The following is a 72,089-nucleotide window of genomic DNA, read 5'->3' as shown; positions in this document are numbered from 1 at the left end:
TTTTATTGTAGAAGATAAAAACTACAGTTATTGTTTCTATTTTAACAACATATATTATTGTAGAAGATAATTACTGTAGTAAATATTTCTATTTTAACAACAGATTTTATTGTAGAAGATAATTACTGTAGTAAATGTTTCTATTTTAACAACAGATTTTATTGTTGAAGATAATTACTATAGTAAATGTTTCTATTTTAACAACAGATTTTATTGTAGAAGATAATAACTACAGTTATTGTTTCTATTCTAACAACAGTTTTTATTGTAGAAGATAATTACTGTATTAAATGTTTCTATTTTAACAACAGATTTTATAGTAAAAGATAATTACTGTAGTAAATGTCTCTATCTTAACAACAGATTTTATTGTAAAAGATGATTACTGTAGTAAATGTTTCTATTTTAACAAGAGATTTTATAGTAAAAGATAATTACTGTAGTAAATGTCTCTATTTTAACAACAGATTTTATTGTAAAAGATAATTACTGTAGTAAATGTTTCTATTTTAACAACAGATTTTATTGTGGAAGTTTGTTTGTTTGTTTGTTTTGGAATTCAGCACAAAGCTACTCGAGGGCTATCTGTGCTAGCCGTCCCTAATTTAGCAGTATAAGACTAGAGGGAAGACAGCTAGTCATCACCACCCACCGCAAACTCTTGGGTTACTCTTTTACCAACGAAAAGTGAGATTGACCGTCACATTATAACGCCCCCACGGCTTGGAGGGCGAGCATGTTTGGCGCGACTCGAGCGCGAACCCGCGACCCTCAGATGACGAAGCACACGCCTTAACGCGCTAGGCCATGCCAGGCCCCATTTAATTTTTTTGGGGGGAGGGGGTATTGTGGAAGATAATTACTCTAGTAAACGTTTCTATTTTAACAATAAATTTTATTGTCCATGCTTGTCATGGCCAAATGGTTAAGTCACTCGATTCGTAATCTGAGAGTTAGGTTTCGAATCCCGACCACACCAAACATTCTCCTCCTTTCAGTCGTAGAGACTTTATAAAGTGACGGTCAATTCCACTATTCTTAGGTAAAAAAGTAATACAATGGTTGACGGTGGTTAGTGATGACTACCTGTCTTCCCTCTACTCTTACAGTGCTAAATTTAAAACGTCTAGGGAAGATAGCCTTCGTGTAGCTGTGTGCATAATTGAAACCAACTTTATTTTCCAGAATTATCACGTGTGATAATATTGCGCGGAAGAAAATATTCCCCAGAACTTATCAAAAGTTAATAAACACAATAAGACGAATAGAGATTCAGGGGCTGACTCGTTTGTCACATTAGGAACAGTAACAAGAATGGAGGAAGAAGAATCTTCACATAATGTTTCCGTGATAAATAAGACCCCAAAGGATGAAGTGGACAATAATTTAAACTCGACAATCAAGAATTCCGCAACTAAGATGTTTTCAGGAGCCGAACTGACAGAGTCTACGTCAGTAGCCATCGAAAATGGTGTTTGGGATGTATGTAAATACCTATTCGGGCAGTCTTCACTCTCAGGGGTTTCTCAAATTGCCAAGTCACCGACTGTTTGTCGTCGTTGCATCTGGGTCTTCGTTTTCTGCTTGTGTATTGGATTTTGCATCTATCATAGCGTCAGCTTCGTGACGTCATATTTGGAGTATCCCGTCATTGTCAATTTGGACGTGGAAAACAATTTGGAGTTGGAGTTTCCTGCTGTCACTGTGTGCAACCTGAACGGGTAAGTTGAAAAGAAACGATTTATAAGGCTTTGAGATATCTTTAAATGAGCAAATACATATTGTAAAGGTTAAAGGCTTAACATTAATGTGTATAGAGAGAGTAGAACTTCTTTTCGTGTGTAACCTTACGCGAATGTCTGCAATTCTCCCTCCGCTGTTCAACCTGAATATGAAGATAATTATATAAAAAAAAAACTACAATAGTGTACGAAAAACATTAAAACATATATGACATTTTAATCATTCAGTTTCATTCCTATTTTTTTAACTTTCCCTTCGAGAAGGTGTATAAAAGTAGTTCTTCAGAAAAGACTGAGATAATAATGAACGTATTTGAGTTATATATAACACTGTTTGGCAATATAATTCTTAAAAACAGGGTTTGTGTCTTTTAAAAAAGTCACTTTGGGTCATCTGCGCTAATCGAACGTAGAGCTCACTAAATTATCTAATTGGTTATCTGTGCTGTGCCTGCTGCGAGTATCGGAACCCGGTTTTCAGTCCTCAGACAAACATCTAACCTAATGAAGAGTTCAGATACGAACGACCGTAAATTTACCACTAACAGACTAGGTCAGAAAAATAAAAACAACTCATCGACTAAGGTTTTATTAACTTTTTGTATACAAATATACCCCCAAAAATATAATGGAAAAATATCAGACTAACAAAACTTGTACATAGAAAGCATCTGTCAGGTTATTAAAACATGTAACTAATGTATATCAGTCAAACAATTAGAACATGCACTTAATGAGCGCCGGTCAAACTATTGGAACATGCTTTTATTTTCACAAGTGAAAACATTAGAAGCGATTTTCTTTTCAAGTTGTCACTCAACTGGAATGTACTTAGTGAGAGATGAGTTCGTATTTTGTTTTTTAATTGTATTCTGATTACCTGATGGGAATCAATTCGTATCTTATTTGTGTAATGGGGAATTAACTGTATTCTATTTCTTCTGATAAAGGTCAACAAGTGATCATAAGTTTAATTCAACAGTTAACAGATATCTTCGCCACCAGTTAAACTTAAGTTTATGTTTGATCCCAGACTCCGTAAGTCAGCTCTGATGCTACAGCAACACGTCGACCCAAATGAAGACATTTTCAATCTCCTGTTGGTAGCTGGAATTCTTTCAATGGATTATTCGAAGTCGATTATTTTTTTTCCAGTAAGTCTGTTAAGATAAATATACATGTATTTGAAGGGATATCTAGGCAGAAGGAAAGGTTTACCAAGGTGTGTATTCATGAAATACGTATGAATTGTTAACTTACTGGTCTCGGTAGTAAGTTGTAATACCATTGTTAACTTATTAGTCATTGTGGTAAGTAGTAACACTTTTGAAAACATTAAAATATAAATCACCTGCAATTTCACCAACAAAGTTTATTTATTTTAACTTCTGTATTTATGAAAATATAAAACTTAGGTTTAATCAATAAAAATATTTAATACATTATTATTAGAGATGCTGTTAATTCTGTTTATTGTATTAGACTGTCGTAATACCGGATTAATAAAGCACCCATTACATATGGAGAGGGTGAGTACGTTATATTATAACTAATTTTGGTGTCGATATCACAACATCCGGTCATGTTCTATCTGTTGGCCATGCATTTGGGCAACATTCCTGCAGCATGACTCTGTTTTAAAGCTGTCATGTCCAAAGCACAATATTGGTACTTCATACGTTTTGTGTCCCATTGAGAGTACGGTGACAGTAGTTTTGCAGTGCGTTTTATAATAGTATATTATATATTTGTATAGAATAGCATGAGTACTAGATTCATTCTACAGTCTCTTGAGGGCATTATTTACAAGCAATTTGTGTTACTTAGGCTATTGTTACTTTTGCTACTCGTCTTCATGTCTGTGAATTTTCACTTGTTACAAGACTGTACGCTTTGCTTACCATTGTTGGAATATTTCAGGTTTCTTTCTGGATGGTTCTGGTATCCCACGGTGATCCATATATTATTGTTCTCCAATAGTATCAGGTAGAAGTGATATTCATATCTTGGAAATTATATATCCCTGATCTTAACACGTCCTTATGATGTGAGAGTATGACTAATTTGAAACAGAAAGAGCTGTTACATATTATTCCCAAAGGCGATCAGTTTACAGTGACGTCACAGTACCACAAAACTACAAACCATGTTAGAACCTCGTTCTGATACATCCAGTGTCACTGCTTCTTCATAAGGCGTTGGATGCCATGGAATTAACAGATGTAGATATTCAAAATTGTTATAAAATAACATATTCAGTTACCAATATAAATCTAGTACGAGTGAATAGAATTTTACTGAAATGTTAAGAATGTGACTTTTTACCTCCTTTGTAGCTTTACCTTTATCTCTTCTCTTTTTCAGTCTCGTTCAGCTGTTTCTTCCTGTAAAAGAAACGACCAAGATAAAAGTCAGTCATACAGTGACATTCGAAGATTCTTCAACATCTTGCACAAATTAAATACAACTTTACGTCAGAAACTTGGACATCAGGCACAGGATTTCATTAAAAAATGCACTTGGATGGATGAGGATTGTAGCTACAGGTATACTTCCTTAGTGTTACGTGTAATAACGAATAACAAAAGTTAGGCTTAGGGAAAATGAAATCAAGCAAACAAACAAGAAGACTTGTAATACGCTCTTTAACAATCTAATTAAAAATACAAAGTTGGGTGAAAGTCGCAGATCATTTTCCAAACAAGTTTTCTGTTTAAAAAGAACCAACAAATAGACTCACTAGTCATCGTTTGATTGGGCGTTTAACAAACGTTAGATCTTTAAACTGGATTGTTAGGTCTTTGATTTGGACGTTTGTAATTCTTGACCACTTTCACAGCTCGTCCTGTTTTTATTTCATGTTAGTCCGGTTTGTTCATTTTTACCATCTACTTGAAGAGTAAATATTTCTTTGTGGAAATGGTGGCTTCATTGTCTCCGAGAGGCGGGTTTGATAAAATTCACTCAATATGTTTTACCAGTACCGTTTCAACCATAACTTGTTTTCCTTCTTCACAGATTTTGTCTGATTGGGCCACACCAATTTTAACATTAATACATCAAATGTTAGTTTGAAATTTTTCCCGAAACGGATATGTGATACTTCCTGCTGGTTGAAGTAAGTCAGAGTACCATTACATACTATTTTAGCTCTTAATGATATAATTCCCTGCAAAGAGATGACCAATATGGTTTCATACTGTTGAATTATTACCTAGTAACAGATTACCATCATGGTTTTGTAGTGGTAATAAATATCCAACATACTTTTGTAGTGTTGAATCATACCCTGGTAACAGATATCCAACATACTATTGTAGTGTTGGATCGTCACCTGGTAGTAGATGTCCAATATGGTTTTATACTGTTGAATTATTACCTAGTTATAGATTACCATCATGGTTTTGTAGTGTTGGATCGTCACCTGGTAGTAGATGACCAATATGGTTTTATACTGTTGAATTATTACCTAGTAACAGATTACCATCATGGTTTTGTAGGGTTTGTAGTGTTGGATCATACCCTTGTAACAGATGGCCAACATGGCTTTGTAGTGTTGGATCATACCCTGGTAACAGATATCCAATATGGTTTAGTAGTGATAGATCGTCACCTGGTAGTAGATATCCAATATGGTTTTGTAGGGTTTGTAGTGTTGGATTATACCCTTGTAACAGATGGCCAACATGGCTTTGTAGTGTTGGATTATACCCTTGTAACAGATGGCCAACATGGTTTTGTAGTGTTGGATCTTTTATGGTAACAGATATCCAACATACTTTTGTAGTGTTGGATAGTCACCTAGTAGTAGATGTCCAATATGGTTTAGTAGTGTTGGATCGTTACCAAAGTCCAATGTCCGTAACTGGTTTTGGGTCATCCTTGCTCCTGGCTTGGCTTCTTCAGACCCTAACATTCTAATACTAGTTCTTCCAAGAACTTGATGATAACAGGGAATGTAGTTACTTTATACGTGACAGAAATGACTGTTGTTTACTTCAACCATTACTTAGTCGGCTCCTGTTCTCAAGACCTCTTGTAGATTGCGTACCAACTGTAAGAAAATGGCCAATTAGGTTGCAGAAATTAGCATTTCTATATTTAATCTAATCCTTCAGGCACTCCTAGCAGTTAAATTTTAACGATAGTGTTTCTTAATTGGAGGAAAAACGACTTTCAACAAATTTTCAAAGAGTTATTCTTGTTTGTTTTCGTTTTTGTTATTTACCAATTCTTCTTTGTTTAATTGTTGGATAGAAAAAACACAGAATCAGGTAAATCAGTTTGTAATGACTCCAGTGACACAGAAGTACAGATTAAAATATGCAGGATCAGATAGATCAGTTTCTAGTGGCCCCAGTAACACAAAAGTACAGGTAAGAAAAATACGGAATCACGTAGATCAGTTTGCAGTGACTCCAGTAACACAGAAGTACAGGAGAAAAAATACAGAATCAGTTAAATCAGTTTGTTGTGACTCCAGTGACACAGAAGTATAGGATAGAAATACAGAACCAGGCTGATCAGTTTGTAATGAGTTTAGTCCAGACTTGCAAGATTAAAATTATTATTTACGTACACTAGTGAAATATGTGAAAGTATTTGAAAATCTAGAATCTGTTTTGTTTAAGTTAAACAGAGAGATTATCGTTACTGTTTCATGAAACATTCCTTATCCTGTGAACGTATTTTGTTGTGTGAAAGCTTTAGTTAGTCTTTCTTCTATAGGAATTTCACAATCTTTACATCGTATCTGTATGGAAACTGCTTTACATTTAACGCAAACTGGTCAAATACGTCAGTGACAAAAAAAGTGAAATCTGTCGGAGCCTTGAGTGGTAATATGTGATTATTATTTTTATTATTTATTTATATTTTTATAAATTATATTCTTATAGAAAAAATACAAATTTCAAGTATTCCAATTGCTTTCCCTTGCAGGAGAAAAATATATCTCCTGTGGAATAAGTTCCTTCAGAGATTTTTAAGATAGCCAATACGTAAAACAATATATTTTTTATTTAAAAGTTTTGATATTCAAAGTGATAAGTCTGTGATTTTCAAAATCAGCAGAACGAAGTACGACTACTAAGTGAATATTGTATTAAATATCATTTTTCAATACCAGTATCTTCGGTTTGTGACCAATATGGTACTGTGGTAAAAAATGTTTTTGTGTTTTTTATGTCGTGAATACTAGAAATGATTAAGGTTTTGTAGATAACTTAAAAAATCAAGAGGGATTACTGAACATTTTACACTTCGTATAATTTGTTAAAGAAATGTGTGCATGTTTTACCCACGTTCCAAATTGATTTCGCTAGAAACAGTGTAAATTACGAAAGATATTTGCGTAGCCTTCGTTTAATACGATTACTATACAATGTTCCTTTATCTGAGTTTTTGCTAGGTTTAACGTTGGAGTTGAACTTAGAACGAGATGAATATCTTGATGAAATAACATCTACAGTTGGTGCTCGTGTTGTCGTCCATGATTCTCGTATTGTTCCACAGCCTGAGAACGAGGGTATCGACATTAGTCCTGGATTGCAAACGTCAGTAATGGTGTCCAAGGTAAGTTTTAAAGTCCTCTATGAATCAAAAATCCTTAACTTAAGAATCACATTTTTCTGCAATTTATCAAACTATTTTTTTCATATTTTTAGATCGTAGATTAAAAGTAGAAAATTCTGCGATGTATGTTCTTATTATTTAGTTTTAAAACTAAAATTATTTTCACCTAAACCTTGCCCGTGTGCTTATATTAATGAAGTGCAGAATAATTATTCATACATTTTAAATGTTCAGAAATAATCTCTTCAAATGAAAGATTCTTAAACACTAAAACAATAAAAACAACAGCTATAAAATCAGGAATATTAAATATTAACTCTTTTAAAAACTTTAATTGGCTGACTTTATAAATGTTATTTTAGTGCCTAGAGGACTAATATGTCTGTTTCAGCTTGCTTGACACTACACCGTTGTTAGGCCTAATTATTTCATAGATTCGCTATTTTTTAGCTACTAAGAAATTATTGTGACATTACAGGATTTGTGCTGCATATAAAGTAGAATTGTAAATTGAGTTTTGTCTGCTGATATTTTTATTCCAACTGATGAATTATGGTGATGTAGGAAAAGTCTCTTGGGCATCGACATGTTGCAGAAAAAAAGAAGATAGATTTAAAATATGTGTTTTTCTTTTGTCGCAACTACATGCTGATTTAAAATTCGTTAAGGGAACGAATTAAGGGGAATATAAAACAACAACGAATCCCTTACCTCTAATGTGATTTTTCTATCATTATTATTAGGCCTATTCCATTCATGGGTGGAAAGTGCATATTCATAATAGAATATGGAACCGGCCTTAGTAAGATGAAAGCCTATCAGGAGGGTAATCAGAACACACAAGTTTCAAAGTAGAGTGGATATATAGCTCCTCCGAAAGTTCTACAGTTAAGAATTATATTTGGCAGCTAACTGTTATGTTAAATAATTACGTAAACGAAATAAGAAAATCTTATTTTAGGGGATAGCGACACACCAAAGCAGCCGCTCGTTTTATATGACTTCTGCCCACGGATGACTGCGCAGAGGAGACATTTGACTTTGATATCGCACTATTTGACCTTTAATTATAAAACAACAAAGTGAAAGAGTATAAACCAATTCTGTATATTTACTATTCCAGGTAACTTTCGAACGTCTGCCTCCTCCTTATAAAGACGGGTGTCGTAACTACCATAAAGATGAGTCGCACGGACCGGCCACTCGACATTTGGTATTGAAAAATTTGATGCTTTTGTGTTGGAACAAAGAGCTTTTGCACATCGTGTTGATAGTATATAACAATCTAAACCAGGGGCTCGATCTCTCACGGTGAACACAGTTGATAGTATATAACAATCTAAACCAAGGGCTCGATCCCTCACGGTGGACACAAAATATTCCGTAATGTAGATTTCCTCTAAGAAACAAAGAAACTCAGAAACTAACAAATAATAATATATTATGATTATCAGAACCTGTTTATCGGTATATAATATCTTATCATAATTAATTATTAGGACCAGTTTATCAGCATATCAAACTACATTATAATTATCAGGACCAGTTTATCAGTATATAATATTACATTATAATTAATTATCAGGACAAATTTTCAGCATAAAATACCGCATTATAACTGTCAAGACCAATTTATCAATATATCATTCTACATTATAATTATCAGAACCAGTTTATCAGTATATAGTACTACATTATAATTAATTGTTAGAACCATACATTTGACTAACATTTATATTTACGTTTTAATAGGATTGTTTCTTCGATTGTTTACAAGACCTTAGTTTAAGACTATGTAACTGTACTGATCCATCAATGAAACTAAGAGAAGGTTTTGAAATATGTTCACTAGAATCGGATGCCCACGGTAAGTGTTGAACTACTGCCTATTTTAGAATTTTTGTCTAAAGTTACACAAAGGGCTGTAGTACCAACAGTATGACAACTGGTGAACAATATAATAGCTTGTCAACAGTGTCACAACTTATCAATAGTACATAAGCTTGGCAATTGTATGATGGCTCGAAAACCATATCCACCTATAACGTACGGGATAACGTAGTTTGAAAGAAGGTATGTTTTATTATATATCTACTCACTGCAACTAAAGAAATCCTCTTTTGGGTGTCAGCGGAAAGCTGAAAGACTTACAATGCTAAAATCGAGAGTTTCATTCCCTGCTGTGGTGGAAGTGCAGATAGCTCATTGTTCAAGAACCGTATGTTATATGAACATTAATACAGGCAGTATTTAAACAATAAACACAACTGTAATACAATAATGTAAAGTTTGATACCTCAGAAGTAAAATATCAGAACATTAAAGTCTAATAGAGAAAACTCTTTTGTACACCAACTGGGTAAAGTAAAAAAACTGAACACTACATCTATGTTTTATTAGCCCAGTTAGATGATGTGTTATTTAACCCAATTGAACTTACATCTGTGTTTAATTATATCAGCCTAGTTAGATGATGTGTTATTGAAACCGATGTGTTTTATTAACCTAGTTGAAACCGACTGAACACTACACCTGTGTTTTATTAACCTAGTTAGATAATGTTTTATTGATCCTGACTGAACACTACATCTGTGTTTTATTAACCTAGTTAGATAATGTTTTATTGATCCTGACTGAACACTACATCTGTGTTTTATTAACCTAGTTAGATAATGTTTTATTGATCCTCACTGTGTTTTTTTATTAACCTAGTTTAACCTAGTTAGATAATGTTTTATTGATCCTGACTGAACACTACATCTGTGTTTTATTAACCTAGTTAGATAATGTTTTATTGATCCTGACTGAACACTACATCTGTGTTTTATTAACCTAGTTAGATAATGTTTTTTGATCCTGACTGAACACTACATCTGTGTTTTATTAACCTAGTTAGATAATGTTTTATTGATCCTGACTGAACACTACATCTGTGTTTTATTAACCTAGTTAGATAATGTTTTATTGATCCTGACTGAACACTACATCTGTGTTTTATTAACCTAGTTAGATAATGTTTTATTGATCCTGACTGAACACTACATCTGTGTTTTATTAACCTAGTTAGATAATGTTTTATTGATCCTGACTGAACACTACATCTGTGTTTTATTAACCTAGTTAGATAATGTTTTATTGATCCTGACTAAACACTACATCTGTGTTTTATTAACCTAGTTAGATAATGTTTTATTAAACCCGACTGAACACTACATCTGTGTTTCATTTACATGATAGAATAAACTATTATGTAGTAATTAATTTTGATATCAATCAATGCTAATTTATATTTTACTTTCCTTTTCTACAACAAAAAACAACACATTTTACAATTTGGGCTTTAGATGCATTATAAGAGTTACAGTCATACAGTAATTGAATCCGAAGTTTATGAACGGATGCTGTTGACTAGTCATTTTCACCTTTAATCTACCAGTTTAAAATTAAGGGTTGCCAGTTCAGACACCTCTTGTGTAGCTTTGCAAGAACATTTATAATATAACGTGTAAAATGCACATGAATTAACTTGTTGCTGGTAAGAAGGTACAGACTTACCTGATTGTGACATGTCTCTTTCTTTCCTTTGCTGGAAAGTAAAATAGATGTGTACCATATTAGAATAAATAAAAGAAATAGTATAAACTATTATTAATCTTAGAACAAGTTGAAAAGTTAGAAATGGTGTAAATATGTAATAAGAGTTTGAGGTTTGTCACACGAGCTAATGTTATCATTTTAACGTAAAACCTGTGTTTGAGTTGAATAATTAATGAGTATAGATATTTCTGAATAACGTAAACTAAAACTTAACTAAATGGAATGTTGAAAAATAAGTTAATCAGGAAAACTTAATTAACTATACGATTAAAATATTTTTGTTAATTGTTTGTTTGTTTAAAATTAAGCACAAAACTTCATAATGGGGTATGTGTGCTCTGCCCACCACGGGCATCAAAACCCGGATTTTTAGCACTGTGACTTCGCAGACATGGTGCAGTTGGGATTATAATATTAAAGTTACATTACAAAAAACAAGGTTGAAATAGCTTAGTCTGACTGAACAGTACAAACATTAAGGCGTCCTCTATTAGTATACTAATTCACGCTATTGTTATCCTGATTATAACGTTTGTACCACTGCGTGATGTGTTTTTTGTTTGTTTTTTACTGTAGTTTGCTGTTTGGACGACGTTTTGGGGGGTGTGAAGAACAGGACACTAAAATGTGACTGTCCACTTTCTTGCAGGTAAAGTACAAAAATGGTTTCACAGATTTTGTTATTAAAATATTATTATTATTTTACAGAAACTAAAACGTGTTAATTGATATATTAAATGTGTTTGATGGAAGTAGAGAACGATTAATGTGAAAACGTGCCATATTATGACTTATAGCACAATATTACTCCTGAGTTTACGACTCTTGGGAACGTAATACATTTACATCTGGACGAGTTATTGTAACGTATGAGCTTTAAGAAGTATTGTCGTGTGATATTGACGAGTTATTGTCCCGTATGAGCTTTAAGAAGTATTGTCGTGTGATATTGACGAGTTATTGTCACGTATGAAGTATTGTCGTGTGATATTGACGAGTTATTGTTACGTATGAAGTATTGTCGTGTGATATTGACGAGTTATTGTTACATATGTACTTTATGAAGTATTGTCGTGTGATATTGATAAGTTATTGTTACATATGTACTTTATGAAGTATTGTCGTGTGATATTGATAAGTTAGTTACATATGTATGAGAGTATTGTCGTGTGATATTGATAAGTTATTGTAACGTATGAGCTTTATGAAGTATTGTCGTGTGATATTGACGAGTTATTGTCCCGTATGAGCTTTATTATTGTCGTGTGATATTGATATGTTATTGTTACGTATGAGCTTTATGAAGTATTGTCGTTGATATTGGTTAAGTATTGTCACATGTATGTGTAACAATCTAGACGAGATACTGCTTTGTGTAGTATTGATAAATTAAGTTTTGTTGCGTGCGATCTGGGTAAGGTATATGTGGTACATACTGAAACACTTGCTTTGTGTAATTAAAATAACACGAGGGATTATCTGCTCTAGCGGTCCCTAATTTAGCTTTGTGCGAATTTTAAAACTAAGCTAAAGAAAAGTGTTTCGGGTGAAAAATTTACACCTACAAATAACAAAAACCGTGTTTTTTTCGTCCATTCAATGAGAACTCAGAGTTGTATTTTAGAATTAATTTGTAAGTCCATTCACTTGCTTCTGTTCTGTGGACTTTGTACACGTGGTGTAAATCTTTTAATGATATTTTTATTAAAATACGGAATGTTCTAAAATAAGCTTATCTGACATTTCTGGATCTATTTTAAAAGTTTTATTTAAATTTTGTGTTAAAGGTATGTTAAAGATTTAAATGTCCCGTGAAATACACTAATTATTGTTACAGCGACACCTACACTAAACATTTTATCACTATTTACCATTAATGATAATATTGCAGTCCTCAAGGTAATTTAAATATAATTTTTAAAATATATAATTTTAGTTGATTTGACATATTAATAGGTAACACACAAAATACGTATGTTACGCATCTAATCAATCACATCTTTGTAACTACAAAATACTAAGGTTACGTCTTTAGACAATACACATCTATGTAACTAAAAATATGTAAGTTACGTCTCTAATCAATATACATCTGTGTAACTACAAAATACGAAAGTTACGTCTTTAGACAATACACATGTGTGTTTTTCTGAGGAATATCTTTTTACGGGTCCACTATAAAAAGTTACATCTGTAAACAATACTTTTACACAATTAAAATAATTTCTCAACTCTCGAATTGTACTTTGCTGCGTTATACCAGTTAATACTAGTTAATATCTATGCCTTCCATTCACTCACACAAAACTGAGAGGTAAAATAAATAAATGAAAACAGATTTATCTGTCGTTCGTCTGTTCCTGTTCTTATTGTAATGAATCTTTATATGAGTTGAGCCAAAGAATCACAGAGTCAGTTTCCATTATAGAGCACTAGATGTTATACAATCCATAAACCCGTAGCATAGTGAACGGAGCCAACAAAACTGTATTAGTAACCAGCAGTACAGTGAACGTAACTGACAAACCTGTATTAGCAACCAGTAATACAGTGAATGTAGCCAATAAACCTGTATTAGTTTAATGTGGCACATAATCAGTGATGACGAGAAAACCCACTTGTAGAGAATAATATATATGTTAAAACGGCTGGTTTGGATTGAGAAAATTTTTTATGTTGAGGAGCGAACAACGTTTCGACCTTCTTCAGTTATCGTCAGAAGAAGGTCGAAACGTTGTTCGCTCCTCTACATAAAGATTTTCCCAATCCAAACCAGCCGTTTCTATATATAATGTAACATATAGATTGTTGAAGGAACTCTAATTTATTAATTGTACTGTTTGTTGGTAGTGAACTAGATCGGCTGTTGGTCAAAAATATTTCTTTGTTTAAGAGTAAAGGTTCAAAATGGGCTATTTACTGTAGGGATCGAACCCAGGATTTTAACATTATTATATGGAACATGTACATTAATCACTATATATTTTTTTTCAGAAAGTCAACATTTGATATGACCTTGTCGTCATCAATGTTGTTTAACAAGGAGGAAGAGTCAGAGTTTCCAGAACCTTCACAGGAAACAGTCCAGAGCAACTCAGGTTCGAGACGTGTAAGTGAATACACATGTTTTGGTATCTATCTTTGTCTGTGTTAATTACAAATGTAATTTTTATTGGTCAGTTTTTTTTAACTTTACGTAATCGAAAACATCCCAGTGTCTTTTGAAATTCCAGAAAGGTCAAATGTCTACTGTACAGATCTAGGTAAACATCCTTGTAGATGGTATGTATAATCACAGTTTGTGTGTGTTTTAAGGACGTTTGTAAGATACGCTGTGGAACGTTAAGTAAGCTCAATTTTTATACTTATTAATACGGGACGACCATTCGTGGTTTCTGTCTCGTTGTCCCGCTATACTGTAACCAGTAGAGGAATGGTGGTCAAATACAATTGTTCAGTCAGACAAGAATATTTTATGGTTTAAAGTTACTGATGGCCTTGTGAACATTGAAAGGATGTTCTGAAACAAACAGACTAACATTCCTTTCTCATCATCTGTACCTCATACGTTCAGGTGTTTTGACGATGAACTGAAATTTTAATCTACAACTTGAAAGACACTTTGTAAGCACATGGGTTAAATGACCAAATTAGAAAACCCACTGGTGTCTGGATAGTGAGGAAAGCTAGCAATAAACAAGCAACATACGCCGCCACAAGTTTTATCCAGTTCATTTAACTGAGTAACAAGACTAGCTGCCTACACTTTTATAACGCATTCATATTTAAAATTGTGTGATCTTACCATGTTTCGAACCCCAGGTCCTTGTATCATTGTATGTTGACCATTGAGCCACGACAGACTTTTAACGGAGAATCTCGTTCACGTGCTTTTGTTCGACCAATATCACAGGCCTGCGAATTTAAACTTCATAAAAGTTGTTTTTGTTTTAATAACGGATTTTCCTTTATTCACCTACGTAGATTTTTAAAATAATATTCTCATTTTTTTCTATCATGTAAGGATTTTTTCTACAAATGGAGAAGAAATAAAACTTACTTGAAACAAATTATTATTTAGTTTACCACAATGAACATTTGTTATTATTTTGTTTATTAACAAAAATACAAACAAACTAAAGAAAAGGGAAAAAACATTGATGTCAAACAAATATGTTTTTTCATTTATTCTGAATTGTGTACGAATTCTACATCTTCTGGTCTCAGGAGTACGCGTTGTGGTTTTTCTTTTATATATTGTGTCCGGACCGTCTCGTTTAAATGACCAATAGTAATTAGCCATCATGCTGATTCTCCACCTTTCCGGTTACCTCCTCTCCATTTCCCTGATGCTTTCATGAAACCTTTCTCTTTGTTCTTCACTCATGGCACTAAAGAAAAATTAATGTCAAAGTGCATCCCTAAACTAATTCTGCGACCGGTTAACCGTTTATATACTTAGGGTGTGTTTCTGTTGGGTTGTAAAACGACCGATGAGATTTTCACTTGGCGATTTATTTAAAGAAACATGTTTGGTTTGTTTTGAATTTCACGCAAAGCTACACGAGGGCTATCTGCGCTAGTCGTCCTTAATTTAGCAGTGTAAGGCTAGAGGGAAGGCAGCTTGTCATCACCACTCACCGCCAATTCCTAGGCTACTCTTTTACTAACGAATAGTGGGATTGACCGTCACATATAACACCCCACGGCTGAAAGGGCGAACATATTTGGTGCGAAGAGGATTCGAACCTGCAATCCTCGGGTTACGAGTCGATTGTCTTAACCACCTCGCCAAAGAAATGTGTATGTAGCCAGTGGTTGTCAATATTTTAAGCATAAGCAAAATATGACCCGATTTCAATGAAAATGATTCACTTACGAAAAAATACATGTTATGATTGTTACATGTTATGATTGTAAAATATATAAGTGTCGAAGAAAAATGGATATGGTTTTGGATTCAGCGTTCAGGAAATATCATAGTACGTATAAACCTGTCAAGAGAATAAAACCATCACAAGCCTGTGTATTTAATAAAAATACACATTATTTAAGCATTTCTAATATATTTAGAGACAGTTTCAATAAAAGTTTAGGTGATTAATCTATTGTAAGTAGCAATTAACGTAAGTGAGAAAAACAATGCCACTCATATTTATCCATTGTTAGTGGAGTCATTACCATGATATTATTTACTGAAAATATTACAAACGTGCATTTATTTTACAGGGTTTGCGTCAAAGTTGGACCTCTTCAAAGTAAGTTAATTGAAACGTGCTTGAAACGTTTGTGATTTTTCTAATATGAACAGATTTGTATATAATTAATTACTTTTAATATTTTAGATATTAAAACGCTACGTGTACACTATGCTTCTTTATTTAATATTTATCATCATGGTTGCATGATGGTTCGTAGCGCCATCTATGTCATACTTCTGTCATAACTCAATATTTCTGTTTTGGTGAGTTCATCTCATAACGTGCGCTTCTTGTCGAATCTGTAATTTCACTAAATTTCAGACTATTGAGTAATTTTATGATAAGCATGAACCTTTTGATGTTTCTTGTCAATAAAACTCGAGTGTTCGTGGAAAATCAATGAGTTGAAAGTTCCTACTTTTACTACGGAAACAGCTCGATGTGTTATTCAATGAAAAAAAACAACACAAGAGGGCTTTCTGCAAAGAAAATGGCTGTACATATATCTGTCTAATATATAGTAAGAATGCATATTATATTTCTATTTCAACTAATACCTAAAGGTTGTGACGATTTGGAAAAACTATGAAAAAAATCCATCTATATGTATGGCAACATAAATATAAGTAAATTATTTAGGTAGACAATTAATTTTCATATACGTTAACCTGTTAACTGCCAAGTATTTCAGCTGCTACAATACAACTGTAATGCTTCTTCATTTTGTAACTTTTTTCTGACGCCATTGTGGATCGAAAGTGAAACAATTTGTAAGTAGGTCAAATGCATGTATGGTGCTGACATCTAGCGTTGAAGTTAGGCGTTATTGAGAACGAATTAACTTGTCCGTGGCACTGTGTTACCGATCGGCTTGGACGAGTTATCTCGTCTACGGCACTGAACAGGTTAATGTGAAATAATTGAAATGCCCATTTTAGCTTTTTCTCCTTACTTTTTGTTACCTTCGGACTCTAAGTTTAACAGGTTGTTACGTTAAATTACTGTCTCAACTAAAATTTGTTTGAGAAATTATATTAAAAAGATGCAACGAACTACAAGACCCGTTAGTAATTACATATGTATATACATATTTACGTTTTGGTTGTAGTTAACTAAAATTATGGACGCTAATATTTGGTTATTGTACTGAAATAAATGTTGATTGTTTTTAGTGAGAACTTCGCCAAACTTCGTGTGTTCTACAAAACGTTAGATCACATAATCTATAGGCAGCAGCCTAAGTATCAGGTAAGAACTATTTGTTCTAATTTTTTGATTTTTTTTTCTAATGAAAACAACCAGAATGTTTTTGTAACTCATTAGTTTCGGGTGTTTAATAATAAGTGAAACATGAAACATGAAATTATATTGACACGACTTGGTCTTACGCTACATATGATGAATTACAAATGTCAATATTGTACGTGATATATTGATTAATTATAAATATCAATATTGCATGTGACATTTGATCAGTTACATATGTCAATATTGTATGTGATATATTGATGAATTACAAATGTCAATAAAGCAGACATTTTGTTTCAGAGTAATGAAATCTTTAGTAACCTTGGTGGACAACTGGGACTGTGGCTAGGGATCTCCTTAGTGGCCTGGTTCGAGGCTATAGAGACCATCTACTTGCTGATTGGATATGTATTTTCTAAACGACAAATCCAGAAAGAAAAACCACAGGATGTTTCTCGTAGTTAATAATAAGTGAAAGTAACTTTTAACTTTCATTAATAGTTTTCACGAAAATCCTGTTTACACATTATGTGATTAAGGTTTTCAATTATCGTTATTATAAATATGGTTTATCCTCATTTTTAAATAATGATTTATTAATTTTCGTATTTAAAATATATATATATATATATAACTTATAAAACCAAATAGCTGCCTGAAATAGTGTTACTTCCTATTAAACACAATTCACAACACCTGTCCATAATTTGACCTCTTCCATGAAAAACAACAACACAATAATGGTACTTTCTCTTAATGTCGCTTTAAAATACCATCAGAGCTAAAACTAATTTTAGAAGCTAGCACTATATGTCCAATATCATAGGAACATTCGTAGATTGTTCTAGACATAATTTTTCGCTAGAGAGCGCTATCAGCAGTAATTGTCAAAAACAAAAACATTTGGCACTGTTGTGTAACTTAACAGAAACTCTGAACACTGTACAGTTACTGTACCTTTATCAGATTATATGAAATATAAAAGAAAAGTAGTTTTGGAATTAACCTAATAAATGTAGCTGTTACTTATTTTTATAAACATGTTCGTCAGGAGATATTCATATCAGAAAAGTTTTATTTAAGTAAAATATTGACTCCTCTATGCAGTACGTCTGTGGATTATTGAATCTATGGAAATACTGAATCTATGACTAACTCTATGGAATACGTCTGTGGATTACTGAATCAATCCGATGACTAACTCTATGGAATACGTCTGTGGATTACTGAATTAATCCGATGACTAACTCTATGGAATACGTCTGTGGATTACTGAATTAATCCGATGACTAACTCTATGGAATACGTCTGTGGATTACTGAATTAATCCGATGACTAACTCTATGGAATACGTCTGTGGATTACTGAATTAATCCTATGAGTAGCTCATTTATAATCACCAGTTTTTATTAAACTCGTGACATAGTTCTAAAATAGTTTGTATCTCGCTTTCATCCATGTGCAAACATAATCGTGGCTAGAGGTGAATGTGTTTTTCATATAGCAAAGTCACATCATGTTATCTGCTATACCCAGCGAGGGGAATCGAACCTTTGATTTTAGCATTTTAAATCTGTAAACTTACCGCTGTATTAGAGGTGGGCATCGTACCTAGTGCCTGGTAATAAATTCCGTTCCTATGTCATAGCGCACCTACACACATAAATAATATGTTTCTTTTCATAAACTGACGTTTTTAGAAACTAATTTCTATTCCCTACGTTGCTGGTAAGTAACAAAGAATTGGGATAAATTTCTTTCCCAAACATTAGAAAGTTAAAAAGTGTAAAAGGAGAAACAGTAGTTCTCGATTTCTAGAAAAGAAAAATTAAAACGAAATGCAAACGAAAAAATTCTTTTAAAAATAATAAGTTAAAAATTACAGAAAAGGAATGTTAATCCTTTTATTCCAGAAATAGAAAATTTAAATAATTGTAAAGAGAGAACACAGAATATATATACCCCTCTTCGTGGAAAATAACAACTTTTACACATTAATATAATCTACATTGTCTCAGTGGTAAGTTTCAAAAGATATTACGTTAAAATTTGGGGTTTAATTCTTGCGATAGACTTAATAGAAAATTAGCAAACGTCTTTCAGAAAATAAGTTTAAAAAATGTAAAGGTGGCGGTGGTAATCGTAATCGGCTATAGGCTTAGGATGACCAGCCTTACTTGAGGTAACAGTGCTCTAAAATAAAATAACTTTTACTGCTTCCAAAACTTGACGAGATACCCGATTCACTGAAGTAAGTTGGATTGATAGCAAAATACTGTATTGGCGAGTTATCTGATTCAGTGAAATTAATTTGATTGCTAACGAAAAGAGAAACAGAAAGCCGTTTTTTTTTCAAACGTAATTCACATGTATTAATTTTAAATTAAAAATAAGAACTTGGTTTTTTGTTTCTTTTTGAAGTGGAGAAAATACTGTAAATTTATTTAGTTAAAAATGTATTCAACAATTGTTATTTTTATTATATATATATTTCAAATACTTAAACGAAATATGTTACATCGAAGTACTATTTTGTTTTCAATTTCTCAGTCAATTTTATTTTTGTCAATGAAAAATCAAAGAAAAATAAAGACAGGTCTGTTGTTTCAGTTTAGTGTGCTTAGAAAATATGCAGATATTTCATTAAATATCTGAATATTTTAACAATTACTGACTTGACGCCAAATTTACATTTATTAAAGATAAACTAATTTTTATTTCGTGTTTTTCTACTATATTTCGCTCAGTTTACGTGTGGTATACTTATTTGTTTGTTCGCTGAATTTCGCGCAAAGCTACTGGAAGAACATCTGTGTTAACCGTTCCTCATTATAAAATGATACACTAGAAGGAAGGTATATTTTCAACACTACCCAACGCTAACACTTAAGCTACTCTTTTACCAAAGAATAGTGGGATTTAACTTCACATTTTAATGTTTTCGGTGACAGGATTAGAACCCGTGATTCAAATTCCCTAACCACCAGACAAAGCCGATCGCAACGTAAATTCTTTGCATTTTCTATCTGCTAAGAAATACCACAATTAATTTAATTATTTTCAAATTTTACACTTTGTTATTTAAATAAGAACGTTTCATTTACCTGTTACACTATATCTTATTTACTTTTAAGTTTTTCTTTTCAACTCACTATTTTACCTCATTCAGTACTCTTGTCTTGAATTCTGCGTTCAGTTTCAATATCTTTAAAGTTTTGGAAACAGGAATAATATAAATTTATTTATTTTTTGAAATGGTATTATATTAAGTTTCATCTAAACAATTCTGAGACATATACAGCATCACTGTAGACTAAAAGTCACGGTTTATCGAACAAATAGTGTTGTTTTTTATATACAAAGCATCTTTAGTAATTATGGATTTTGTTTTCAATGTTTCTCACGATTTGATTTACGAAAAATTTCTAACAGTGCCCTCTTTTGACAAATATATTAACTTTTAATTCTTAATAAATCATGAGTGTTACTGTTGAAAGATTTAAACAATAATTAAATCCTTATTTTCAAACATATATTGTTTCAAACAGTGTCCTTTTTGACAAATATATTAACTTTTAATTCTTAATAATTGGCCACTGAATTGCGGTAGAGCTGTGTAGAACGGTTTATTTTCACTCGAAAAAAGCCGGTTTTCTATTGAATAAATCATCCCGTAAATAAACGAAATTTGTTACTGCTAATTGCTACACGTCGGCCACACCACTCATAATGTTAATAAAGCACCAAAAGAAAAACAAAACACGTCAATAAAGGTTCGTTACACAGCGCATAGTAATCTCACTAAAACCGATGATTAGAGGTTTCTCTCATAGTGCTATTAAGAACATTATAAAGTTTTTCTCAACTGATATAACAAAAGAACAACTTATTCAGTAAAATCCAGCACTGTGCACCTTCCTTCGTTGTCTTAGTTTTACTATCCAGAAAATATTTAGTATAATGTGTTAAAATAACGCTTTGCATAGAAACAATATATGTTTGAAAATAAGGATTTAATTATTGTTTAAATCTTTCAATAGTTACACTCATGATTTATTTATTGTTTAAATCCTCCTTTAGTAACACTGCTGTGACTTATTTATTATTTAAATTCTCCTTTACTGACACTATCGTAACTTAATTATTGTTTAAATCCTTATTTGGTAATACTGTCATGACGTAATGACTTATGTATTGTTTAAATCCTCCTTTAATGACACTATCATAACCTAGTTATTGTTTAAATCCTCATTTAGTAATACTGTCATGACTTATTTATTGTTTAAATCCTCCTTTATTAACACTATCATAATTTAGTTATTGTTTAAATCTTAACAAGGAACAAGTACCATTATTGTACTCATGACACCTGGTACAGAACAGAACTTTTATCTACATCACGTGTATTGTTTCAGTTCTTCCTGATACTTGGAGGCTACTATTATCTTGTTACTGAACTTTTTAAACAGTGTTTACCACACAAAAACTAATACCTTCATACCTATTTTAGATTAAGTAAAACAAACCATAGTACAGAATTTTTTTAGTATTTCTTCTTTAACTACAGCCACAACTCAACGTACTGACTACTAGATGACCACGCTCCTTCTGTTTGTTTCTTTCAATTAACCATATTTTTGCTGTGTATTTTAACAACTTCACTCCTACAATATTTTACTGAGTATGTTATCTTGCTATTCAACCATGTTTTACTTCGCTTTGTCTATATTTATGAATCTGTCATATTCAGACCTACTGTTATTTTATTTTGTTTTGACAGAAATGTGATGTATGGTCAAAATGTCCAATTTCTTATCCCACTTCTTTCTTATTGATAGAACTATTAAATCAGTTTCATGATAAACAGTTGTTTAATATTAGAAAGGATCTAATAATAATATAACATTAGTTTCTTGATAAGCAGCTGTTTACTGTTAGAAAGGACCTAATAATAATAACATAACACCAGCTTCATGATACACAGTTGTTTACTGTTAGAAAGGACCTAATAATAATAACATTAGGTTCATGATAAACAATTGTTTAATATTAGAATGGATCTAATAATAACATAACATAATTTTCATGATAAGCAGCTGTTTACTGTTAGAAAGGGCCTAATAATGATAATATAACACCAGCTTCATGATAAGCAGTTTTCCCTGTTAGAAAGGATCTCATAATAATAATATAATACCAGGTTCATGATAAACAGTTGTTTACTGTTAGAAAGGACCTAATAATAATAACATAACACCAGCTTCATGATAAACAGTTTTCACTGTTAGAGAGGATCTAATAATAATAATATAACATCAGTTTCGTCACATGCAGTTTTCACTGTTAGAAAGGTTCTAATAATAATAATATAACATCAATTTCATGAATAACAGTTGCTTGCTGCTAGAAAGGACCTGATAACAATAACATAACATCTGATACATGATAAACAGCTGTTTACTGAAAGAAGGGATATAATAACAATAATAATAATTCAAATATCAGATCAGTTACTCCGAGGATAAATTGGAGATGAAAATGTTCCTTGTAACAAATTTACCTGGAGATTTCGTGTGTAATCTCAAAACGCAAATTTCATCTCCAAATACTGAATATTTTCCTTGACGCCCTTTAAGTTTATAACAAATCCTGAACACTGTGACAGAAAATAAAACTAAAACTATTTCTTTTCAGATTTTCCTTTTTTTTCCAATTTCACTTACCTTGAATGAACAAACGTTATTATGATTTCATATAAACCATTAGACCCACGATTTACGTTAAAAATACAGGTAAATTAGCCATTTATTCTGTTTAGTTGAACAAATAAACAATGGGTTCGTTTCATAACTAGTTATCTTCTATAAAGTTTATGTCAGTGTTGTATTAATTAAATCTTGGTAAACAGTTCTTATTGTCAAGAAACTTTATGGCACTAAGAAGAAAAAAAACTCGAGAAAGTTACAGTCGATGTCTCCAAATATAAAGTATGCAGAGATACGCATTGCTGTGATCAGAGTTTGAATCTGGATCATGGTGGTGTTCATAGATAAATATCATTATTTTTTTACTGGACATTTTAGCCTTAATTTGAGGCCGCGGCCCCAAAACCCATGTTTCTTCTCGAAGAAAGCTGTATCTTTACCTCAAGTTTGGAGTTTGTAACTCAACTTACAGATGATCTTGCATATAAAGAGACCATATTCGCGGTCATATATAAATATAGAAGATAAAAAGATTAGCAAGAATGTTAGGTTTAAGTCGTTAATACAAACACAGTAGAGGTGAGCTATGTGTTATTTTATTTGTTATGTTTGGTGTCGTCTCTAATTGTGAGCTATGTGTCATATATTTGTTCTGTTTAGTTTCGTCTCTAATTGTGAGCTATTTGTTATGTTTAGTATCGTCTCTGATTGTAAGCTATGTGTTATTGTATTTGTTCTGTTTAGTATCCTCTCTAATTGTGAGCTATTTGTTATGTTTAGTATCGTCTCTAATTGTGAGCTATATGTTATTGTATTTGTTATGTTTAGTATCGTCTCTAATTGTGAGCTATGTGTTATTGTGTTTGTTCTGTTTAGTATCGTCTCTAATTGTTAACTATGTGTTATTGTATTTGTTATGTTTAGTATCGTCTCTAATTGTGAGCTATTTGTTATGTTTAGTATCGTCTCTAATTGTGAGCTATGTGTTATTGTATTTGTTCTGTTTAGTATCGTCTCTAATTGTGAGCTATGTGTTATTGTATTTGTTATGTTTAGTATCGCCTCTAATTGTGAGCTATTTGTTATGTTTAGTATCGTCTCTGATTGTGAGCTATGTGTTATTGTATTTGTTATGTTTAGTATCGTCTCTAATTGTGATCTATGTTTTATTCTGTTTGCTCTGTTTAGTATCGTCTCTAATTGTGAGCTATTTGTTATTGTATTTGTTATGTTTAGTATCGTCTCTAACTGTGATCTATGCGTTATTGTGTTTGCTCTGTTTAGTATCGTCTCTAATTGTGAGCTATGTGTTATTGTATTTGTTATGTTTAGTATCGCCTTTAAATGTGATCTATGTGTTATTGTGTTTGTTATGTTTAGTATCGTATCTAATTGTGAGCTATGTGTTATTGTATTTGTTATGTTTAGTATCGTCTCTAATTAATTATGGTGATTCTTAGTTCTCATGTTTGATATGTTACTATAACCATATATGGTACTTGAATTGTGTCTCATATCATATTTTCTAAATTATGGTATTTTTGTTATATTTCTCGTTGTATTGGTGATAGTATATCTGTTATATTTAGTGTTGTATGTATTCAGTTATAGTATATCTGTTATATTTAGTGTTGTATGTATTCCGTTATAGTATATCTGTTATATTTAGTGTTGTATGTATTCAGTTATAGTATATCTGTTATATTTAGTGTTGTATGTATTCAGTTATAGTATATCTGTTATATTTAGTGTTGTATGTATTCAGTTATAGTATATCTGTTGTGTTTAGTATTATCTACTTTAGTTTGCAAGCAAAATAACCTTTGTAAGTTTCAAAATCTAATACAAACAATTAAAACAGCTGAAACATTGTTATTGCTTTTAGATTTAAAGTTACAGTGTTTCGTTTATACCTTGAATTAGAAGATAGTGTTATCTAATTGACATATGCAAATATGTAGGTAATTCAGTTACCACTACGCTATTATCCATATTTATTTATAATAGAGATAATGCAAAATCAACGCTATTTTTAACTAAGTAAAAGTTGTGGGTGTGGCATGTGATAAAGAGGCGACTGTGGATCCAATTGCTGAAGAATCAGACCCGAGATATTCTCATGAAAACGATTTGTACGTTCGGTTGTAATCCATGGCCAGTAGGGGGTTAGGGTGCTCGACTTATAATATGTGAGTCGCTGATTCGAATCCCCATTGCAAGCATTTTTAATGCAAGACATCTGGTCATCACCACCCACTGTCAACGCTTGGGCTACTCTTTTATTAATGAACAGTGAGATTAACCGTAGGGACGTTATAAAGTCACGATTAATCCCACTATTCGTTAATAAAAGACTAGCCCAAGAGTTGGCGGTGGGTGGTGATGACTAGCTGCCTTTCCTCTTGTCTTACACTGTTATATGAGGGACGGCTAGTGCAGATAGCCCTCAGGTAGCTTCGAGCGAAATTCTAAGGAGATAAAGATAAGCCTTTCATTTTATAGGATTCTCCAAATCAGTGAGTGCTTTGTCTGAATATTGAGGTGTTTGATCTCCCTAACAGTGGAGGAAAACGCGAATAAATACGAGATGGCTCATCATTCCACGTGTGGAATGTCTGACAATTTTAATGACGTAAACTATTGTGTCGTTTTATGTCGTCCTACACGTGACTTGGTGTTATTATGATTCGGACGTAAAGTTAATATAACATTTTATTTCGTACTATACGTGAGTTGGTGTTGTTATGTTTCATAATTTAGTTTTCTTTCTTAAAAATTAACTTCAATGCAGATAAAGCTACAGGAGATAAACATGTGTTGATAAAATAAAAGTAAAAATAATCGTTACATTGACTATAATGTAAAACCTGGGAATTATTAGGGAGAGTTTGTAATGTAATCTGCGGGCTGACAAAAAAGTGTTCTCAGAAACTCGTGTGAAGAGAATAAAAAGAAATATATTAATAAACAGACCGACATTCAAACTGTGAAATTTGTCACAGGTATTAGAAATATCGACATTCAAAATGTGAAACCGATTATGGACAGTAGAAATTTCGACTGCCAAGCAGTGAAATTGATCACAGGTGGAAATTGTTGTCTGGTGAATTAAATATCGCTATTTAGTAGGCTTGAAAAGAAAATAATATGTCAATATCTAACAATATATCTAACAGTGTATCTATATCTAACAATATATCTAACAGTGTATCTATATCTAACAATATATCTAAAAATGTATCTATATCTAACAGTGTATCTATATTTAGCAATATATCTAACAATGTATCTATATCTATATCTAACAGTGTATCTATATCTAACAATATATTTAACAATGTATCTAACAATATATCTAACAATGTATCTATATCTAACAATATATCTAACAATGTATCTATATCTAACAGTGTATCTGTATCTAACAGTGTATCTATATTTAACAATATATCTATATCTAACAATATATCTAACAATGTATCTATATCTAACAATATATCTAACAATGTATCTATATCTAACAATATATCTATATCTAACAATATATCTAACAATGTATCTATATCTAACAATATATCTATTTCTAAGAATGTATCTTTATTTAACAATATATGTATATTTAACGGTGCATCGATATCTATTAATATATCTATATCTAACAATGTATCTATATCTAGCAACGTATCTATATTCATATACATCTGCAGAACTTTAATATCAAGTTAATTGAGCACTTAAATTATTTAAATAAATATGCAGCATGTCTGAGGGCTCACAATGTTTAATTCCAAACAAACAATCTTCAGTCAAAATTAAAAATAAAGTATTTCATAGGTAACTTCATTAAAGAAAAAGAATTTCCCTGGAGGAGAATTCAAACCTGTTTTACTGCTGCTACAGAGAATCTTATAATTTCTACACGATCACAATACGTTAAAAAGGTTTGTCTTGTTTATATTTAATAAATATATTTATGCAACTTTATTTACATTTTTGTTTTTAAGGTGTTATATCTCTTTTTATCTTAAAATATTTAGTCTTAGTATTATCCTAATAAATTACACGTATGTGTAAGTTTCTGGTCATTATTTTACTCAATATATTATGCGCCTCAATTAACACAGAAATCACATCTTTGTTACTACATAACGAATTGGATTACTCTACTACGTAAATAAATGGATCACTATACCACATATATAGATGGATTACCACATATACTACATCAAGGTCCCCTCTTGGGACAGTGGTATTTAAGTAACTGTTATATTAATTTATGTTACATTACCATTACTTTCAAGCTGAACTTCTATTTCGTGATGACGAGAAAAACCACTTGTAGAGAAAATTATATATGTAAAGCCAGCTGGTATGGGTAGAGCAAGCACTTTGTGAACCTGAGGACGACCGAAGAAAATCGAAACGTTGTTCGCTCCTCCACATAGTGATTTCTCTATCCATACCAGCCGTTTTTACATACATGAACTTCTATTACTTAACAAGGTGCTTGGTTCTCATGGTTCAACCACATATACATCAAGTATAAACTTGATGTATAAACTGCGAACTAATCTGTTTGTGTGTGTTTTTTCTTACAGCAAAGCCATATCGGACTACCTGCTGAACCCACCGAGGGGATTCGAACCCCTGATTTTAGCGTTATAAATCAGTAGTCATACCACTGTACTAGCGGGGCGGCCAACTAATCTTCTGTGAAATTCGAGCTGGTCAGTCACACATACTTCAAGTATAAACCAATCTTTAACTAACTGACCCGAGTCAAGTTCTGGCGAGTCAGCCACGTTTCAGAAAATATTTTTATCTTTGTTATTTTGTTACAAGTAATATAGTAAAATATAAGGTGGGTGGGACTAACCTCAGTAGCAGCGAAATGATGTTCTGATAAAAAAAGGTGGGTATAACATTTTACATCATCAAATGTTGCTACATAGAAACAATTATAATATTTATCTAAAAGATTCGCATTCGTTTAGTGGTTAAGAAATTACGTTATGGAGGTTCATGAGCGTAATTTTGATTATCATTTAAGTCAGCGCAAAATTTACATTGATACAAATGGATGGTTTCTTGAGACATCCTGTTGTCACACGCTTCGATGTGGTTGTGTTATATAAACCAAGATGAATTACTTTATTTGTGTAAAGAGAGCGTAGTTTGAATACTTAGAAACTAATGTTTCAACATATGATATACATTGTTTTGTTTGAAGATATCTTAACGTAAGTTTGAATGTTATTGTAACACGTAAAACGTTTCTGGCTATTACTTGAAATTAATGAACACGAAATTTTTAGTTTTTATTAAATTTATTAAAACGCTGTTGTCTCCAGTTATGAGTTCGTGTGATTTAGCACGAAACAGGTTTTATGATTTGATATAACATTTAATATTGTATTTATTGCTCAGAGGTAAGCTAAAACTAGAAGTTCGATCGTAAGAGCTTTATGTATCTTTACACTTAAACAAGCAAAGAAAACATTATATTTATTTCAGCTACCTTGTCTGATGTTAGTTCAAATATTATCCTAAGAGTGGAAAACTCGGTGCACATTACTTCTTTATCTGATTTGTTTTTAGAAATAAGTCTACCACGTTGTGGTACAGCGGCATGTCTGCTGAATTACAACGCTTGAAACCGGGTTTCAGTATCCATTTTGACAAAGCACAGATAGCCCTGGAAGTAGCTTTGTGCTTAACATTTATAAATTTATCATAAGTAACTGCATGAATATTCCACTAAATCAAATAAGTTAAAACACGTGAATTAATAGAAAATTAATCTAATTTTTAGTTTAAGTTTGATACGTATTTTAAAAAGATGCTTACGGTGTTCTTACGTTTGCAGATGACTTTTAAAAGGTATAACAAGGAAAAGTAATTGTTGAATGTCATGCAGTGTTGGAATCAACGAGGCCTTGAATGTAATTCATTGTTGAAAATGAGGTATTGAATGTAATTCATTGTTGAAAATAAGGTCTTGAATGTAATTCATTGTTGAAAATAAGGTCTTAAATGTAATTCATTGTTGAAAATAAGGTATTGAATGTAACTCATTGTTGAAAATAAGGTGTTTAATGTAATTCGTTGTAAGAAATAAGGAATTGTTCAGTGTCATGTATTGTTAGAATTGAGAAGGTGTCAATGGTTATGCATTGTTAGAATTAAAATGTCAAATGTCATCCATTGTTAGGAACATCAAAATAAAATAAAGCTTTGAAAACCGGCTTTTCTTACCGTTCCACCGTTCTGATACCCATAAAATCAGGAGGGACATCCGTTGTAACCAATATAACGAAGTCGAGTTCTGAATTTGAAACCATACCTTGCTGAGACGTAAAGTTTCAGGATTCGGTTGCATCGTGGTGTATGAAGCAAACCCTGAAAACAGACAGCTACAAAATATCATTGTACACGTATAGTGTACAACAGGTAAAACTAGTTTCAAAATGAGAGTTTTAGTGAGCTAATAAGTATCCATTATCTTTTAGTGAGCTGGTAATTACACATTATTGTATAGTGAGCTAATAAGTGTCTATCGTCGTTGCTAGTGGAAAATGAGCGTATTTAATTCAAACCTATTTTACATCAATAATGACATGAAGAAGTTGGTTGAAAGAAAAGTAGATAAAGTGTACGAGATTGTTTTCAAATGTTTATTTAGTTTGTCTGTTTGTAGTTAAAGACAACACTACTCTACGAGCTATCTGTGGTACGTCCACCGGGAGTATCGAAAACCAGATTTTAGCATTATAAGCTAACCGACTTATTACGGATCCACATGGAACGGGGGCGCTACAGAAATTAAACATTAATCAAAGAGGGCGTGATTGTGCCTGAATTAATGAAAGAAAACTGACATTTTTTAACTGTAGAATTTTTATCTTGTTCGTTCGTTACGCGCTCCTACTGAAACATTTAATAGAAACAGAAGGAGAATGGTCATCTAGTGGTCATTACGTTGCGTTATGGCTGTAATTAAAAAAGAAATACTAAAAAAATAAAAAACAAGAACTGTACCATTTTGCGTTTTACTTAATCTAAAATAGATATGAAGATGTTGGTTTAGATGTGATATACATTCGTCTAGATAAGTTCAGTCACAAGATAATTGTGGCCTCCTTGCATCAGGAAGAACTGTGGCAGCGCACGTGATGTAGATAAATATTCAGTTCTGTACCAGGAGTCATGATTACAGTAGTATTACATCGTCAAAGTTACTTGTGTTACGTCACAACAAAATCTATAGAGGAAAGAGAAAACCGTAAAGTATATTACATGTGCCGCGATCGTCTGGTGGATAGGACATTACGTTATGCCAGCTATAACCTAAGTTAGAATCCTGGTCATGACAAAAACATGTACTTCACCGAAATAAACCTTAAGCCTAAAGTTATATATTGACATCTCCGACTAATATATATACATTCTTACATCATTTGTCGTTTTAAAACTAACATCAAGGTTTAGGTAATTTGTTACGTGATGCTATCTTTAATAATTATTAAACTTTAAAAACTCCACCTGTTGGTTAGTGTTCGCCAAAGGAAAGTATTTATAAAATTAACAGTTTCATACATTATTTCCATATAAAACAGAAATAAACAATTTGGTGAATAAGATAATACCTGAATCCAATACATTCTAGTTTTTATTTCACTGTACAAAAAAAAACTGATAAATAATTAATAGAAATTCTTCTTTTCAATTCTGAATATAAAATTTTTTGTAGCACATTTTTTTCACAACATTACACAGTCGGGGTCTGTGCACTATGTTTGGTTAAAGTGAAGCAAGAAATCTACAAAGAAAGATGTTCACAAATGAAATGTTTTTAACAATTTGAAAATATTTATCTCATTTCCGTGTCTTTTGTTGGTTCAGAAGCTAGACAATAGGTGAGATCGCTTATAATATATGTTACTTCTATTGTTATCTTGATTTTCATTTGTTCGTTTGTTTTAGAATTTCGCGCATAGCTACACCAGGCTTATCTGTGATAGCCATCCCTAATTTAGATGGAAGAAGGGTGGTCATCACCAACAACACTTACGCTATTCTTTTACCAACGAATAGTGGGATTTGAAGTCACATAATTATGCCCTCACGGCTGAAAGAGCGAGCATGTTTGGTGTCATGGGGATTGGAACCCGCGATCCTAAAGTTATGAGTAGAGTGCCCTAATCACCTGGCCATGCCAGACCACTTTTCATTTGACTAAGTTCAATTTTAAGTGAGTTCAGTGTTTCTACGGTCCAATCTGGCCAGGTAATCATGGAGGATCGACTCATAACCTGGGGGTCGCGGTTTCGAATTCTCGACCAACCAAACATGCTCACTCCTTTAGCCGTTGTAGCGTAATAATGTCACGGTCAACTTCACTATTTGTTGGTAAAGGAGTAGCCCAAGAGTTGAGGGTGGTTGCTGATCAGTGGCTGCCTTTTTTCAAATAATTAAGTAGGTTCGACTCATAAACTGAGTTTCAGTTTTCAATTCGCGGTTTTGAATATCCGACCAACCAAACATGCTCATTTCTTTTGCCGTTATAACTTTATAATGTTACGGTCAATCTCACTATTCGTTGGTAAAACAGTAGTCCAAGAGTTGATGGTGGGTGCTGATGACTAGTTGCATATCCTCTAGTCTTTGTTAGCGCGAAATTCGAAGCGAAGCGACACGTTTAATAGAAACGGTTCCATTGGACAATAACGGTAGAGCGGAGTTTTAAATAAAGAGGGCGCTGAAAATGTTTAAAGTGTTTTTTTCTTTGAGAAGACAAGGAGGAGATAAGAAACAAAATCTGTTTGCCTAAAAATAATTTTATTTTATAATTCAACCGCCTTTGACCAACTGGTAAATAAAAAGTAACAATCTCAGAATCCAATCCAATTTCGTAATTTCACTGAACATTTCTGTTTCTAAGATTAGTTCCAAAACTACCTAACAGATGGCAACATCGTTGACTATTTCATTTCCGACTATTGCTTTGTTTTTGTTTGTTTTTAATTTCGCGCAAAGGATACACGAGGGATATCTGCGTAAGTCGTTCCTAATTTAGAAGTGCAAGACTAGAAGGAAGGCAGCTGATTATCACCACCAACCGACAACTGTTAGGCTACTCTTTTAGCAACGAATAGTGGGATTAACCACGACCCTCAGATTACGAGTAAAGTGCCTTAACCACCTGGCCATGCCGGTCTCCGATTGTTGTAACAAACAATTAATATAATTTCAATTCCTTTTTAATTGTGATAATTTCAGGAGTATGCACTTAATATCCCATGTAGATAATACTAAAGAAACGACTTTAATAGAATGTTAGTTTTATAACGTAGGTTTCAGTTCAAAATGATACGTCGTTATTCTTGGTTTTAATTCTAAATGCTTTAATATATCATTACGACATAAAAAATAACAGTTATAAAACTGTAACACGTAAAATAACTTTCAATTAATTAGTTTAGGTATTAACGGAATGTGTTTTTATCGATGACCGAAAACTTAGAGGTCAGAAGAAGTACCTGTTACTATACATCAAGTAATCATTTCATTTTGTTAAAAATAAAGCTACATCTTATGCGGTTAATAACAATACCAACTACGACTCGAACGATTGATAAATTTATGAACCTCACTGGTTTCTTAAATCGTATCTGTCTTCGCTATTTACTAGATAGTGACAGGGTCTCTGATGTCTCGTAACGAAAAATAACTAAATAAACAACTGTTACTGAGTGTTTTGAGGGTCAATCTTAAAGTTACTGAGTATTGTATTAATCTTTATAATAGTGGAGAGTAGAAGGAGCTTATACATTGACGTTGCTGAAGTGTAGCAAAGCCACATTGGGCTATGTGGAGTGTATATAGAGGGAAATTGAACCCCTGATCTTAGTGTTATAAATCCGTCGATTTATCACTGAGGAGGAAAAGACAAGTTACTCTATTCATAGTTAACAAATTACTCGATTAGGAATCACGAAAAAAAAAACACTGCACAATGAGATGTTTATGTAATCAAATACTTATTGACCCCAATGTCAATAAACATCTCAACAAAGCTGTATTAAACTCACAGTGAACGATATGTATCAAGGAACAACTCAAAAATTCTGTATTAACTCACTGTGAACGATCTGTGTCACAGTACAACTCAACAAATCTGTATTAAACTAACAGTGAACGATCTGTATCAAGGAACAACTCAATAAATATGTATTAAACACACAGTCCACGATCCGTATCAAGGAACATCTCAGTAAATCTATATTAACTCACAGGGAACGATACGTGTCTAGGAACATCTCAACAAATCTGTATCAAACTTACAGTGAACGATCTGTATCAAAGATCAACTCAACCATTCTGTATTAAACTCGCAGTGAACGATATTTATCAAGGAACAACTCATCAAATCTGTATCAAACTTATAGTGAACTATCAGTATCTAGGAAAAACTCAACAAATCTGTATTAAAGTCACAGTGAACGATTCCTACAATGGATCAACTAAAAAATCTTTATTAAAGTGACAGTGAACGATCTGTATCAAGGAGCAATTGAATACACGTAAATCTGTTTTAACTCACAGGGAACTATCCGTGTCAAGGAACAACTTCATATATCTGTATTAAACTTAAAGTGAACTATCATTATCGCGGTACATCTCAAAAAATCTGTCTTAAATTCACAGTGAACGATCAAAATCAACATTAACATAGATTTATTGAATTGTAAAACTCAAAATGTACGATCTATATAAAGGAACAACTCAACATATCTCTACTGAACTCACAGTGAACGATCCGTATCACAGTACAACTCAACAAATCTGTATTAAACTCACTGTGAACGATCTGTATCAAGGAACAACTCAACAAATCTGTATTAAACTCACTGTGAACGATCTGTATCAAGGAACAACTCAACAAATCTGTATTAAACTCACAGTGAATGATTCGTATCAAGGAACAACTCAACAAATCTGTATTAAACTCACAGTGAATGATCCGTATCAAGGAACAACTCAACAAATCTGTATTAAACTCACAGTGAATGATCCGTATCAAGAAACAACTCAACATATCTCTACTGAACTCACAGTGAACGATCCGTATCAAAGAAGAACACAACAAATCTGTATTAAACTCACTGTGAACGATCTGTATCAAGGAACAACTCAAAAAATTTGTATTAAACTCACAGTGAATAATCCGTATCAAGGAACAACTCAACAAATCTGTATTAAACTCACAGTAAACGATTCGTATTAAAGCAACAAGTGTGTATTAAAACCATACTTGTTTCTTTTTTAAATACATAATGCTGGTGTTCTTATAACTTTATTTCTAGCACAAAACAGCATTGTTTTAAAATTCAGAAACTTAAGAGTAAAGACATTGAAACAGTTCTTGTGGGCTCTCTATATACACTAAATATAAATATTTCACCTTCTTCGGCCGAAATCTTTCTGGAAAACACACTGTATTTGAAGAGACGTGAGTGTTTCGGATGATTCAGATTTACAGTTTTAAAAGACGAATCTCGGTTGATTTGTACAACACATGGAATGAGATAATTCTTAAATGTGTTGTCTGTTCTAATTAATATCGTGTATAACTTAAAATGGATAATTCGAAAATAAACCAAAAGAAACAAACATTATTCAGGCATGTGTGCTTTATGTTTGTCTGTTTTAGAATTTCACCTAAAGCTGTTTAATGAAATTTTCACCCTAGTTTTGAACAAGCACACTAGGTGGAAGACAGCAACGAGCAAACCAACATAAAGCACAGTGAGCTTTTGAGCTGTTCTTGCCAGCAGTAAGTCTACGTGACTACCTTGCTAAAAATCTGGTTTCGATATCAGTGGGTGGCAGAACAGAAATAGCTCATTATTTATCTTAACAACCAGCTTGACTGCGACTCTTTTAACGCACCGATTGATGTGAATACTAGTCACTTAGACACTCCCATCCTTAGAGACAAGCAATTGAAAAACAACAAAAAACAAAACTATTTAACATGTGTTATAACTATTCAAAAAAAGAAACGCAAAAGGCAAAATATGAGACACATTGTCAACAAGTTTATTCCAGGTAGTTCTGTATGACATGTGTGAAACTTTGTACATTCACTGCTGAACATCCCAAATCTGCAAAGGCGAAGTCCACGCTCACTAGTTGAAGTTTAAGTCACTCAACGTCAATAACGAGTATGCCCCCCGTGAGCATCAATAACTGTTTGGCATCTCCTGCCCATGGAAGCGATGAAATGACGAATCACATCCTGTGGAATGGCTGTCCACCCAGCTTGCAAAGCTGCTGCAAGCTGAGGTAGAGTCTCCGGTTGAGGTTGTCGCCGTCGCAGACTTCGATCCAACTCGTCCCAAAGATGTTCGATGGGGTTTAAATCTGGTGATCTGGAGGACCAGGGAAGAACGTTGATGTTGTGGTGTTTCAAGAAGGCAGTGGTGAGTCAGGCTGTGTGAGGACGGGCGTTGTCATGTTGAAACACATCGTTGACGTTCACCATGATGGGTTGCACATGGGGCCTAAGAATCTCGTCGACGGTTGCGTACGGTGTGATCGGAAATCCTACTCAGCTCTGGTATGGTTGAGGCACTAGACGTCGCAGTGGTGGTCCTATTCAGAAGGTGACGTAACCGGATGTAGCGATCTTGTGCGGGCGTGGTCACACGAGGTCTGCCAGATCGTGGACGGTCACGAGTTGATCCATGTTGTTGGTTACGATTCCATAACTTTGTGATGGTGCTTGGGTGGACATTCACAGCTCTGACAACATCTGATCGAGATTTGCCTGCTTCCAAGCGACCAATGGCGTTGTTGCGTTATGCTTCAGTCAGTTTTGGTGTTACTGTATTGCGTGTCGGTGGCTTAACACTGAGCTATGGAAATCGAGAACCCCTCACTCTCATAGGGATTTTGCACATGTTTCACTTGCAGAACATGCAGATCTCTCAAACAAATTTATTGGACATGAATGCGTTTTGGCGAAAATTCCGATGATTTCCTCCGTTTTCAAAGTGCATAACTTTTATTGTCATTTTGGTCCAACAATCAGTGCCTCAACACGTGTAACATCACATACTCTGAGCTTGTAACGTTATTACATATATTTCTCTTTAAAATAACAAAAATATCCCTTTTGCGTTTCTTTTTTTGAAGAGTATATTACCACAGTTATATCTTTTATCTACTGTACACACATTTTTGACACAAATTAAATCTGACACCAACTACTATAGATTATGATAGGCTAGTTCTCAAGAGTAACTGATATTACACATCCGGTTTACATGAAGTCAGCATTTATACCTATATATTTCATTGCACGCATTAAATATAACCCTTTATTTTCCTTAAAAGGAGCAGTTAACTGTTCGAATGTTTTCGAGATTCTGATCTCTCTTGAAGTTACTAGAAAACGTGTGAATGTTGCAGTAGGACGTATATATTTATTTATAGATGTTTTTCATAGCAGAAAAGTGTTGGATTATTTATATTTCTGAAATATATATATAGATAAAGGAAAATACCTTCAGTTTGTGTTAAAAATCCAAATATAGCATATAGTCGTGACAGAGCACGTGTTTTAATACTTGATGTTGAGAATCGAAACATTTTGTTTAAGTATGTTTCATGCCAAAATTGATAAAACTATTTAGAGTTGCTTGACTAATAAATTGTCACATGTGAATTTTGAATAAAAATACATTTTACACATCCTAAATGTACCCTAATTTTTATTTTCTATTTTTTAATTCACCGGTACTGGATGTTAAATAACAAGCACTGAACATTCATTTGAACAAAGATAAATGTTACAACGTCATTGACTCAATACACTAACTCATCTCTCATGTAGTTAGTGTATGGAGCTGAAGAAACTTACCTCAAAGTGTTGATACACGGAACTGGAGAGACTTATCTCACGATGTTGATGTACGGAACTGAAGAGACTTATCTCACGTGGTTGATGTACGGAACTGAAGAGAGTTATCTCATGTGGTTGATGCACAGAACTGGAGAGGCTTATCTCACGTGGTTGATGTACGGAACAGAATAGATTACCTTGCATGGAAAGGTTTTTTTCTATTCTGTCCACTGCACATTCCCCAAGTACTTTATATGTTAAAACACTACTGTACACCTGACCTGAGATGTATTAGTTGTCGTCTGGATGTTTCAAGGTTCCACAAGTTAATAACAAACAAAAACTACTCCCTCCCTTCTGTAGCCCCCAGTGTCACAGAGGTATATTTGTAAACCTTCAATGATAGAAACCAGGTTTCGATACCCGTGGTAAGTAAAGCATAGATAGTATATTGTGTAGTTTTGTGCTCAATTCCATAAAAATAAACAAACCTCCTCTTTTACAACCCCCGCTAGTACAGCGGTATGTCTCCGGATTTACAACGCTAAACTCAGGGGGTCCATTCCCCTTGGTGTGCTCAGCAGATAGCACGATGTGGCTTTGCTATACGAAAACACATTACAGCGGTAAGTCTACGGATTTACTTCGCAAAAATCAAGGGTTCGATTCCCCTCGGTGGGCTCAGAAGATAGTCCGATGTGGCTTTGATAAAAAAACAAAAAATACACACACACATCCACCCTTCTATAGTTCATCGATAAGCTTGAAGGCTGCAGAACTCTATAACTCGAGGTTCTATTCCTGCGGTGGAGATAGCCCATTGTTCCCTTAATAACAGACATTGAACTGGTTTGAAAAATAATTTGACGTTACTTTTCCCACTCGCGCCAATTGATACAAGATGGTAAAATACTTAAGCAAAAAAAAAACTGTATCAGTCTTGAAAAGAATAGTTAGGACAAAAAAATCCTGAATCAATCACTGAACTCAATCCAAAACAGACTAAGTCCTTCTTAAAAAAAAAAAACACACACACACGAGCACCCTTCTATAATTCTCAAGACAAAACAGACTGAGTCATTTAAAAAAAAAAACACCCACACGCACCCTTCCATAGTTCTCAAGCCAAAACAGACTGAGTCATTTAAAAAAAAAAAACACACACACACGTACCCTTCTATAGTTCTCCAGCCAAAACAGACTGAGTCATTCTTAAAAAAACAAAAACACACACACACGCACCCTTGTTTTGTTCTCAACCCAAAACAGACTGAGTCAATCTTAAAAAACAAAAACACACACACACGTACCCTTCTATAGTTCTCAAGCCAAAACAGACTGTGTCATTCTTTAAAAAACAAAAACACACATGCACCCTTGTTTTGTTCTCAATCCAAAACAGACTGAGTCAATCTTAAAAAAACAAAAACACACACACACGTACCCTTCTATAGTTCTCAAGCCAAAACAGACTGAGTCATTCTTAAAAAGAATATTTTATTATTATTTCGTGCACTTAATGAAAATGATCCGGTTGGTGTGTTCTAAAAAACAACAACAACACTTGTTTGTATAAAATAAACTATTTAAAAAATCGCTTGTGGTTGTTAGATTCTAAGTAATTATATAGTTTATGGTACCTGTAATGTTAGAGTGAGGAATAGATTGGGGTCGATGCAGAATATTAAGGCCTTTTATTAGTAACAGGCTGTTTCGGGTGGTATTTTCTTATTTGCGCGAGACACAATTTCTATTATAATTAAAACTTTTAGAACAAAGCCACATTGGGCCATTCGTTGTGTCCGTTGCGGAGACATGAGCCCCGGATTTTAGCGTTGCAAGCTAGGAGATTCGTCGCTGTCCCAACAGGAGACTTAAGTCTTATGAAAAATGTAACAGTTTATTGATGATATTGTTTTACTCTTACTTTCAAAACGTGTAGATTGTAACTAAATATTATCCATTTATTATTTACTAAAGTCCACCACTGTTCTTAAGCCTATTATTTTTTGAGTGTATTGTTGTACATTTCATACTTTAATTTTTAAAAAAAAACACACTGACATACAAAACTCTTGGACATGCTCATTTTTAGTAAGTATAGTGGGTCAAGATGTCATAAAAAATCATAATATTGTACGAACAACATTCTCGTGTTGCAGCAACTTTCAACTGTACTTAGTGCAATGACACTTTTTTTACATGTGCAAAACAGCGATATAGGCCAAAATTGTTTATTGTCCATTTGAATATCTGGGTTTCGTTCATTTTCTTCAGCAAGGAAGTACAATTTTGGAAACAAAACATGTACTACTCTTGTGTGGGCCAAGTTACTTGGGCTTTGGTAAAAAAGATACGTCCTGCCAGATCCTAAATATTGATATAGTTAGTTTAAAGTGTTCCAAATTGTTCATGTCAATATTCTCTGGTGAAGACATGCTGCATGAGGCCATAAAAGTTTACTTTTGAATTGTTTAGTTTTGCGAGTACATATTTTCTCATGATTATTTTTCTTATCGTCATGACGAAGATTTGAAAGAATTTTCAGTAAATTATTTGGGAAAATTTATGTGTGAGAAAAATGTCCATTTTTCTATTTCATTTTCTCCCCATATTTTTGTGCGTGCAACGGGGACCTACTTTTATATTATGCAGTTGATTTTATATAAACACCTAATCTGATAACTGTCGTCAAGATTATGAAATAGTCACACGTATTATACCGTTGAACTCATGTCCTTTGTGATAGTATTATAAAACATTTTTCATGATAAACATTTACGTATTACTAGAAATTATGAAATAGTAATATAAAAACTGAATTGTAAAGGAGTTACTTTGATACGTTTTAAGAAATATAACCTTTCTTTGCAACAGTTTTTTTTCACAATATGGAAATTATTGCAGTGTGTATGAAGATTTTTCAATATCATTACGAGGTAATGTAATGAAAACACGTACTACTAAACAATTTTATATTCAGAATTAGAAAGAAGAATTTCGATTACATATTTACCTTTCTTTATTCTGTACAATGAAATAAAAGCTAGAATGTATTGGATTAAGGTGTTATCTAATTTACAAAGTGCTTTATTTCTGTTTTATAATGTAAAAAGTGTTAATTTTGATAAATATTTTCCGTTGGCGAATACGATCCAACAGGTGAATTTCTAAAGGTAAATAAATCGTGTAAGATAACATCACGCGATAAGTTACTCAAACCTTGATATTCGTTTTCAAACGACAAATGTTGTAAGAGATTACCTATTTGTAATGTCGCCCTTAAGATTAATTTTGGAAAAAGTAAACGTGTGTGCCGTGATCAGGATTCGAACCTGGGTTATTGCGGCCACAACGCAATGTCCTAACCACTAGACGATCACGGCAGGTGTAAATAATTTTGCGTTTTCTTCTTTTTTTCATAGAATTTGTAGCGAGGTAACACAAGTGACAACCACGAGGCGAATGTGTTTCAGTCAAGACTCCTGATTCAGAACAAATTTTTTAACTACATCACGTGTATTGTCTCAGTTTTACTGACGTTTGGAGGCTACTATTATCTTGTTAATGGACTTATTTAAACAGTTTATTTCACACAAGAATCTTTAAGAAAATAAATTGTGAACCGGTCGTTTAAGTATCGTTTGATTTTTGATATTTTTTCTTCTTTTTACCTGTAGATATTGGGATATTTACAATTAAAGTCTTATAATGATCTGAAAAGATTATTATCTCACGTTTGACATGTGTTATACGTGTAATGATAAAATCAAAGTATTTCACCGTACATATTCCTTAGTGCGCATCATTGCCACTAGAGATTTAAATGTGAGCAGAATTGAGAGGAGAAAATGACCTTCACGTTTGAAATTTAAACGAAAGTCTAAAGTGAGTGAGTTATCTGATGTTCGAAACGTACTCATCCGTGGTGCGGTGTGTGATTTAAAATCTCACTTTAGTCTGAAGTTTTTCTTTTCTTCTCCAGATTTAAAAATTATAGAGGACACGAAATGTATGAAAAGTGAAGAAAAAACGTCATATAAATGTATGTGTGTGTAAAAAGATTAAGAAAGTTTTGTTTAGTTCAACATATTGATGAAGACGTTTCGCCGAACTGGTATAGGTGAAGTAGTTACAGTGAAACGTGAAATCGAAACAAAGATCTAAGTTACATAATGAGGAAAACTTGGCTTATTTTCTTCATAATCACATTTATGCTTTATAGATTCACAATAATAACGGGACCAAGTATTTCACTTTTTTTTAAATTTTCTCTTACTTAAATTTGTTACATAGTTTCAGTATTTTCTTAATGTGATTTATTTAGTTTTTTTGATATAAAAAGAATGGATTGTCAATACTGTAGAATTTTGAATGATGTAGGTGAGAAGACGCTATCGAATGCAAATTTTCGAATGATAACTCATCTTCACATAAAGATTTAGGTGTTGTACGGACGTGACCACTCCATCTTTCACTCAAAATTCACGCAAGAGAAATAAAACAACACAATGATACAACACATTAAAATCTTACACATAAACTGCCAAGGAAATCTCAAAGAGAAAAGGATAGAAATATACAACATAAACAAACATATAAACGCCAACATAATCATCGTTTCAGAAACACTTTGCACAGAAAAACAAAACACCACAATCCCCGGATTCATCTCACACAACATACCTCACTCAGGAAACAACAGAGGTATAATAACTTACTTTAGTACAAAAATATCGCATCTAATCTCGATAAAAGATTCCTTTAAATCTGACATTAATGAGACCATTTTTTGTAATATCCACTTTAAGAACCGGCTAACTATTCCGATTCTAGCCATATATTGCTCACCAACCAAAGATATCGACATTAACCTCCTTTAAAAATGTGTTAATCGTAAACCCAAACCAATTATTATTGGAGATTTTAATTCACCGCACACAGAATTAAGGGGTAACAGAGACACACGCAGAGGATCGTGCATAAAAAATTTTATCTCTAGCAATAAAATGCACTTAATTAATGACAATACACCTACACACTTCTCAGCCGCTAACGGCTCATACGATGTACTCGATTTCATCATTGCACCCAAGGACATGGTTAACAGAATATCTAACTTTAAAGTGCATGATGAAATCACCAGTGACCACTTCCCCATGTCATGTATGATTCACCTGCGCCACCCTGCTGTGGCGTACGTGACTCCTTCCGCATACACCTACACTGAAACAGACTGGCTCACTTTTAATACCTCTCTGGACTCATACCTACCCCATCCAACCGAACATGTAAATAACAAAACAGAACTAGAACTATGTTGATCAAATTACAGAAGCCATAAAGAAAGCCATAAAAAACACAATTCCTAAATCAAAAAGAAAACAATCACTTATTCAATGGACTCTAACACCAGAAATTCACGCACTAGTAATCAAACGCAGACAATTAAGACGAACACATTACATCACAAGCGATCCACACATTAAAACAGAAATCAATAGAACAAATACAAAAATTAAACAAGAAATTAAAAAAGTCAGAGAAAACAATTGGCATAACTTCTGTAAAAACTTAGAAAAAACCAAGAACAATCCAAAATAATTCTGGAAAAAATTCAAGAGTATTGCTTCAGACAAAAACACAAATCACATGCTACAACATATCACACACAACAATAAAATCGCAAGGACGGACGAAGAGAAAGCTGACTTATTAGCTGACTATTACAAATCCTCTTTTAGCGATTTAAACTCAGCAGATTTCGACACACAACACCAACACCATGTCAACAACTACATAAATACAAACCAAGCTTCATTCTCACCAGGATTTCCCGGCGTGACACTAGAAGCATACTCAAATTCAATCAATAGAAAAATAACCACAATCGAACTGAAGATTAATATCAAAAACTTGAAGAACACTTCCCCGGACATGACCAAATACCAAATATTATTCTCAAAAAAGTTCCACTCTCCTACTACAACACCTCACAAACATCATGAACATTTCACTAGCGACCGGCTATTACCCTGACACGTGGAAAAAGCCATCATAACAACGATCCCCGAGAAACAAACTAACAGAACAAATCCAGATAATTTCCGCCCCATCAGTCTGTTAAGCTGTCTTGGCAAACTGATGGAGAGAATTATCTCCAACCGTCTCCTCCATTTTGCGAATCAAACAACATCCTTCCAGAATCTCAAAATGCCTCCAGTAAATATAGACAAACAACAGATCACCTCACACGACTCACCGAATCAATCTACAAAGCTTACAACAACAATCAAGTAACCATCGGGGTATTCCTAGATGTCAAAAGCATTCGACAGCGTTTGGCACAACGCCATCATATACAAACTAAATCACCTACAAATAAATCCCACGATAGTCAAATGGATTTCAAATTTCCTAACCAATAGAACAGCACAAGTAAAATTCAATAAAACCATATCCAAATTATTTAATATAACGGCAGGAGTGCCCCAAGGATCAGTCCTCTCTCCACTTCTATACATAATTTTCGTCAGTGACATACCTTTTCCAAATCTAACATACACACACAATTCACAATACGCAGACGACATCGCAATCTGGAGCACCTCCAGAAACCCAGTAATGGCCACGTCTCGTGTACAAGAATCACTAAACAACGTCTCAACACGGAGCAACAAGTGGAGGGTCGTGTTAAATCCGACAAAAACACAAGCAATCATCTTCTATAGAAAACTAAAGAAGCAAAGAAAAAAATCTAGAAAAAATAAAACTATCACTTGGAAACACAACCATTAACATGAGCAAAAACATCACAATCCTTGGCGTCACTTTCGACCCAAAACTAACATGGAAAAAACACATAAACAATATACACTCATCAATCAGAAAAAAGGATTTCATATCTAAAGACTATAACTGGCAAACAATCGAAATGCGCACCGAACACCATTATACAAATATACAAGGCTTACATCCGTCCACTAATAGAGTACGGATGTCAAGTAACATAAAATATGTCAACCAACACACTCCAAAATCCAAGTGCAGCAAAACAGAATATTAAAATCCGCATTCAGTTTACCATCATTTACGCCAACAAATTATCTACACCAAATCAGTAATTTACCAACTATAAGAGATAGAATGACAGAACTTTCTCTCAAATATTATCTAAAAGCAGAAAATAGAAACAAACTAACGGCATCACTACACAAATTATCAAGTGCACCAACAAAATACATATCACCTTACAACATATTTCAAGAATCACAATCCACTCAACAAAGAATCTAAATAAATAAAATCCATGTTATTTATATGTATTCCTTTTTTTACAGGTACAGGGCACACGACAGGCAAAACTTTCGGCGCCTGTCGTGTGAAAGTGGGTTTTCTCGGGGCACTCCCGTTTCCCCCCACATCAACTCTTTTGCCAGACCCTGAATCGTGCCGTTTGATTTGATCTGGATTTGAATGAATTATATTCATATTCACATCTGCCCAACTTCTTCCTTTCCGGACAAGTCCGGCCTTTCTTTCCACTGCTGCCTTCGCCTCCACCCAAAACAGCATTTAGAGAGACATCCTCCACCCAAAAAGTAAAAAATAATAACGATAATTAATTTATTAAAATAATAATAATAAAAAAATAATAAAAAAAATCACCACTTAATCTTAATAACAATCCACGAAAGGGGACGAAGAGGAACTACAAAGTTCCTGAACAAAGTCCCAGTTGGGGAGAGAACTCTTCTGATTTTTCTCTCTCTAAACTGAACCCCTGCCACGGTAGTTTAGTTTAGTTTAGGACGTGACAATCAACTCCTTAGTATCGGTTGAAAGTTATTGTTGACTGGCTTCTTTCTATTAGGTCAGTAAATCAAATATAGAGACAGCTGAAAATTTAACTAATAGGTTCGTAGTAAATACAATATTCTAACCATAGGTTCATAACACTCTTACGAGTGCAGAAGATGTGCTACGCCAAAATATGTATTTGTCTCTTTCAGGTCTCGAATTTGCGTTATTACTTTCATAACCAAATATCTTTACCACGAGATGCTACGAGAAACAAAATTTGAGGAATTATTGAGAATTACTTCGCCGAATTTTGGCCAGTTTTTGTGGATTAGCTGCAAAGATATTTTTCCGCAGGAAAAACACATTAAAAAAAAAACTTTTGAACATGCTCATTGTTAGTAATTATAGTGGGTCAATATGTCATAAAAAAGCATAATATTGTACGAACAACATTCACGTGTTTCAGCCGCTTTCAACTGTACTTAGTGCAATGACACTCTTTTTACATGTGTAAACCCCCGCGATATAGGCCAAAATTGTCTATATTGTCCATTTGAATATCTGGGTTTCGTTCATTTTCTTCAGCAAGGAAGTACGATGTTGGAAACAAAACATGTACTACTCTTGTGTAGGCCAAGTTACATGGGCTTTGGTAAAAAGATACGTCCTGCCAGATCCTAAATATTGATGTAGTTTGTTTAAACTGTTCCAAATTGTCCGTGTCAGTATTCTCTGGTGAAGACATGCTGTATGAGGCCAAGAAAGTTTACTTTTGAATTGTTTAGTTTTGCGAGGACATATTTTCTCATCATTATTTTTCTTATCTTCATGACGAAGATTTGAAAGAATTTTCTGTAAATTATTTGGGAAAATTTATACGTGAGAAAAATGTCCATTTTTCTATTACATTTTCTCCACATATTTTTGTGCCTGCAACGAGGACCTACTTTTGTATTATGCAGTTGAGTTTATATAATCACCCTAAAAAACACCTAATCTGATAACTGTCGTCAAGATGGTGAAATAGTCACATGTATTATACCGTTGACCTCATGTCCTTTGTGATAGTATTATAAAACATTTCTCATGATAACCATTTACGTATTACTAGAAATTATGAAATAATAATATAAAAACTGAATTGTAAGGGAGTTACTTTGATACGTTTTAAGAAATATAACCTTTCTTTGCAACAGTTTTTTTCACAATATGGAAATTATTGCAGTGTGTATGAAGATTTTTCAATATCATTACGAGGTAATGTAATGAAAACACGTACTACTAAACAATTTTATATTCAGAATTAGAAAGAAGAATTTCGATTACATATTTACCTTTCTTTATTCTGTACAATGAAATAAAAGCTAGAATGTATTGGATTAAGGTGTTATCTAATTTACAAAGTGCTTTATTTCTGTTTTATAATGTAAAAAGTGTTAATTTTGATAAATATTTTCCGTTGGCGAATACGATCCAACAGGTGAATTTCTAAAGGTAAATAAATCGTGTAAGATAACATCACGCGATAAGTTACTCAAACCTTGATATTCGTTTTCAAACGACAAATGTTGTAAGAGATTACCTATTTGTAATGTCGCCCTTAAGGTTAATTTTGGAAAAAAGTAAACGTGTGTGCCGTGATCAGGATTCGAACCTGGGTTATTGCGGCCACAACGCAATGTCCTAACCACTGGACGATCACGGCAGGTGTAAATAATTTTGCGTTTTCTTCTTTTTTTCATAGAATTTGCAGCGAGGTAACAAGTGACAACCACGAGGCGAATGTGTTTCAGTCAAGACTGCTGATTCAGAACAAATTTTTTAACTACATCACGTGTATTGTCTCAGTTTTACTGACGTTTGGAGGCTACTATTATCTTGTTAATGGACTTATTTAAACAGTTTATTTCACACAAGAATCAACATATACATACCCGTTTTAGATTAAGAAAATAAATTGTGAACCGGTCGTTTAAGTATCGTTTGATTTTTGATATTTTTTCTTCTTTTTACCTGTAGATATTGGGATATTTACAATTAAAGTTTTATCATGATCTGAAAAGATTATTATCTCACGTTTGACATGTGTTATACGTGTAATGATAAAATCAAAGTATTTCACCGTACATATTCCTTAGTGCGCATCATTGCCACTAGAGATTTAAATGTGAGCAGAATTGAGAGGAGAAAATGACCTTCACGTTTGAAATTTAAACGAAAGTCTAAAGTGATCTGATGTTCGAAACGTACTCATCGGTGGTGCGGTGTGTGATTTACAATCTCACTTTAGTCTGAAGTTTTTCTTTTCTTCTCCAGATTTAAAAATTATAGAGGACACGAAATGTATGAAAAGAGAAGGAAATAACGTCATATAAATGTAAGTGTGTGTAAAAAGAATAAGAAAGTTTTGTTTAGTTCAACATATTGATGAAGACGTTTCGCCGAACAGGTATAGGTGAAGTAGTTACAGTGAAACGTGAAATCGAAACAAAGATCTAAGTTACATAATGAGGTAAACTTGGCTTATTTTCTTCATAATCACATTTATGCTTTATAGATTCACAATAATAACGGGACCAAGTATTTCACTTTTTTTTTAATTTTCTCTTACTTAAATTTGTTACATAGTTTCAGTATTTTCTTAATGTAATTTATTTAGTTTTTTTTATATAAAAAGAATGGATTGTCAATACTGTAGAATTTTGAATGATGTAGGTGACAAGACGCTATCGAATCCAAATTTTCGAATGATAACTCATCTTCACATAAAGGTTTAGGTGTTGTACGGGCGTGACAATCAACTCCTTAGTATCGGTTGAAAGTTATTGTTGACTGGCTTCTTTCTATTAGGTCAGTAAATCAAATATAGAGACAGCTGAACATTTAACTAATAGGTTCGTAGTAAATACAATATTCTAACCATAGGTTCATAACACTCTTACGAGTGCAGAAGATGTGCTACGCCAAAATATGTATTTGTCTCTTTCAGGTCTCGAATTTGCGTTATTACTTTCATAACCAAATATCTTTTCCACGAGATGCTACGAGAAACAAAATTTGAGGAATTATTGAGAATTACTTCGCCGAATTTTGGCCCGTTTTTGTGGATTAGCTGCAAAGATATTTTTCCGCACGAAAAATACATTGACATACAAAACTCTTGAACATGCTCATTGTTAGTAATTATAGTGGGTCAATATAATCATAAAAAAGCATAATATTGTACGAACAACATTCACATGTTTCAGCCACTTTCAACTGTACTTAGTGCATTGACACTCTTTTTACATGTGTAAACCCCCGCAATATAGGCCAAAATTGTCTATACTGGCCATTTGAATATCTGGGTTTCGTTCATTTTCTTCAGCAAGGAAGTACGATTTTGGAAACAAAACATGTACTACTCTTGTGTAGGCCAAATTACATGGGCTTTGGTAAAATGATACGTCCTGCCAGATCCTAAATATTGATGTAGTTAGTTTAAACTGTTCCAAATTGTCCGTGTCAGTATTCTCTGGTGAAGACATGCTGTATGAGGCCACGAAAGTTTACTTTTGAATTGTTTAGTTTTGCGAGGACATATTTTCTCATCATTATTTTTCTTATCTTCATGACGAAGATTTGAAAGAATTTTCTGTAAATTATTTGGGAAAATTTATACGTGAGAAAAATGTCCATTTTTCTATTACATTTTCTCCCCATATTTTTATGCCTGCAACGAGGACCTACTTTTGTATGTCACTTTCGACCCAAAACTAACATGGAAAAAACACATAAACAATATACACTCATCAATCAGAAAAAGGATTTCATATCTAAAGACTATAACTGGCAAACAATCGAAATGCGCACCGAACACCATTATACAAATATACAAGGCTTACATCCGTCCACTAATAGAGTACGGATGTCAAGTAACATAAAATATGTCAACCAACACACTCCAAAAAATCCAAGTGCAGCAAAACAGAATATTAAAATCCGCATTCAGTTTACCATCATTTACGCCAACAAATTATCTACACCAAATCAGTAATTTACCAACTATAAGAGATAGAATGACAGAACTTTCTCTCAAATATTATCTAAAAGCAGAAAATAGAAACAAACTAACGGCATCACTACACAAATTATCAAGTGCACCAACAAAATACATATCACCTTACAACATATTTCAAGAATCACAATCCACTCAACAAAGAATCTAAATAAATAAAATCCATGTTATTTATATGTATTCCTTTTTTACAGGTACAGGGCACACGACAGGCAAAACTTTCGGCGCCTGTCGTGTGAAAGTGGGTTTTCTCGGGGCACTCCCGTTTCCCCCCACATCAACTCTTTTGCCAGACCCTGAATCGTGCCGTTTGATTTGATCTGGATTTGAATGAATTATATTCATATTCACATCTGCCCAACTTCTTCCTTTCCGGACAAGTCCCGGCCTTTCTTTCCACTGCTGCCTTCGCCTCCACCCAAAACAGCATTTAGAGAGACATCCTCCACCCAAAAAGTAAAAAATAATAACGATAATTAATTTATTAAAATAATAATAATAAAAAAAATAAAAAAAAATCACCACTTAATCTTAATAACAATCCACGAAAGGGGACGAAGAGGAACTACAAAGTTCCTGAACAAAGTCCCAGTTGGGGAGAGAACTCTTCTGATTTTTCTCTCTCTAAACTGAACCCCTGCCACGGTAGTTTAGTTTAGTTTAGGACGTGACAATCAACTCCTTAGTATCGGTTGAAAGTTATTGTTGACTGGCTTCTTTCTATTAGGTCAGTAAATCAAATATAGAGACAGCTGAAAATTTAACTAATAGGTTCGTAGTAAATACAATATTCTAACCATAGGTTCATAACACTCTTACGAGTGCAGAAGATGTGCTACGCCAAAATATGTATTTGTCTCTTTCAGGTCTCGAATTTGCGTTATTACTTTCATAACCAAATATCTTTACCACGAGATGCTACGAGAAACAAAATTTGAGGAATTATTGAGAATTACTTCGCCGAATTTTGGCCAGTTTTTGTGGATTAGCTACAAAGATATTTTTCCGCAGGAAAAACACATTAAAAAAAAAACTCTTGAACATGCTCATTGTTAGTAATTATAGTGGGTCAATATGTCATAAAAAAGCATAATATTGTACGAACAACATTCACGTGTTTCAGCCACTTTCAACTGTACTTAGTGCAATTACACTCTTTTTACATGTGTAAACCCCCGCGATATAGGCCAAAATTGTCTATATTGGCCATTTGAATATCTGGGTTTCGTTCATTTTCTTCAGCAAGGAAGTACGATGTTGGAAACAAAACATGTACTACTCTTGTGTAGGCCAAGTTACATGGGCTTTGGTAAAAAGATACGTCCTGCCAGATCCTAAATATTGATGTAGTTTGTTTAAACTGTTCCAAATTGTCCGTGTCAGTATTCTCTGGTGAAGACATGCTGTATGAGGCCAAGAAAGTTTACTTTTGAATTGTTTAGTTTCGCGAGGACATATTTTCTCATCATTATTTTTCTTATCTTCATGACGAAGATTTGAAAGAATTTTCTGTAAATTATTTGGGAAAATTTATACGCGAGAAAAATGTCCATTTTTCTATTACATTTTCTCCACATATTTTTGTGCCTGCAACGAGGACCTACTTTTGTATTATGCAGTTGAGTTTATATAATCACCCTAAAAAACACCTAATCTGATAACTGTCGTCAAGATGGTGAAATAGTCACATGTATTATACCGTTGACCTCATGTCCTTTGTGATAGTATTATAAAACATTTCTCATGATAACCATTTACGTATTACTAGAAATTATGAAATAATAATATAAAAACTGAATTGTAAGGGAGTTACTTTGATACGTTTTAAGAAATATAACCTTTCTTTGCAACAGTTTTTTTCACAATATGGAAATTATTGCAGTGTGTATGAAGATTTTTCAATATCATTACGAGGTAATGTAATGAAAACACGTACTACTAAACAATTTTATATTCAGAATTAGAAAGAAGAATTTCGATTACATATTTACCTTTCTTTATTCTGTACAATGAAATAAAAGCTAGAATGTATTGGATTAAGGTGTTATCTAATTTACAAAGTGCTTTATTTCTGTTTTATAATGTAAAAAGTGTTAATTTTGATAAATATTTTCCGTTGGCGAATACGATCCAACAGGTGAATTTCTAAAGGTAAATAAATCGTGTAAGATAACATCACGCGATAAGTTACTCAAACCTTGATATTCGTTTTCAAACGACAAATGTTGTAAGAGATTACCTATTTGTAATGTCGCCCTTAAGGTTAATTTTGGAAAAAGTAAACGTGTGTGCCGTGATCAGGATTCGAACCTGGGTTATTGCGGCCACAACGCAATGTCCTAACCACTGGACGATCACGGCAGGTGTAAATAATTTTGCGTTTTCTTCTTTTTTTCATAGAATTTGCAGCGAGGTAACAAGTGACAACCACGAGGCGAATGTGTTTCAGTCAAGACTGCTGATTCAGAACAAATTTTTTAACTACATCACGTGTATTGTCTCAGTTTTACTGACGTTTGGAGGCTACTATTATCTTGTTAATGGACTTATTTAAACAGTTTATTTCACACAAGAATCAACATATACATACCCGTTTTAGATTAAGAAAATAAATTGTGAACCGGTCGTTTAAGTATCGTTTGATTTTTGATATTTTTCTTCTTTTTACCTGTAGATATTGGGATATTTACAATTAAAGTTTTATCATGATCTGAAAAGATTATTATCTCACGTTTGACATGTGTTATACGTGTAATGATAAAATCAAAGTATTTCACCGTACATATTCCTTAGTGCGCATCATTGCCACTAGAGATTTAAATGTGAGCAGAATTGAGAGGAGAAAATGACCTTCACGTTTGAAATTTAAACGAAAGTCTAAAGTGAGTGAGTTATCTGATGTTCGAAACGTACTCATCCGTGGTGCGGTGTGTGATTTAAAATCTCACTTTAGTCTGAAGTTTTTCTTTTCTTCTCCAGATTTAAAAATTATAGAGGACACGAAATGTATGAAAAGTGAAGAAAAAAACGTCATATAAATGTATGTGTGTGTAAAAAGAATAAGAAAGTTTTGTTTAGTTCAACATATTGATGAAGACGTTTCGCCGAACTGGTATAGGTGAAGTAGTTACAGTGAAACGTGAAATCGAAACAAAGATCTAAGTTACATAATGAGGAAAACTTGGCTTATTTTCTTCATAATCACATTTATGCTTTATAGATTCACAATAATAACGGGGCCAAGTATTTCACTTCTTTTAAATTTTCTCTTACTTAAATTTGTTACATAGTTTCAGTATTTTCTTAATGTGATTTATTTAGTTTTTTGATATAAAAGAATGGATTGTCAATACTGTAGAATTTTGAATGATGTAGGTGAGAAGACGCTATCGAATGCAAATTTTCGAATGATAACTCATCTTCACATAAAGATTTAGGTGTTGTACGGACGTGACCACTCCATCTTTCACTCAAAATTCACGCAAGAGAAATAAAACAACACAATGATACAACACATTAAAATCTTACACATCAACTGCCAAGGAAATCTCAAAGAGAAAAGGATAGAAATATACAACATAAACAAACATATAAACGCCAACATAATCATCGTTTCAGAAACACTTTGCACAGAAAAACAAAACACCACAATCCCCGGATTCATCTCACACAACATACCTCACTCAGGAAACAACAGAGGTATAATAACTTACTTTAGTACAAAAATATCGCATCTAATCTCGATAGAAGATTCCTTTAAATCTGACATTAATGAGACCATTTTTTGTAATATCCACTTTAAGAACCGGCTAACTATTCCGATTCTAGCCATATATTGCTCACCAACCAAAGATATCGACATTAACTTCCTTCAAAAATGTGTTAATCGTAAACCCAAACCAATTATTATTGGAGATTTTAATTCACCGCACACAGAATTAAGGGGTAACAGAGACACACGCAGAGGATCGTGCATAAAAAATTTTATCTCTAGCAATAAAATGCACTTAATTAATGACAATACACCTACACACTTCTCAGCCGCTAACGGCTCATACGATGTACTCGATTTCATCATTGCACCCAAGGACATGGTTAACAGAATATCTAACTTTAAAGTGCATGATGAAATCACCAGTGACCACTTCCCCATGTCATGTATGATTCACCTGCGCCACCCTGCTGTGGCGTACGTGACTCCTTCCGCATACACCTACACTGAAACAGACTGGCTCACTTTTAATACCTCTCTGGACTCATACCTACCCCATCCAACCGAACATGTAAATAACAAAACAGAACTAGAACTATGTTGATCAAATTACAGAAGCCATAAAGAAAGCCATAAAAACACAATTCCTAAATCAAAAGAAAACAATCACTTATTCAATGGACTCTAACACCAGAAATTCACGCACTAGTAATCAAACGCAGACAATTAAGACGAACACACTACATCACAAGCGATCCACACATTAAAACAGAAATCAATAGAACAAATACAAAAATTAAACAAGAAATTAAAAAAGTCAGAGAAAACAATTGGCATAACTTCTGTAAAAAACTTAGAAAAAACCAAGAACAATCCAAAATAATTCTGGAAAAAATTCAAGAGTGTTGCTTCAGACAAAAACACAAATCACATGCTACAACATATCACACACAACAATAAAATCGCAAGGACGGACGAAGAGAAAGCTGACTTATTAGCTGACTATTACAAATCCTCTTTTAGCGATTTAAACTCAGCAGATTTCGACACACAACACCAACACCATGTCAACAACTACATAAATACAAACCAAGCTTCATTCTCACCAGGATTTCCCGGCGTGACACTAGAAGCATACTCAAATTCAATCAATAGAAAAATAACCACAATCGAACTGAAGATTAATATCAAAAACTTGAAGAACACTTCCCCCGGACATGACCAAATACCAAATATTATTCTCAAAAAAAGTTCCACTCTCCTACTACAACACCTCACAAACATCATGAACATTTCACTAGCGACCGGCTATTACCCTGACACGTGGAAAAAAGCCATCATAACAACGATCCCCGAGAAACAAACTAACAGAACAAATCCAGATAATTTCCGCCCCATCAGTCTGTTAAGCTGTCTTGGCAAACTGATGGAGAGAATTATCTCCAACCGTCTCCTCCATTTTTGCGAATCAAACAACATCCTTCCAGAATCTCAAAATGCCTCCAGTAAAAATAGACAAACAACAGATCACCTCACACGACTCACCGAATCAATCTACAAAGCTTACAACAACAATCAAGTAACCATCGGGGTATTCCTAGATGTCAAAAAAAAGCATTCGACAGCGTTTGGCACAACGCCATCATATACAAACTAAATCACCTACAAATAAATCCCACGATAGTCAAATGGATTTCAAATTTCCTAACCAATAGAACAGCACAAGTAAAATTCAATAAAACCATATCCAAATTATTTAATATAACGGCAGGAGTGCCCCAAGGATCAGTCCTCTCTCCACTTCTATACATAATTTTCGTCAGTGACATACCTTTTCCAAATCTAACATACACACACAATTCACAATACGCAGACGACATCGCAATCTGGAGCACCTCCAGAAACCCAGTAATGGCCACGTCTCGTGTACAAGAATCACTAAACAACGTCTCAACACGGAGCAACAAGTGGAGGGTCGTGTTAAATCCGACAAAAACACAAGCAATCATCTTCTATAGAAAACTAAAGAAGCAAAGAAAAAATCTAGAAAAAATAAAACTATCACTTGGAAACACAACCATTAACATGAGCAAAAACATCACAATCCTTGGCGTCACTTTCGACCCAAAACTAACATGGAAAAAACACATAAACAATATACACTCATCAATCAGAAAAAGGATTTCATATCTAAAGACTATAACTGGCAAACAATCGAAATGCGCACCGAACACCATTATACAAATATACAAGGCTTACATCCGTCCACTAATAGAGTACGGATGTCAAGTAACATAAAATATGTCAACCAACACACTCCAAAAAATCCAAGTGCAGCAAAACAGAATATTAAAATCCGCATTCAGTTTACCATCATTTACGCCAACAAATTATCTACACCAAATCAGTAATTTACCAACTATAAGAGATAGAATGACAGAACTTTCTCTCAAATATTATCTAAAAGCAGAAAATAGAAACAAACTAACGGCATCACTACACAAATTATCAAGTGCACCAACAAAATACATATCACCTTACAACATATTTCAAGAATCACAATCCACTCAACAAAGAATCTAAATAAATAAAATCCATGTTATTTATATGTATTCCTTTTACAGGTACAGGGCACACGACAGGCAAAACTTTCGGCGCCTGTCGTGTGAAAGTGGGTTTTCTCAGGGCACTCCCGTTTCCCCACATCAACTCTTTTGCCAGACCCTGAATCGTGCCGTTTGATTTGATCTGGATTTGAATGAATTATATTCATATTCACATCTGCCCAACTTCTTCCTTTCCGGACAAGTCCCGGCCTTTCTTTCCACTGCTGCCTTCGCCTCCACCCAAAACAGCATTTAGAGAGACATCCTCCACCCAAAAGTAAAAAATAATAACGATAATTAATTTATTAAAATAATAATAATAAAAATAATAATAAAAAATCACCACTTAATCTTAATAACAATCCACGAAAGGGGACGAAGAGGAACTACAAAGTTCCTGAACAAAGTCCCAGTTGGGGAGAGAACTCTTCTGATTTTTCTCTCTCTAAACTGAACCCCTGCCACGGTAGTTTAGTTTAGTTTAGGACGTGACAATCAACTCCTTAGTATCGGTTGAAAGTTATTGTTGACTGGCTTCTTTCTATTAGGTCAGTAAATCAAATATAGAGACAGCTGAAAATTTAACTAATAGGTTCGTAGTAAATACAATATTCTAACCATAGGTTCATAACACTCTTACGAGTGCAGAAGATGTGCTACGCCAAAATATGTATTTGTCTCTTTCAGGTCTCGAATTTGCGTTATTACTTTCATAACCAAATATCTTTACCACGAGATGCTACGAGAAACAAAATTTGAGGAATTATTGAGAATTACTTCGCCGAATTTTGGCCAGTTTTTGTGGATTAGCTACAAAGATATTTTTCCGCAGGAAAAACACATTAAAAAAAAACTCTTGAACATGCTCATTGTTAGTAATTATAGTGGGTCAATATGTCATAAAAAAGCATAATATTGTACGAACAACATTCACGTGTTTCAGCCACTTTCAACTGTACTTAGTGCAATTACACTCTTTTACATGTGTAAACCCCGCGATATAGGCCAAAATTGTCTATATTGGCCATTTGAATATCTGGGTTTCGTTCATTTTCTTCAGCAAGGAAGTACGATGTTGGAAACAAAACATGTACTACTCTTGTGTAGGCCAAGTTACATGGGCTTTGGTAAAAAGATACGTCCTGCCAGATCCTAAATATTGATGTAGTTTGTTTAAACTGTTCCAAATTGTCCGTGTCAGTATTCTCTGGTGAAGACATGCTGTATGAGGCCAAGAAAGTTTACTTTTGAATTGTTTAGTTTCGCGAGGACATATTTTCTCATCATTATTTTTCTTATCTTCATGACGAAGATTTGAAAGAATTTTCTGTAAATTATTTGGGAAAATTTATACGCGAGAAAAATGTCCATTTTTCTATTACATTTTCTCCACATATTTTTGTGCCTGCAACGAGGACCTACTTTTGTATTATGCAGTTGAGTTTATATAATCACCCTAAAAAACACCTAATCTGATAACTGTCGTCAAGATGGTGAAATAGTCACATGTATTATACCGTTGACCTCATGTCCTTTGTGATAGTATTATAAAACATTTCTCATGATAACCATTTACGTATTACTAGAAATTATGAAATAATAATATAAAACTGAATTGTAAGGGAGTTACTTTGATACGTTTTAAGAAATATAACCTTTCTTTGCAACAGTTTTTTTCACAATATGGAAATTATTGCAGTGTGTATGAAGATTTTTCAATATCATTACGAGGTAATGTAATGAAAACACGTACTACTAAACAATTTTATATTCAGAATTAGAAAGAAGAATTTCGATTACATATTTACCTTTCTTTATTCTGTACAATGAAATAAAAGCTAGAATGTATTGGATTAAGGTGTTATCTAATTTACAAAGTGCTTTATTTCTGTTTTATAATGTAAAAAGTGTTAATTTTGATAAATATTTTCCGTTGGCGAATACGATCCAACAGGTGAATTTCTAAAGGTAAATAAATCGTGTAAGATAACATCACGCGATAAGTTACTCAAACCTTGATATTCGTTTTCAAACGACAAATGTTGTAAGAGATTACCTATTTGTAATGTCGCCCTTAAGGTTAATTTTGGAAAAAAGTAAACGTGTGTGCCGTGATCAGGATTCGAACCTGGGTTATTGCGGCCACAACGCAATGTCCTAACCACTGGACGATCACGGCAGGTGTAAATAATTTTGCGTTTTCTTCTTTTTTTCATAGAATTTGCAGCGAGGTAACAAGTGACAACCACGAGGCGAATGTGTTTCAGTCAAGACTGCTGATTCAGAACAAATTTTTTAACTACATCACGTGTATTGTCTCAGTTTTACTGACGTTTGGAGGCTACTATTATCTTGTTAATGGACTTATTTAAACAGTTTATTTCACACAAGAATCAACATATACATACCCGTTTTAGATTAAGAAAATAAATTGTGAACCGGTCGTTTAAGTATCGTTTGATTTTTGATATTTTTTCTTCTTTTTACCTGTAGATATTGGGATATTTACAATTAAAGTTTTATCATGATCTGAAAAGATTATTATCTCACGTTTGACATGTGTTATACGTGTAATGATAAAATCAAAGTATTTCACCGTACATATTCCTTAGTGCGCATCATTGCCACTAGAGATTTAAATGTGAGCAGAATTGAGAGGAGAAAATGACCTTCACGTTTGAAATTTAAACGAAAGTCTAAAGTGAGTGAGTTATCTGATGTTCGAAACGTACTCATCCGTGGTGCGGTGTGTGATTTAAAATCTCACTTTAGTCTGAAGTTTTTCTTTTCTTCTCCAGATTTAAAAATTATAGAGGACACGAAATGTATGAAAAGTGAAGAAAAAAACGTCATATAAATGTATGTGTGTGTAAAAAAGAATAAGAAAGTTTTGTTTAGTTCAACATATTGATGAAGACGTTTCGCCGAACTGGTATAGGTGAAGTAGTTACAGTGAAACGTGAAATCGAAACAAAGATCTAAGTTACATAATGAGGAAAACTTGGCTTATTTTCTTCATAATCACATTTATGCTTTATAGATTCACAATAATAACGGGGCCAAGTATTTCACTTCTTTTTAAATTTTCTCTTACTTAAATTTGTTACATAGTTTCAGTATTTTCTTAATGTGATTTATTTAGTTTTTTTGATATAAAAAAGAATGGATTGTCAATACTGTAGAATTTTGAATGATGTAGGTGAGAAGACGCTATCGAATGCAAATTTTCGAATGATAACTCATCTTCACATAAAGATTTAGGTGTTGTACGGACGTGACCACTCCATCTTTCACTCAAAATTCACGCAAGAGAAATAAAACAACACAATGATACAACACATTAAAATCTTACACATCAACTGCCAAGGAAATCTCAAAGAGAAAAGGATAGAAATATACAACATAAACAAACATATAAACGCCAACATAATCATCGTTTCAGAAACACTTTGCACAGAAAAACAAAACACCACAATCCCCGGATTCATCTCACACAACATACCTCACTCAGGAAACAACAGAGGTATAATAACTTACTTTAGTACAAAAATATCGCATCTAATCTCGATAGAAGATTCCTTTAAATCTGACATTAATGAGACCATTTTTTGTAATATCCACTTTAAGAACCGGCTAACTATTCCGATTCTAGCCATATATTGCTCACCAACCAAAGATATCGACATTAACTTCCTTCAAAAATGTGTTAATCGTAAACCCAAACCAATTATTATTGGAGATTTTAATTCACCGCACACAGAATTAAGGGGTAACAGAGACACACGCAGAGGATCGTGCATAAAAAATTTTATCTCTAGCAATAAAATGCACTTAATTAATGACAATACACCTACACACTTCTCAGCCGCTAACGGCTCATACGATGTACTCGATTTCATCATTGCACCCAAGGACATGGTTAACAGAATATCTAACTTTAAAGTGCATGATGAAATCACCAGTGACCACTTCCCCATGTCATGTATGATTCACCTGCGCCACCCTGCTGTGGCGTACGTGACTCCTTCCGCATACACCTACACTGAAACAGACTGGCTCACTTTTAATACCTCTCTGGACTCATACCTACCCCATCCAACCGAACATGTAAATAACAAAACAGAACTAGAACTATGTTGATCAAATTACAGAAGCCATAAAGAAAGCCATAAAAAACACAATTCCTAAATCAAAAGAAAACAATCACTTATTCAATGGACTCTAACACCAGAAATTCACGCACTAGTAATCAAACGCAGACAATTAAGACGAACACACTACATCACAAGCGATCCACACATTAAAACAGAAATCAATAGAACAAATACAAAAATTAAACAAGAAATTAAAAAGTCAGAGAAAACAATTGGCATAACTTCTGTAAAACTTAGAAAACCAAGAACAATCCAAAATAATTCTGGAAAAATTCAAGAGTGTTGCTTCAGACAAAACACAAATCACATGCTACAACATATCACACACAACAATAAAATCGCAAGGACGGACGAAGAGAAAGCTGACTTATTAGCTGACTATTACAAATCCTCTTTTAGCGATTTAAACTCAGCAGATTTCGACACACAACACCAACACCATGTCAACAACTACATAAATACAAACCAAGCTTCATTCTCACCAGGATTTCCCGGCGTGACACTAGAAGCATACTCAAATTCAATCAATAGAAAAATAACCACAATCGAACTGAAGATTAATATCAAAAACTTGAAGAACACTTCCCCCGGACATGACCAAATACCAAATATTATTCTCAAAAAAAGTTCCACTCTCCTACTACAACACCTCACAAACATCATGAACATTTCACTAGCGACCGGCTATTACCCTGACACGTGGAAAAAAGCCATCATAACAACGATCCCCGAGAAACAAACTAACAGAACAAATCCAGATAATTTCCGCCCCATCAGTCTGTTAAGCTGTCTTGGCAAACTGATGGAGAGAATTATCTCCAACCGTCTCCTCCATTTTTGCGAATCAAACAACATCCTTCCAGAATCTCAAAATGCCTCCAGTAAAAAATAGACAAACAACAGATCACCTCACACGACTCACCGAATCAATCTACAAAGCTTACAACAACAATCAAGTAACCATCGGGGTATTCCTAGATGTCAAAAAAAAGCATTCGACAGCGTTTGGCACAACGCCATCATATACAAACTAAATCACCTACAAATAAATCCCACGATAGTCAAATGGATTTCAAATTTCCTAACCAATAGAACAGCACAAGTAAAATTCAATAAAACCATATCCAAATTATTTAATATAACGGCAGGAGTGCCCCAAGGATCAGTCCTCTCTCCACTTCTATACATAATTTTCGTCAGTGACATACCTTTTCCAAATCTAACATACACACACAATTCACAATACGCAGACGACATCGCAATCTGGAGCACCTCCAGAAACCCAGTAATGGCCACGTCTCGTGTACAAGAATCACTAAACAACGTCTCAACACGGAGCAACAAGTGGAGGGTCGTGTTAAATCCGACAAAAACACAAGCAATCATCTTCTATAGAAAACTAAAGAAGCAAAGAAAAAATCTAGAAAAAATAAAACTATCACTTGGAAACACAACCATTAACATGAGCAAAAACATCACAATCCTTGGCGTCACTTTCGACCCAAAACTAACATGGAAAAACACATAAACAATATACACTCATCAATCAGAAAAAGGATTTCATATCTAAAGACTATAACTGGCAAACAATCGAAATGCGCACCGAACACCATTATACAAATATACAAGGCTTACATCCGTCCACTAATAGAGTACGGATGTCAAGTAACATAAAATATGTCAACCAACACACTCCAAAAAATCCAAGTGCAGCAAAACAGAATATTAAAATCCGCATTCAGTTTACCATCATTTACGCCAACAAATTATCTACACCAAATCAGTAATTTACCAACTATAAGAGATAGAATGACAGAACTTTCTCTCAAATATTATCTAAAAGCAGAAAATAGAAACAAACTAACGGCATCACTACACAAATTATCAAGTGCACCAACAAAATACATATCACCTTACAACATATTTCAAGAATCACAATCCACTCAACAAAGAATCTAAATAAATAAAATCCATGTTATTTATATGTATTCCTTTTTTACAGGTACAGGGCACACGACAGGCAAAACTTTCGGCGCCTGTCGTGTGAAAGTGGGTTTTCTCGGGGCACTCCCGTTTCCCCCCCCACATCAACTCTTTTGCCAGACCCTGAATCGTGCCGTTTGATTTGATCTGGATTTGAATGAATTATATTCATATTCACATCTGCCCAACTTCTTCCTTTCCGGACAAGTCCCGGCCTTTCTTTCCACTGCTGCCTTCGCCTCCACCCAAAACAGCATTTAGAGAGACATCCTCCACCCAAAAAGTAAAAAATAATAACGATAATTAATTTATTAAAATAATAATAATAAAAAAAATAATAAAAAATCACCACTTAATCTTAATAACAATCCACGAAAGGGGACGAAGAGGAACTACAAAGTTCCTGAACAAAGTCCCAGTTGGGGAGAGAACTCTTCTGATTTTTCTCTCTCTCTAAACTGAACCCCTGCCACGGTAGTTTAGTTTAGTTTAGGACGTGACAATCAACTCCTTAGTATCGGTTGAAAGTTATTGTTGACTGGCTTCTTTCTATTAGGTCAGTAAATCAAATATAGAGACAGCTGAAAATTTAACTAATAGGTTCGTAGTAAATACAATATTCTAACCATAGGTTCATAACACTCTTACGAGTGCAGAAGATGTGCTACGCCAAAATATGTATTTGTCTCTTTCAGGTCTCGAATTTGCGTTATTACTTTCATAACCAAATATCTTTACCACGAGATGCTACGAGAAACAAAATTTGAGGAATTATTGAGAATTACTTCGCCGAATTTTGGCCAGTTTTTGTGGATTAGCTACAAAGATATTTTTCCGCAGGAAAACACATTAAAAAAAAACTCTTGAACATGCTCATTGTTAGTAATTATAGTGGGTCAATATGTCATAAAAAAGCATAATATTGTACGAACAACATTCACGTGTTTCAGCCACTTTCAACTGTACTTAGTGCAATTACACTCTTTTACATGTGTAAACCCCGCGATATAGGCCAAAATTGTCTATATTGGCCATTTGAATATCTGGGTTTCGTTCATTTTCTTCAGCAAGGAAGTACGATGTTGGAAACAAAACATGTACTACTCTTGTGTAGGCCAAGTTACATGGGCTTTGGTAAAAAGATACGTCCTGCCAGATCCTAAATATTGATGTAGTTTGTTTAAACTGTTCCAAATTGTCCGTGTCAGTATTCTCTGGTGAAGACATGCTGTATGAGGCCAAGAAAGTTTACTTTTGAATTGTTTAGTTTCGCGAGGACATATTTTCTCATCATTATTTTTCTTATCTTCATGACGAAGATTTGAAAGAATTTTCTGTAAATTATTTGGGAAAATTTATACGCGAGAAAAATGTCCATTTTTCTATTACATTTTCTCCACATATTTTTGTGCCTGCAACGAGGACCTACTTTTGTATTATGCAGTTGAGTTTATATAATCACCCTAAAAACACCTAATCTGATAACTGTCGTCAAGATGGTGAAATAGTCACATGTATTATACCGTTGACCTCATGTCCTTTGTGATAGTATTATAAAACATTTCTCATGATAACCATTTACGTATTACTAGAAATTATGAAATAATAATATAAAACTGAATTGTAAGGGAGTTACTTTGATACGTTTTAAGAAATATAACCTTTCTTTGCAACAGTTTTTTTCACAATATGGAAATTATTGCAGTGTGTATGAAGATTTTTCAATATCATTACGAGGTAATGTAATGAAAACACGTACTACTAAACAATTTTATATTCAGAATTAGAAAGAAGAATTTCGATTACATATTTACCTTTCTTTATTCTGTACAATGAAATAAAAGCTAGAATGTATTGGATTAAGGTGTTATCTAATTTACAAAGTGCTTTATTTCTGTTTTATAATGTAAAAAGTGTTAATTTTGATAAATATTTTCCGTTGGCGAATACGATCCAACAGGTGAATTTCTAAAGGTAAATAAATCGTGTAAGATAACATCACGCGATAAGTTACTCAAACCTTGATATTCGTTTTCAAACGACAAATGTTGTAAGAGATTACCTATTTGTAATGTCGCCCTTAAGGTTAATTTTGGAAAAAAGTAAACGTGTGTGCCGTGATCAGGATTCGAACCTGGGTTATTGCGGCCACAACGCAATGTCCTAACCACTGGACGATCACGGCAGGTGTAAATAATTTTGCGTTTTCTTCTTTTTTTCATAGAATTTGCAGCGAGGTAACAAGTGACAACCACGAGGCGAATGTGTTTCAGTCAAGACTGCTGATTCAGAACAAATTTTTTAACTACATCACGTGTATTGTCTCAGTTTTACTGACGTTTGGAGGCTACTATTATCTTGTTAATGGACTTATTTAAACAGTTTATTTCACACAAGAATCAACATATACATACCCGTTTTAGATTAAGAAAATAAATTGTGAACCGGTCGTTTAAGTATCGTTTGATTTTTGATATTTTTCTTCTTTTTACCTGTAGATATTGGGATATTTACAATTAAAGTTTTATCATGATCTGAAAAGATTATTATCTCACGTTTGACATGTGTTATACGTGTAATGATAAAATCAAAGTATTTCACCGTACATATTCCTTAGTGCGCATCATTGCCACTAGAGATTTAAATGTGAGCAGAATTGAGAGGAGAAAATGACCTTCACGTTTGAAATTTAAACGAAAGTCTAAAGTGAGTGAGTTATCTGATGTTCGAAACGTACTCATCCGTGGTGCGGTGTGTGATTTAAAATCTCACTTTAGTCTGAAGTTTTTCTTTTCTTCTCCAGATTTAAAATTATAGAGGACACGAAATGTATGAAAAGTGAAGAAAAAACGTCATATAAATGTATGTGTGTGTAAAAAGAATAAGAAAGTTTTGTTTAGTTCAACATATTGATGAAGACGTTTCGCCGAACTGGTATAGGTGAAGTAGTTACAGTGAAACGTGAAATCGAAACAAAGATCTAAGTTACATAATGAGGAAAACTTGGCTTATTTTCTTCATAATCACATTTATGCTTTATAGATTCACAATAATAACGGGGCCAAGTATTTCACTTCTTTTTTAAATTTTCTCTTACTTAAATTTGTTACATAGTTTCAGTATTTTCTTAATGTGATTTATTTAGATTTTTTTGATATACCTTCACAAAAGAATGGATTGTCAATACTGTAGAATTTTGAATGATGTAGGTGAGAAGACGCTATCGAATGCAAATTTTCGAATGATAACTCATCTTCACATAAAGATTTAGGTGTTGTACGGACGTAAATTATAGATGTGTGAAAGTAGTATTTCAGATGTATGCGTATCTTTTATTTCCACATGTACTTCCAAACGGGCCTTTTTTCTAATACCAATACTCGTCGCTTGATCTGAACGATAAAAGGTAAAGGATTATTTTCAACGCTATTAATATACATGCAGCTTAGTATTTCGGTTGGTTTTGGTTTTTGGAATTTCGCAAAAAGCTACTCGAGGGCTATCTGTGCTAGCCGTCCCTAATTAAGCAGTGTAAGACTAGAGGGAAAGCAGCTAGTCATCACCACCCATCTCTAACTATTGGGCTACTCTTTTACCAAAGAAAAATGGGATTAACCGTCAAGTTATAACCCCAAGGTTGGGAGGGCAGGCATGTCTGGCGCGACTCGGGCGCATAATGCGACCCTCATATTACGAAGCGCACGCCTTAACGCGCTAGGCCATGCCACGCCCAGCTTAGTATTTCAAAACTTACTATTTAAATGACATATTTTGATACTTAAACAGCAAATTATTCAATTTCTTTCTTTTAATAAGAGCTTAGTTTAAAATCAAATTTTCCTATTAAAAAAATGAATGTGTCAAATGGCTATATTTAAGTTTTTAGAAATTTTATTGTGCTATTTGTCAGCTGGTGTGCTTATTAGTGACATCTGCTTGTTTTAGAATAATGTCGGCGTGTTACTGAGTTGTTGAAATACTAATGGTTATAGTTTGAAGAAAAATATTTTGAAGTAAGTTATTCTAAAAAAGTTTTGAGAAAGTTCTAATGCACGCTCTTATTGAATCCTTATCTTTAATGTAAACACCTCGAGTTGATTTGTATGCCACACTTCACCACTCTTTCACATTGATGTATAGATTAAAAAGTTTCAGTTTCTACGCACTCGCGATTGAGCAAACTTCGAGCTGTATCGATGAACGTGTGTAGAAAGTTTGTAAATCTGTTGTGGTGCTTTAAATATCGTATAGGAAAAAAAAACAACCGAGAATGACTTAGTTGAAATATTTGGCTCTCGCATTCAAGAAAGTATGCTTTGGGTTAGGTTGGAGAAAAATACAACTTTCTGTCTGTCATCCAGAGAAAAAGCTGATGGAGACCTGAAGATCAAAATGATCAATATTTAATATAAGGTATTAATTTACAAAGAAATGTTGAAACTTCAAAAATGCGAACTTTGTAGCAAACAAATGGTTAAAAAATGTTATGAAAAACAATAGGAACACGGGTGACAGATGTGGCACTATGTCGGTGAAAATATGATACATCTCGATTGAGCTTCAAAACGAACACAAAGGCTCAAAGGTAGATCGAAGTGATGAAACAGTTGTAAAGAGACCAAAAGGAAAACGAGAAAAATTAGCTGGACGAAAGAATCAGAGAATGAAGAAAACAGAAAATTAAAAGATCAGAAAGAACGAAGCAAGAAATTAACAGAGGAATCACAAGAATGCAACATTAACAGAAACATTACAAAATCGAGTGTGAAATCGAAGAAGCTATTAAAGATTAGGACCTAAAGATTGATGTTGCAAAAGGTCTATGTGATGTATAGAAAGATTATAATAATATTAAATAAATAAAAAAAACCATCAAAAATGAAAAGATATTTTACTAAATCAAGAACATCAAAGAATCGGATGGAAAGTACAGAAGTCTTAGAAAAAGATCAAAGGAATACTGCAGAACATTGAAAAGGAATAAATAACTTCAACACCAGGATGAAACATCTTTAAACTGAATTAGAAAAATCATCCATATCTCTCTCTACAATGACTTTAATCACAAAAACCTAGACACAAAATGAAACTCCATGACTTTAGACACTAACATCTAGACACAAAATGGAACTCAACACGTACTTCTAAACATAAATTAAAAATAATTTGGTTTACCGCAATTATGTTTCCACCTATGAGTGCAGAATTTTCTTGGACTACTACAGGTGCATGAATAAATCGCGAAGCTACAGAAATTAGCAGACCGTATCAATAAAGTTATCCAATCAACATACTATGACGGAAAGATGACATAGAAGAACGTTAGCCACACTTTGGAATAACTTTGCATGCTTGAAGTTCTGAACAAGGGCTATTAATTTTGCTGCAAACATAAAAAACCAGATTTAACAATATTAATCAACCTTGCTAAAGAAGGTCATAATAACGTTTTGTAACGATTTTAAACCTCATAATCTGGTCCTTTGTTTTACATATTCAGGTCTCTACTTTGTAAGTGAGAGACTCTAATAATGCATCTACAGTCCCAACCAAGAAAACTTGATTTGTGACAGAAGGATACAAATAATGAACTCTCGGATTGACAAAGCTAAAAGTTTGCATTTGCGAGATTGTTCAGTGGTATCACATCTCGAGCTATGGACTTTCTGATACGCAGCCCGGAAAAGTAACTACTAAAAATAAAACTGTGGTGTAAAATATCAAACAAAATCTAAAGTCGTTTTATTTTTTATATTTAAATGTTCACATCGAAAGCTGTTAGGATTCTGCAGTTATTTTATAGAAACGTTTTATTATTTTATACAAACTCAAATAACCATAATGTGCTATTTTTCCCAAGGTCATAATTAATTTTGTAATACTTTCTAAAGGCAACTTATGATCTATAAACGTGTTTCATTGTTTAAGACTTGGCTAATAAGAATAGGCTCAGTATGTCCAGGTTGTTAAGGCGCTGAACTCGTAATCTGAAGGTGGCGGACTCGAATCTCCATCATACCAAACATGTTCGCCCTTTCAGCTATGGAGGCATTATAATGTGATGGCCAATCCCACTATTCGATGGTAAAAGGGTACCCCATAAGTTAACGGTGGGTGGTGATGACCAGCTTTTTCCCCTTTAGTCTTACACTGCCAACGTACGGACGGTTAGCGCAGATAGCCCTCGTGTAGCTTAGCGGGAAATTAAAAATACACTTAAAAGTACTGATAAATATTTGTTGATTTCCTGTGTTTTTCTTGGATTCTCATCCATAATAAATCATATCACACATCAACTTGTTACATCAGAGTTTTATAGTGAGTATTGAATAAAATATCTTAGTTGTTACCCATTTATTAACGATATCTTAGTTGTTACCCATTTACTAACGATATCTTAGTTGTTACCCATTTATTAACGATATCTTAGTTATTACCCACTTATCAACAATATCTTAGTTGTTACCCATTTATTAACGATATCTTAGTTGTTACCCATTTATTAACAATATTTTAGTTGTTATACATTAATTAACGATATCTTAGTTGTTACCCATTTATTAACGATATCTAATTTGTTACCCATTTATTAACGATATATTTGTTGTTACCCACTTATTAACGATATCTTAGTTGTTACCCACTTATTAACGATATCTTAGTTGTTACCCATTTATTAACAATATCTTAGTTGTTATACATTTATTAACGATATCTTAGTTGTTACCCATTTATTAACGATATCTAATTTGTTACCCATTTATTAACGATATCTTAGTTGTTACCCATTTATTAACGATATCTCAGTTGTTACCCATTTATTAATGATATCTTAGTCGTTACCCATTTATTAACGATATTTTAGTTGTTACCCATTTATTAACGATATTTTAGTTGTTACCCATTTATTAACGATATTTTAGTTGTTACCCATTTATTAACGATATCTTAGTTGTTACCCATTTAATAATGAGTAGCATTGTTGTTTGATAAAGTATTTTAGTACCTTAACTGTGCTAAAACTGTGGGTTTTCGTGTGGTTTTACTATCTCAACTATTAAAATGTGTGTTTGCGTTCGGTTTTAGTATCCTAACAATGAACTCTGACGAGTAATTACAAACACATTTTAATGAACTTTACATAGTGACAAGAAATGTTGTAAAAATTGTATCCTGCTATCGTAGCTGTACAATAACCACTTGTTAAGTTCCACAAGTGTAGAATCAATATACTTACGACGTGAAAATGTTTGTTTGTTTGTTTTTCGAATTTCGGGCAAAGCTACTCGAGGGCTCTTTGCGTTAGCCGTCCCTAATTTAGCAGTGTGAGACTAGAAGGAAAGCAGTTAGTCATCACCACCCACGGCTGCCTCTTGGGCTACTCTTTTACCAACGACTGTCACATTATAACGCCCTCACGGCTGAAAGGGCGAGCATGTTTGATGCGACAGAGATTTAAACCTAAGACCATCAGATTACGAGTCTAACTCCTTAACCCACCTGGCCATGCCGGGCTGCCGTGAAAATGTCTTTATTACCTACAATAACTGTAAGTTAGGTAAGTACGTTCGTTAATAACCTAATATCAAAGTGACACTCATGTCGACAGATGGCACTACGAACAAAGCAAAATAACACGATATCCAGAAATGTTTCTGTCATAGTTATTGAGTGTAACATTATAAACACTAAATCAAATATCATTCAAAGTAATACGTTATAGTAAAACGTATATCCAATACGTTTTTTTGCAGTTCAACCAGTAGTATTTGGTTGATCAACAACATCAGTTTGCAGAGAACCACTGCTTCTTTTTTATCTCTGGTATTAGTGTTCGTCATCTTTACATATCATACAAGTATTGGTTATCTTTAACGAGTACACAGCCGTTGGTTACCATACTATTGTTGGTTATTGTTAACTAACATATTTATTCCACATGGTCCAACTGTGCGCTTGGGTATTTATAAAATTAAAGATTGGGTTTCGGTACCTGCAATGAGCATAGCCCAGATAGACTTGTGTATAACTTTACATTTAAATACAAAACAAATAAAGATAAATTTAAATATATCGAAGGACATTCTAAAATATATAACAAAGTATTGCTTACTTATGTAGTTTTAACGTAATTATTTATACATTTTACAGTTCCGTTTAGATTGTTTTTTTCAATTTTTAATTTGTAACAAGTGCAAAGGAAATGTTATGAAAACATCTGTTTACCGCAAACCTACACTTTCGAAGTACGTTTCTACCTCGTGAAATTGAGTTTCGATACATGTGCCGCTCAAACTATATATACACTGTTGGCCAAAATCTTAAGGCCAATGAACATAAAGAAAAATATGCACTTTGCGTTGTTAGAATCAACCATTTATTTTAGTAGAGCTTTGAAAGATGAAAATAATTAAAGGGAAAATAAAAATAAAAAACTTTAGCATTTAATAGGGAAAATTTGAACACTATGGAATTAGCCCAAATACCAGCTGGTCAAAAGTTTAAGACCATACTGAAACGAAGCGTTAATCATTAAACACGTAACAAAATTTAGTCATTTGTGTTCAAGCATTAGCGTTGTCAACATCTCCCACTGACATCTCCTTGGGTAAAAACATGGCAAAGACTAAAAAGTTGAGAGAATTTGAACATGGCAGAATTGTCGAGCTGCAAAAGCAAGGTCTCTCTCAACGTGCCATCGCTGATGAGATTGGGCGTAGCAAAACTGCTCTTGCAAATTTCTTAAAAGACCTTGAGGGATATGGAATGAGAATTTCAAATGGTCGGCCCAAGAAAATTTCGCCGGCATTGAGCAGGAGGATTTGACGGGTTGTCTGGCAAGAAACCAGCCAATCGTCGAACCAGATTAAGGCTCTTACAGACGCAGAATGCAGCTCAAGAACAATAAGACGACATCTAAGAGAGAAAGGCTTTAAAAAACCGTAAACGTCTTTAAAGGCCACGCCTCCTCACACACCTCGAAACAGCTCGGTTAAACTTTGCTGAAAAGCACCAAACATGGGACGTAGACAAGTGGAAGAAGGTTTTATCCTCTGATGAGAAAAACTAACTTGGGTGGTATTGATGGCTTCCAACGTTGCTGGCACGATAAGGATATCCCACTGGAGACATTTTCTACACGATACAGTGGAGGAGGTTACATCATGATCTGGGGTGCTTTCTCTTTCCATGGAACAATGGAGTTTCAGATTATACAGGAGCATCTAACAGTAGCTGGCTACATTGGCATGTTCGAGAGAGCACTCTTATTGACTGAAGACCCTCGCTTGTGTGTAAATGACTGGTTCTTTCAGCAGGACAACGCTGCAAGCTACCATGCCTACAGGACAAAGGACTTTTTTCATGCTGAATAACGTGTTTCTCTCGGACCATCTAGTGTGTTCGCCCGAACTGAACCCCATTGAAAATGTTTAGGAGTTGATGGCAAGTAAAGTTTATAGAAATGGACGTCAATTCCAAACAGAGCATGATCCTCGTAAAGCCATCTTCACTATTTGGAATAACATACTGCAAACGTTTATATCGACCATGCCAAAGCGTATATTTGCAGTTATTCGCAATGACTGCCATGCAACTCAGTAGTGAGAACTCTTGTTGGGCATTTCCTATCCTATTTAGGACTTCCTTTTGTTATGGTCTCAAACTTTTGACCAGCTAGTATTTAGGCTAATATCATAGTGTTTACATTTTCCCAATTAAATGCTAAAAACGTTTTTTTTAATTTTATTCTCATCTTTCAAAGCTCTACTCAAATAAGTGGTTGAGTCTAACAACGCAAAATGCATTTTTTCTTTATATTCATTAGCCTTAAGATTTTGGCCAGCAGCGTATAATTTATTGCGTAACGATGAACAAACAAACTCTATTCTTTGAATGTGTTGGTATAATACGACCAGCTTCAATGACATCTTTGAAAAGAAATTAACCATATACTTAAAAATAAATAACATATCATGCTCTTTACAGTGAAGTACAAAGCCACACAATTGACAATGTTATCAAAGCCCGCCACTGGTACCGAAATCCAGTTTTTAGCGTTATAGGTTTTTAGACTTGTTGCTATGTCACTGGAAACTGGAGTTAAGAATAAGCGTTGTATTAGGAAACCGAGTATCAAATATGTCGTACATTCCTTCAAGATGTAGAAAAAATTAAAAATTTCGCTTTTATTAACATATTAGTTTTCGATAAGTTTGACATATTCGAAATCTGCGATTTATGAATTAAAACTCAAAGTTCCTCAGCTAATTGATACTCTGATTGTAGCTTCCTCTTGTGAAAAATATCGCACTTATAACTTTTATTCGCCAATTCAATACTTGCAATATCAAATTAAAAATTATATATATATAGCTTCTATTAAATTGGCACAAGAACCAAAGAGTTTACAATGGGTGCCTTTAATTTAGTTACATAGTTTTTTTCTTTTGTTTTTGCTATTAAACAGAAAGCCCTACAATGGTCTATCTGAGTCGAACCTTCAGAATCACAAACTGCGAAGCGCAATCTTTCTAGTCTGTCATTTCATAATTAGGAATCGTTAGCTCAAAGCAACTCTTTTGTAGCTTTGCGTGAATTTCAGAAATAACCAACTAGCTTCAGTGTTGCTTCAAACTAAGAGAGTAAAATCGAAGCATTTGCGATCAAGTAACTTTAAGACGTTTTCCTGGTATTCATGGAAATAATAATTTTCATAAGTACCATAACAAAGCCTCTCCCAGTGGCACAGCTGTATGTCTGCGGACTTAAACGCTAGAATCCAGGTTTTGATACCTGT

General features: G+C 33.6%; 2 protein-coding genes and 5 non-coding genes across 7 annotated transcripts; 2 read left to right on the top strand and 5 right to left on the bottom strand.

Annotated features, from left to right (window-relative positions):
- Positions 1-1,189: 1,189 nt before the first annotated feature.
- Positions 1,190-2,914, top strand: LOC143236537 (acid-sensing ion channel 4-A-like). The gene is made up of 2 exons (XM_076474841.1): positions 1,190-1,721; positions 2,776-2,914. Exons 1-2 carry the CDS (start codon positions 1,315-1,317, stop codon positions 2,912-2,914), a joined length of 546 nt encoding a protein of 181 aa, XP_076330956.1. The 5' UTR covers positions 1,190-1,314.
- A 4,081-nt stretch (positions 2,915-6,995) lies between these two features.
- LOC143239019 (degenerin mec-10-like) lies at positions 6,996-17,913 on the top strand. Its single transcript, XM_076479749.1, has 8 exons — positions 6,996-7,316; positions 8,440-8,529; positions 9,069-9,183; positions 11,490-11,562; positions 13,908-14,022; positions 16,143-16,171; positions 17,287-17,362; positions 17,663-17,913. Exons 1-8 carry the CDS (start codon positions 7,305-7,307, stop codon positions 17,825-17,827), a joined length of 675 nt encoding a protein of 224 aa, XP_076335864.1. The 5' UTR covers positions 6,996-7,304; the 3' UTR covers positions 17,828-17,913.
- Positions 17,914-40,290: 22,377 nt separating this feature from the next.
- Positions 40,291-40,362, bottom strand: TRNAH-GUG (transfer RNA histidin (anticodon GUG)). Its single transcript has one exon. It is a non-coding gene; the product is annotated as a tRNA-His (tRNA).
- A 6,050-nt stretch (positions 40,363-46,412) lies between these two features.
- TRNAH-GUG (transfer RNA histidin (anticodon GUG)) lies at positions 46,413-46,484 on the bottom strand. The gene has a single exon. It is a non-coding gene; the product is annotated as a tRNA-His (tRNA).
- A 4,641-nt stretch (positions 46,485-51,125) lies between these two features.
- On the bottom strand, positions 51,126-51,197 carry TRNAH-GUG (transfer RNA histidin (anticodon GUG)). Its single transcript has one exon. It is a non-coding gene; the product is annotated as a tRNA-His (tRNA).
- Positions 51,198-57,261: 6,064 nt separating this feature from the next.
- On the bottom strand, positions 57,262-57,333 carry TRNAH-GUG (transfer RNA histidin (anticodon GUG)). The gene has a single exon. It is a non-coding gene; the product is annotated as a tRNA-His (tRNA).
- A 6,071-nt stretch (positions 57,334-63,404) lies between these two features.
- Positions 63,405-63,476, bottom strand: TRNAH-GUG (transfer RNA histidin (anticodon GUG)). The gene has a single exon. It is a non-coding gene; the product is annotated as a tRNA-His (tRNA).
- Between the last annotated feature and the right edge of the window lie 8,613 nt (positions 63,477-72,089).

Source organism: Tachypleus tridentatus, chromosome 13 (genome assembly GCF_004210375.1).
Source record: "Tachypleus tridentatus isolate NWPU-2018 chromosome 13, ASM421037v1, whole genome shotgun sequence".
Classification (NCBI taxonomy): domain Eukaryota; kingdom Metazoa; phylum Arthropoda; class Merostomata; order Xiphosura; family Limulidae; genus Tachypleus; species Tachypleus tridentatus.
The sequence above is the reverse complement of the archived record's forward strand: the minus strand, read 5'-3'. Positions and strand labels throughout refer to the sequence as shown.

Coding starts and splice junctions, on each gene's coding strand:
- LOC143239019 (XM_076479749.1), top strand. Junction 11,563..13,907: donor GACTGTCCACTTTCTTGCAG/GTAAAGTACAAA, acceptor ATTTTTTTTCAG/AAAGTCAACATTTGATATGA. Junction 16,172..17,286: donor CAAAGTTGGACCTCTTCAAA/GTAAGTTAATTG, acceptor GATTGTTTTTAG/TGAGAACTTCGCCAAACTTC.
- LOC143236537 (XM_076474841.1), top strand. CDS start 1,315: ATGGAGGAAGAAGAATCTTCACATAATGTTTCCGTGATAAATAAGACC. Junction 1,722..2,775: donor ACTGTGTGCAACCTGAACGG/GTAAGTTGAAAA, acceptor GTTTGATCCCAG/ACTCCGTAAGTCAGCTCTGA.